At 39.6% G+C, this 72,089-nt stretch overlaps 4 protein-coding genes across 5 annotated transcripts in view; 2 read left to right on the top strand and 2 right to left on the bottom strand.

Moving 5' to 3' along the window:
• Positions 1-18,652, bottom strand: part of LOC122645934 (symplekin) — a 60,802-nt gene extending 42,150 nt beyond the window's left edge. For both annotated transcript variants that reach the window (XM_043839354.1, XM_043839362.1), the window contains exons 1-5: positions 18,335-18,652; positions 11,769-11,928; positions 10,602-10,694; positions 9,492-9,606; positions 9,213-9,381 (exon numbers count right to left, since the gene is read on the bottom strand). In XM_043839354.1, the coding sequence (XP_043695289.1) occupies positions 9,213-9,381; positions 9,492-9,606; positions 10,602-10,694; positions 11,769-11,928; positions 18,335-18,549 (752 nt within the window). In that variant the 5' untranslated portion in view covers positions 18,550-18,652. The remainder of the gene's footprint in view (positions 1-9,212; positions 9,382-9,491; positions 9,607-10,601; positions 10,695-11,768; positions 11,929-18,334) is intronic.
• Positions 18,653-20,943: 2,291 nt separating this feature from the next.
• LOC122656896 (rhodanese-like domain-containing protein 10) lies at positions 20,944-21,959 on the top strand. Its single transcript, XM_043851591.1, has 2 exons — positions 20,944-21,460; positions 21,566-21,959. Exons 1-2 carry the CDS (start codon positions 21,000-21,002, stop codon positions 21,759-21,761), a joined length of 657 nt encoding a protein of 218 aa, XP_043707526.1. The 5' UTR covers positions 20,944-20,999; the 3' UTR covers positions 21,762-21,959.
• Positions 21,960-25,524: 3,565 nt separating this feature from the next.
• LOC122658104 (putative serine/threonine-protein kinase-like protein CCR3) lies at positions 25,525-28,125 on the top strand. The gene has a single exon (XM_043852998.1). The coding sequence runs from the start codon at positions 25,614-25,616 to the stop codon at positions 28,065-28,067; it is 2,454 nt and encodes an 817-aa protein (XP_043708933.1). The 5' UTR covers positions 25,525-25,613; the 3' UTR covers positions 28,068-28,125.
• A 2,306-nt stretch (positions 28,126-30,431) lies between these two features.
• On the bottom strand, positions 30,432-71,342 carry LOC122648936 (NF-X1-type zinc finger protein NFXL2). The gene is made up of 13 exons (XM_043842257.1): positions 70,180-71,342; positions 69,964-70,077; positions 69,823-69,878; positions 68,604-68,670; positions 63,116-63,208; positions 57,595-57,680; positions 57,321-57,483; positions 57,011-57,181; positions 56,605-56,795; positions 40,547-40,628; positions 37,271-37,477; positions 31,075-31,164; positions 30,432-30,783 (listed from the first exon to the last, which is right to left on the bottom strand). The coding sequence occupies exons 1-13, from the start codon at positions 71,323-71,325 to the stop codon at positions 30,625-30,627; spliced, it is 2,625 nt and encodes an 874-aa protein (XP_043698192.1). The 5' UTR covers positions 71,326-71,342; the 3' UTR covers positions 30,432-30,624.
• Positions 71,343-72,089: the final 747 nt, after the last annotated feature.

Genomic DNA, 72,089 nt, shown 5'->3' with positions numbered 1-72,089 from the left:
TGGCCTTTGCTAGCTTCGGCCTCCCCCAAGGGTGTCGCTCCCTTTTTTTTGGTCTGTTGTAGTTACTTTGGATTCTTCCCCTTCTCTTTCGCAGGTCCTTGCCTCCCCCCCTCTATAAGGGCAGGATCTTGCAATTTTTTTTGTTTTGCTTGTTCTCTCCCCAGAACCCCCCTCCCTTCTCTTTCCTTTGGTAATGAATCTTTTATTCATCCCAAAAAAAAATGCAAAATGATAATGTCTAAAATTGAATATCATAACCTTTCAGTTATAAAATAAGGCAATGACCATTGGTAATTTGTAGGAGATGCAGAGTCTTCTTCCACTTCCCTTCCTCGATGCAGGACGATGGAATCACCACCAGAAGATGAATTGGAGATCCTAGACTGCTTTGGAATAAAGGCATCCTTCCTTCTCCTCTTCTTTCTTCTACATCTTCCAGTGGCTGGCGGTAGCAGTAACAGGAGCCACTGCTGTGCTTATTCTTCTTCTTTGCCCCCCCCCCCCAACTGTTTCCTCATTTTCCCTCCTTTCCCCCTTGTTTTCGTACCTTTTCCACAATTTTTTTTGTCAACAGTCTACACACATTGAGTTATTGAAACCATGGCAAGCAGTAACCTTGGAGCTCCATGGCCGCTTTGCTTCCTTAGAGGCACCTAAGCGTCACCCTGACAACTATGGTCTGGGGAGGCTGGTAAATGTTATTCTTTTCTTTTATTTATTTTTTAAATGGTCTTTGGTTTTGCTCATTCCAGATGCTGGGCCCTGTTTTGCATCTTATCATCCTCTTTTTCTTCATACTAACTTTTTACTTCTTGTTTTGCCTATATATATATATATATATATATATATAATATGAAGTTACATGCCAACTTCTGAGACCAACCTCAATGGCATAAGGTGAGGGCTTGACAGAAACCAACCCCCCACCCAAAAAAAAATTACTCCTTAATAATAAATTGGGAGGGAGTGTTTGAATGGATGATTGGAGTTTTAGCACCCATGATTTTAAGGTGTATATACAACAGACCATCACTAGATTAGTTTTAGTTGGTAGTTTAGATTCCATCCATAATAAGAAGGCCATGTGTTTCATGGTAGTTGAAACCTCCACATATTTGGTGAAAGTTTACAAGTACTTGAGTTGGATATAGAGAGAAAAAGGCACACGACTATGCAGAGGGAAGCCTTCAAAAAATTTTCCAAAATGGATGTCAAAAAGGCAAACTACTTAGCAGCAATGAAAAATCTCAAAAGAATTGAATATTGTGAAACCCCAATAACAGAAAAAGAACAACTTCTTCAAAATTCAAACCTTATACTCCTAACATGTTAGACATCTCAACAAGAATGGTGCTCAGAACCATGTAAGTCCTCAACTCTGATAAAATAAACAAAAAAAGTAAGCCCTTCTATTCTTTTCACAATCCCCCTCCCCAACAGAGTAAATACAGTTTTCCCTCATTTTTGTTAAGAAGAGAATTCCTACCTTTTTTTTTTTTTTTTTTTTTTTTTTTTTTTTTTTTTTTTTGGGGGGGGGGGGGAGAGGGGGAGAGGGAGATGGTCTCCCACCAAAGAAAGTTTAAAAAAAAAAAAAAAGGCCCTCAGTACACTATACAACTACAGAGAGGCCCAGAGAAAATTTTTTTTTTTTTTTGAGGGGGGAGGAGTGAGGGACATGGGATCGCACCAAAGAAAGAAGACACAAAAAAAAGGTCTCAGCATACTGTACAACTACAGAGAGGCCCAGAGAAAAATGTTTATCCAGACAGACCCATCTCTGCAATAGCTACATTCTGAAAACTCTTTATCAGTAGATGCTCAAAAACATACTAGCTACTTGGTTGAAACGAAATCACCAGCTACTTGACAGGTTTACAAGGTTTCGGTAGAAATTTCGGCAAAATGACCGAAATGGTTGAAATTTCACTCCTAATGGCCACAATTGTGTAATGCTTTACAATTTTATGGTTCTTTATCCTTATTGCATCTTTCAATTATTTTAGTGAATGTCACATGTTATAGGAATAAATAGGAATAAATTAGGTGTAGAATAGGCTATATACGGGAAAGGATGCAGTAGCTTACAGCGTACACTAGCAACCTAAGGTCCGAAGCCAAACTACCACTTTGGAGGTTTTTTCCAATCTAATAATTCAAACATGCGCAAATAGGTACTACAAGAACCTTCAGGGGAAAATTCTATCATTTGGCTACTGAAATGGCCATTTCAAGTTGACCAGAGAAATGGACCAAATTTTGAGCCCATTTTGCAGATTTGACGGTATATTTCAGTTTCGACAGGGATGAAACCACGAACCGGTAGAAACTGAAATTTGGGATCTTGCAGATGGAGATTGGAGAAACCACCCACAAGAATCCAAACCCATCGATCATCCCTATATGTATTAGTTCTGGTTACAGATTCAGCAATCAATAATGCTACCGAAGATTCAATCAACCCACAATTCGGATTTCTTCAGATGGAGGGGATCCACATGAAGTCAAGATCCAATATCACCAACTACTGATCAACAAGAGTCTCGTTATTTGTAGTTTTTGCTCCTATGAATATATGTCCAGAATGAGAAAATCAAAGAATGGCTTCCACACCAAAGATCCCCTAAAAGATAGACCATTTGCCACTTGTACTCTGAATTTCTCATGCCTCCTTTCAGCCCCTCCATGTGATGCATAATTCCTTTTCAAAGTCCAAAACCCATGATGCAGTCAGACATTGGATGAAATAGGGATTCTTTGTAATTTTTATTTTATTCATGTTATTAGAATCATAGGAATGTAAGAGTCCAAGTTTATTTAAGAATGTTTTCTGTTTTAGATTAGATAAGAGTTAGGATCAAGTTATTACTTCAGTTTCAAGATAGGATTAGGACTTCTATTTTATAAAAGGGCATGTAACCCACGATTGGGATCTGGAATTTGGAATTGAATGAAAAGTTTACCTCGTTGCTGCTAAGAGCTGTGTGCGCATATTTCTTCTCTCTCACGTTTTTCTCAATCCAACCAAAGCCTTCTTCGTCAGTGAGTTCCCCTCTCTTCCTCTTCCCTATTTTCCCTTGTCCTCCCTGTTCTTTTCTCCTTCTTCTTACTTGCAGAGTTTCTGTTTTATTGTTCCTCTTCCTGTAAAACGGTACAGTGAGTTCAACTGTTTGGGATCGATCTCTCTCGGTCCTTCTCCATTCTTCCTAAAATTTTGTGTGCTCATTATTCCCTTGTGGGCACGTAACCTGTGTAACCTGGTTCCATAAGAGTGAGTTTAAGGTACAACTCAAATCCGAGATCAAACCAGAATCTGGAACCTTCGCCTGGGTCAGTTTCAATCTTTAATCTTCTTCCTGTTGCTGGTATTTTGGCTGGTTTATGAGTTGGGGTCAGCAAACCTTCGAACTAGGCAACTCCACCTGAAATTGTAGGCCAGACCTTGGCCTTTTGAGTGAGTTCTTCTCATCGAACTCAATCTGGGTTTTCCCTTTTGAAGAAACTATTGTGAGGTTGAAAAAGGCTAAGCTTTGAATATTACAAATACCCAGTCTCAGTTATTATTGCTAAATAAAGTCTTTATAACTTAAACTTAATTCTGTTTTGCACCCTTCTCATTGATATTCCATATCCATCCTTTTTCTTTAAGATTATTACTTTTATGCCCTAAAGTCCCTTTCACTTCCAAAGCAGCCATTACTTGTGCTGGGAATTACCGACTTGCCCCTCAAATATTAATTTGAGTTATTTCTCAGTCTTGGACCATAGCAACCTACAATCGTGGTTATCAGACCCAAGGTTGCATCACCCCATGAACCCAAGGGCTCTTAGTTTCCCACAGGCTGACCAGCTCACACTATGTTCAATGACTCTTCTCCAAAGGTTTTGGTATTCAACAGAAAATCTACTAAGCAATGAACAAAGGATTGCAGAGTCTATCTGCTGCACTTTCTTCACCTAGTCCTCCAAGCCACTTAAGCAGGAAGTGATGCAGATTTCCTGCGACCTGGTTGGTTTGATCTGAGAATTTTATCCCCAGCTATAAGTTTCCTATATTTTAGGAAACTAAAACTGCCATCCTTATGTCCCACGCATGGAGGAATCAGAGCTCCTTAAAATCATCCCTTGTGGCTCAATATGGAGGAGATATGGCTTACGATATGGAAGTTGTATAGCAGCTGTTTTGGGGAATTATCACTTATGGAAACATTTATTTATAAGAAGACAGTTCTTGTGGGCCCCACAGCCAGCTGGATGAGATCAGTTTGAAGACTAATTGGCAATGGCTGGATCCTTGCTTCCTAAGGAATAGATTTGGGTTATCTTGTTTACTTTTTTAATTCAGTTATTTCCTATTTTCATGTAAGGGCTAATAGGCTAGTTTCCAACTAGGAATAGGAGTTTTAGTTTGATTTGGATTTGTAATAGGAACGTTTTAGTTATGGTTCGAGGTCTCGCGAGATCTCGGCGAGCTCTTGGTAATTGTCTCAGTTTCGACAAGGGTCGAGTCGAGATAGGGTGCGAAATAATAAAAAAATACATTTTTTCAACTGAGATTTCGACATCTCGGCGAGATTTTGTACCGAAATTTCATTTCGGCTGAAGCCGGTACAAATGCACCTTATAAAAGTACCTCATTTCAACGCGTCTTGGTCAAAATTTCGACCAGTCTCATTGGTCTCAGTGGATTTCAACTGTGAATGCACAACCCCCCCCCCCCAAAAAAAAGCTGGTTTGTTTACCAAATCTTACACAACCAAGCTTGGAACAAGTGGATTTTTAAAAAAACTAAGGGTTTTACTTGAATTATCGAAATTTCATCCTATTACTTATTTAAGCTGTTTTACTTGAATTATGTGTTCTAATACTAAAGATTGTGTGCAATTGGTCTTAGCAGTATATATATATATATACAGCTTACACTAACAACCTACGGTCCTATGTCAAAACACCATTTTAGGTGTATTTTTTTTTAAAAAAAAAAAGGGTTCCACCATGTTTATAGGGCCTAAAATATGCAGTCCTGCAAATTTAATGACCTAATTAGGTCATATAGCCACCGAAACCAAGGGCCGAAATTTGAAATAAAAAATGCACCAACTCGGCCGAGATCTCGCCGAGTTACCGAGACAACTCGGTTTTTTGGCTCACCGAAACCAGCATAGATACCGAGACCTCGAACCTTGGTTCTAGTTGAATCAATTAGGTTGTAATTGATTCTATAAATAAAGCAAGGCTGAATACAGCCACGGTTTTGAGTTTGAGAAAAATGAATGAGTTTGGTTAAATTAATGGTAATGGTTGTGAGATACCTTGAAAGGGTGAGAGGCCCAAAGAGAGTGAGAGACTCGATCCAAATCTATCCTTCTACCTATCTTCGACTTTTCTTTATTTGGCGGTTGCCATCCTTGTTCGATTGCTATCTGAAATCCATTCGAAGAACTAATTTGGTGGTTGCCATCCTTGTTCGATTGCTGAGAAGTGCTGCTGTAATTGTTGATCGACAGAACACCAAAACAGTGCATGCGATTGGGCTTTCAAATATTCTTGTATGGTTGTACCTGTTAGCCCAGATTTCAGGGATCAAACCCACCTCCAAATTGAACCACCAGACCATGATTTGAAGCTGACTGACTGATTGGTGCCTTATTTCTGAATTTATTGATCGTATTTAAGATCCTGCCTGTGGCCGTGGGTTAGGTCATTCATGACCCAACTCTACATTAGGAAGCTTCCATCCAAATCACTAGACACATGCTCGACTCTAATCTACCCTTTCCAAAGAAAGCCACTCTGGATTCGCTCAATTCTCATAGCTACAGAGAAAGAGTGGGGCATAGGGATAAGAAATATGCTGATATGCTGGATAGTGAAGTCTTACTAAGTGTAAGTTTAAACTCCCTTAGATAGGTGACCCACCTTTTCAATCACCCAACTTCCATCCTCTCAATCAAGCTATCTCATGCACTAGTCATTTTGTATGAGACTCCAACAGGCAGACAACAAATAGAGTGAGGGAATTAACCAATCTTTGTGCTGAGACACCAATCCAATTCTTCAACATTTGACTTGAAATGCCAAATCTTGCCATTATTTTCTTCCCAAGAACTACTGTAACTTTTCACTTATACACAGAACAAGAGGAGATAACCCAACTTTACGAAAAGAACATCATCATGGTGACAAATGATAGAAAGTAAAAGGACTACACAGTAAAAATTTCAAAAAAGTAATATAAATGGTTCTTTTTTTTTTTATGTTATTTGATCAAAATGACAGAATGTAAAATAGCCAACCAAAGCAGCATAAAGAGCAACCCAGTGCACAAGGCTCCCACTACTGCAGGGTCTGGGAGGGCCAAATGTACGCAACCTTACCCCCGTTTCGTGGAGAGGATGTTCCATGTTTCGAACCCCTATATGATTCCCTAGTCCCTACCAGCTAAATATGAAGTCCACCTGATATGCTTATATCCAGACCAGATGGATGCCCAAAAGAACAGACACTGCACAATGTTACTCATCCCCTGATAAGAGTCATAAGACTCGTAGTTAAATTAATTGAACACCCTGCTGTTTCTTCCATATTGCCGAGCAAATTACAGCAGTACACAGCTTCCTTCTTTGTTTCCAAACCACTACATTTTCAACTCTGCAGAAAAATATTTTGTAGAGGTGGGGGGGGAGGGAGAAAGAGAGATCAATGATTTGCCCAAACATATCCACTAGGGGTTCAGACAGTCAGGTTCCCCTCTACATGACATAAGTAACATAAGCAGCAGATATTCTGAACCTTGACCCTCATTGAACTAAATTATCAATCAGGACAACTTAATTCTGAACCTTGACTCCAGTAGATTTTGATGCAGAATTATACAAGGATTGATGTAAGGATAATCAGTATATGGTTGAATTTCTCAACCATTCAAAATTCTGAAATCTCAGAGATTAGGGGATACTTTCATCTATAAATTCATAGCATTGTTCAATCATGGCATCTTCATTCACAGAACTGTGACTAATAATCAAATTACAAGAACAAGGCCGATCACACACATAATATGGGAATCCAGATTCTTTAACCACATCTCCCCTGCCAATATTCGCCTTGACCCACATCTCCCCAGCCAATATTCACCTTGAGTCACTTCTTAAAGGTTCCATCCCTTTCATGATAGCTCTCCTGATGCTAGTTCCTACAGACCCATTCTCTCTCTGAGTTTCCCTCTGGCTTAGCAAACCCTCCCCCAAAATGTGTATGAGTTATAAGCAGCAACCCACATCCATAACTATCACACTCTGAAGCTCTGTTGTCATTTTCTTATAAGAGCCTGATTCATCGGCCGAACAGGTCGAATACTGAAAACCGGAAACTCTTTGGACAGAATTTTCTTTTTCTGGCCAAAAAAGGCAACATATCATGATCCATGTCATCCTCAAGAAATCCCTTTCTAATTTATCAATTTGAGCAGAAACAAAGGCTAGAATAGAAAATCTATCTCATTTCTTTGAAATCTATCAAGATAAAACAGAATGACAAGGAAGGTTGAAAACCCACTCAACCACCTTTGATTTTAACAAATCACATGACTTGTCTCATTTCTTGACACCTTGTCAGTATCGCCTTGATTCACTCCCCCCCCCCCCCACGCCCTCCCAATGCCTAGAATCACTTAGATGCATGAGGGCCACCAGATCTCGCCTTGAATGTATAATCGACCATGTAATAGGAGCATTTTTGTCATTTTACAAGTACGTGGACTACGTTGAAGTACCTAGTACCACCCTTGAATCCTTGATGCATGGTGTAGAATCAAAAAGCATACCAAATTACAGTTTCTTGGGCAGGGTCTTTAATACCATAAACTTTAGCCTATGTGGATTGTGGATTATGTACATCAACACATATACAGACATAAGGTCCTGATCATAGTTCAAAAACTCATCGAGATCTCAAAAATCTCAGAGATCTCAACCTGGTCAAGACGAAACTGCATTGTTTCGATCGGGTTTTCAGAGATTTGGGTCGAGTTTTCCGATATTTCGATCAAGTTTTCAGATATCTCCACTAGAGTGTCTGTGGCACATGTATTGTTCACTGCACTTGGGTTGGGTGTCTACGTAATATGCATTGTTCACTGTACTTTGTAGTTTCTACTTTAAGTCTTTAACTATTTCTTAAATAATTATTCAATATTATGTGTCTTCATCCACTATTGCATAATTTACTAGTTTTACTTGCCAATTATGTCTCATAGCACTCAAACAATGTATAGAATAGGGAATAATACACAAGGGCTCGACGGTTATTGTCAACCAAGGGTGCAAATCCAAAACACCAACTAGGGTGTTTTTTTTTTACAATTTGAAGATTTAAATACGTTTATTAAGCCTAAACAAGCTTCCCCTAAAGTTTCGGAGCCAACTATGGCCATTGAAACATCAAGCCAAAACCATAAAAAAATGCAGTCTTGCTGAGATTTCGGTTGTCGAGACTCTGAAACAAGACGAGTTTTTGAACTATGGTCCGAATCAGAGTTACATTGAAGTTTGTAGTTTCTGATTAATAGGTAAATACTGTCCTCATCTTACAGAAATTGAACTAAGCAGAAGACTAGAGCCAATTTCGGCCAACTTTTGCCAAGGTTCCTGACACAGTTGGAAAGGGAACATCCAAATACGCCTAGAGCTCCTTCTTAGCTCCTTCTTACAGCTTATATTGATTTTCTTCATAGGTTATAGAACCTACAGCTGCCAAGCTCAAAAATCCTTATAACAACGAATTTATTAAGACATATGAAGCTTTAGAACTGTTCTCTCCAATCTCTTCTGTTGTTTCGCTTCATCAAATCTACTGCTATTAGATTATCAATTTTGGCTTTGTTTGGTGGTGTTACCTTTGCCCTGCTGCAGTACCATCAGGAATTTACATCGCAACAACTAATCCACATGCTTTTGTGATTCATACCAATTTTCTTCATAGTCAACAAATTGAATGTTTAAGTATCTGTTTCTCCTTTGCCTTTTTTACTTTTCCTTTTTGGACTGAAAAGAATGGCTAACTGTTGAAAAGTGAATTATCGCTCAAATACAAGCATAATAAACAAGGTATAACTTCAAAAATGTTAATAATGAAACTAGTCAAGACTTGAGACAGAATATCCAGGGCAATTTTCTTAATTACCAGACTGATAACTGCCAAGAGAACGTAAATACCTGTTAATAAGCACAATTATAATTGCATTACTGAGAGATTTCACTGTGGGGAAACGTAGCTGACCAAGCAGCAATCCCAGGCTCCTACTGGCCTCAATTGATAGGTCTCCAATGTTAAGCATGGGATGACCACCACGGAGCCAGGACATATTAAACCCTACCACATTTCCTACAAAAACAGCAACATTGTAAATAAAACGATAACAAGCAATATTAAGAAAAGCAGCCATCAAATATCATCATATTTCAAGCATGCAGAGACAAAAGTTGCTGTATTACCTTCATAAGCTTGATAAGGAGGTGGCTCCGAAGGACCATCAGGATCTGGTGTATAAAGAAGTATCATAGCTTCAACAAACTTCACACCTAGCAGTCTGATCCCATCGTTTCCAGTCTTGTAGGCATGTCCATAAAAATGAGTTAGGCCAGAGAAACACTATAAACAATCAGGCATAGTTGTCAAGGTATCATCTAGGCACCGCCTAGGCGACAAGGCAGTTTTCAAGGTACTAGTCGACCGGTCGCCAAATTTTCTAGGTGGTAGGTGCTCAGACTTGAAATCCAGGGGAAAGGGAGGGGGGAATCCAGTGGCTTAATGAAAAAAGACGAAATGTGTGAAGATAACATGTCTGCTACCATGGAGAAGAAAAAATAAGAAGATGCAGCAGCGGAAACAGCAATCACCATCGCTGCCACTGCCAGAGAATAAGATGATAGGAACAAGCAGCAGCAGCAACTGCTGCCACTATCACTGCCAGAAAAGTAGAAAAAAAAAAAGCCAAAACAGAATAAGCAGATGAAGTAGCAGCAACAGAAACAGCACAACCATCACCGCCGCTGACAGAGAAGAAGAAACAGTAGGAGTAGCAGCAACTCTCGTCACCATCACTGCTGGAGAAGAATATGATGATGATGATGATGCAGCAGCAACGACCTCTGTCAATGCAAAAGAGGAAGAAGAAGAGAACAGACTACAGAGAGAGGTGTACCTCTTACTTGTTCGTTGAACCTTCAATGAACTTCACCGAGTTGCGGAAGCAAGGGTGAAAAGAGGAACTCTAGTTGGAGTGGCAAGGGCAAGGAGAAGGGCTCTAGTTGCAGAGGCGAATGAAGAATTTGGGATTTTAGGTTCGTGGATGGGAAAGGAAAAAAGATAAACAAAAAGTACATGGTATTTAATATATGAATTGGTTATGATAGGGTGTATGAGGGTACAACCAAAACTATATCCTCATTCACCAATGAAAATCATTATAATAGAATCATTGAATTAAGGTATTTCCCCCTACATTTTGAAGGGACACCTAATGCGCCTTGGCCGTCACCTTGCCACACCTTGGCACTATGATAACTATGCGAGCAAGTTAGTCTCCTAACCAGAAAGCTTACCTGAAATGCTATTGGGTATACAATGTCCTTAAACTTTAGCATTGAGTCCCATGATGATTCAAGCGAACTATCCAATTCACTGGAGCATAAACCCTGAAATATCACATTAAACAAACTTTAGGGGAATATTTACTCACAAGATTTGGAAGAGAAGAAAGGACAGAGAATTCTTCTGATCCCACTATCTTGAACAATGCAAACAGAAGCGAGAGGCAACTCAGTGACTAAAACCTCACCACCACACAAACACAAGAGGATACACACAAGTATGCAAACATGCAAAAACACACCCACATGCAAGGTGGACACAGACACACACACACACACACACATGTGCTTGAATTCTCAATTCCTATGGCATGCATCCACAAGAATACAAGCAAGAGGCCACTCACCCAGCACACAACAGAAGTATGCAAATGTGCACATAGATGCACCCAGATGCAAGTCTGTGAACCCATGCACTCACGCACTAAAGCACACATTTGTTCATATTGTCAAATCTTGATACATACACAAGCAGTTGAGTAGTTGCACACTACACCCACAAGTACAAATTTAGAAACATTTACATATAGCAAGTTCATTACTAATAACCCAGAAAGAGGCAGCTTAACAACCAAACCCTCTCTAGCAATGGCCCTAAGAAATTCTAGGACACCAAGCAAACATACACAGGTAGGTAGATATACCTGAATTCACACAAGAATCACACGCATTCATGCACATGAGCACATGTTTGTGTTATCTAAATTCCTGGGACACAGAATCAAGCCCACAAACATGATTCACAGGTACAAAATACATACTATAAAAGAAACCAGAAAGCCAAAGCAAAAAAAAAAACAAAAAATAATTCTTTTATAAACCATGATTTCAATGTAGCAAAGAATACTAGCTCATTCTTGAGAAGAGAATTTAAAAGCAAAGGCTCCAACAATACAGATCAGCTACAATTTTATTCCAGCTTTCACAAGACAATGTATATAAAACTATTTGTTTGCACTCGCAGAATCAAGATGAATCTATAAGAGTTTTATCATAATAGAAGTTGAAGATGAGAATTGAACTACTTTTTTTTTGGCACCAGGGGGGGTGGGGGGAACAGAATTCGAAATTTAAATATAACAGTCCAATGCAGTGAACCGGAATATGCTGATAGCCTACCTGAATCGCAACCTTTTCAAGAGTTCTACAAAATAAATCAGTCCCGCTAGTGATAGCCTGTCGAGCAACAGCTGGTGCAGTATCTTTCAAAAAAGCAATTAAAACAGGAACCATTTCAGGTAAGAATTCGATATGCTCCATTCCCAATTGATCAATCATCCTGCATTAAGTGAAATGCCATAATCAGAAAATTTCAATCCCATTGGCCAATAGTACAAAAATGTATGATATATTAATTTATTATTAGTTATAGTTTCCGATTTTGTACTTCATATAGCTCCAATGAAAATTACATAGAAGGCAAAATGAACTTTGCACTACCTGTTAGGAAGGGGAAACCTGCGCTGCCCACTGGAATTGTGCCACGTGGAAAAGTGATGTTGCTATTCCGACCATTTGATAGAAAGGGCGTTGTCTGGACTCTGGATTACACACGTCCTATCTCAAAACCTAATTAAACCAAATACCCTTCTGTTATTGGCATGCATATACATGCCTCCCCATGTATATGCATGCACGCCTACGGGAACTCCGACTACTATTGTGCACTCTCCCATAGTCCTAATTTTTGAAAGCTCTATTTTGCCATCTAACAAACTCCGTTTGGGCGTGAGCAAGGAACCTTGGAGTCTACGGGGCAACAAATTTTGGGCTCCAACTGAGCTGCCACATGGCAGCTATTTTGGCAGCAGAAGAAGCCCTCCTAGGTGGGCTGCCCAGGAAACCAAAGCTCAAATATTAAAGAGACATATAGGCATGTTTTAATTTGTATAGGAATTAAAACTTTTGTCATTTACCAAATACAAGCGGCTGTGAACATCTCTCAAAATAACGTTTGTATGGAATGTGTGATTAGTTCTTTCACTAATCTACAATTTTAGTAAACCCAATTTTTCTATTTTTAATAATTACTAAGTATGACTTATAATCCCTCTATCCCGCAAAAAGACAGTTCTTCCCATTTTGTGCTGTCCCAAAATCTTTGTCCCTCTCTAAAATTAGATAATAACCTTTTATTAACTCTAATTATTTGACCCCTTGCATTTACTACACAGGTCATTAAGAGATTTCAGATAACTAGTGGAAGGAGGGCCAAATTAGATAATTAAGGCTTCTTTCGATGGCATTAACTGCCCCCTAATACTTTGGGCTTTTTCGAAGGAGATGGCCATTGCTGGGCAGAGGGAGTAATATTCTTGTTGAGAAGTACTGTTCACGTGACACTGTTCACGTGAACAGTGACTTGGTGGATATGTGTATCTTCTATTTTCCTAGTCCTAGTTGGAGTCCTAGTTTCTAATTATGTCAAGTCCTAATTCTACTGTGAGCTGTTAGTCTTAGTTTCAGTTTGAGTTGTTAGTTCTAGTTCTTTTCCTATTGTAACTTGGAATCCTATCATGATTAGGAATTCCTAATCTGATTAGGAGTTTCCCTTTCTATTTGTAATTTCCCCTCTATTATAAATAGAAGAGCTTTCCTATCAATAAAGACAAGAAGTTATTATTCTCTTATTCTCTCTTTTTTCTCTTCTCTCAAGTTACTGGTTACAGGTCCTAGGTTTTCTACATGGTATTAGAGCTAAGCAACCAGTGACTGATTCTCTCCAAGATTGCTGTTTTGAGAGTTGATTTTAATTTCTGGTTTGAAGAAGAAAACCCTAGTTCATAGAAAAAGAAGAACTAGGGTTTCATGTACTCAATTCATTTATTCAATTCTGAAAACTCTACATCAGATTTCGAATCTGATTTCTGCTCTTCAGATGAGTTGCAGATTAAATACTGATTTGTTGATCGATTAATGAAGAACCTGGTTCCGGGCTGTAGATGCTTCTGAAGAACCTGCTTTCGTTGAAGGTGCAATCCCTTTTTTTACGGTGATCGAGGGGCTGGAGTTCAGGACCTGCCCTATTTTTGCTCAGTTTCTTTTTGCTTATCGTGAGGAAGATCTCTGATTTTCTGGTTTTCGTCTTGCTGAGTGTTGCGTGGCTTAGTTGTTGGATGGGCTCTTGTTCTCTGATGTTGGCTATTGATTTTTGGTGGTATCGATTCTTTGCTGGTATTTTGTTGCTGCTGGTTCGATTGAAGCTGTTCTTCCACGGAGTCAAATATTTATCATTGTTGTTCCCCTACCGCCGATTGGGTTGCGGGTTGAAGTTGCAGCTTTTGTTCCGCCTCCTCCTTTCCTCTTCGATCTGAGTTTTGGAGATTACATTAATTTTCTCCATGAGCTGCTGTTGTTTCGATCAAGAATCGGTTGGCTGCTGGTTCTCGTTTTCCTCGTGGCTCGTTTTCCTCTTGTGGTTGGTTCTTTCTCCCATCATGAGGTTGAACTGCTGAAGACAGCGTTATATTGTTTTTGGCTGGTTGCGTGAGGAAGACATCCAATATCTCAAAGTGGGTTTCCTTTTTTGGTTACTCTACTTTATTCCTAGCATTTTATTTTATTCTTTAAGTTCCCTTTTATGCCCTTATCATCTTTTCTTATCTACCTTTGTCCTTATTTTACTGCTCATTCCAACATTACCCTTTTGCCTTGGGTGGTATTTGTAAGTAGATTTCATCTAAATTATCTACCCAAGAGCCCCTTGACAATTCTGGTTATTTACAAGATTGCCACTCTCCATAGCCATTATTTTACTTATTGCATCCCATTGCTTTTTGTTTACCAAAAAGGCCCGTGCAAAATTCTGGTTATTTACGGAACTGCCATTACCTTTTAATACATTCCCCTATTTGACTACCCAATTGACCCTTGAAAATTCTGGTTTATTACCAGTTTGCCCTTAAGCTTGGATTGTATTTAAAAGTGGATTTCCACCAAATTACAGTCATGCCATCCTTTTTTTTTCCAACACCGTTCCCTTTCAATAATTCTAATTCCCTTCATATCCCAAAACATACCTTTGGCATTTACCCATAACACCATTGGAAACTTCTAATAAATTACAATTTTGCCATTCCTTCCTTTTTAATTACCCATAGCACTTTTAGAAAATTCTGGAATATTATTTTTTTGCCCTATCTTTTACATTATCTCTGTTATGTCCACGTGTACTACACGTGCGGAGGGGATTATGTACAGTACACCTGCAGACATTGTAGAAGCAGAACTTGCAGGAACACTTGGTGCAAAGCATAGACGATCAGAGTTTTCACCATTGCCAATGAGTATCTACTTTGTTATTGAGTTGAGTCTGCCGTAAGGGGGAGATTGAAGTATTGAAATATTGAAGATATTTGGTTGTTGCCTATTTGAGGACTTTCGATTGGGTTGATACAGTTTTTTTCCACTGCCTGATTCAGTTTGTTTTCGCTATTTGCTGCTCTAGTTAGTTCACTTCAAGATTCTAAGTCACTATGACAATCTGAGATTCATCACTGGATAGCTATTGAAGATTGTTGAAAGATGCCTTTTTTTGAAGACATTCCAGTCCCGGTTTGCTGATCATGTCTGTCCAAGTTTTGAAGATCTATTTTTTCAAGTTCTTGAAGGTTTATTTGGGAGCTGCATTCATATGTCAAGCTGGATTCTACTACAACTTAGTTTTTTTCATTTTATTCAAGTTGGGCATTAGTACCTTGTATGCGGCAACTTGAGGGGAGTGTTAGCATTATTAGGAGTTCTTTTTTCTTTAGTTCAAGCTGGATCTTCTTTCTTTATTTATTTGTATAATCCAGCTTGAGGGGGAGTGTTGAGAAGTACTGTTCACGTGACACTGTTCACGTGAACAGTGACTTGGTGGATATGTGTATCTTCTATTTTCCTAGTCCTAGTTGGAGTCCTAGTTTCTAATTATGTCAAGTCCTAATTCTACTGTGAGCTGTTAGTCTTAGTTTCAGTTTGAGTTGTTAGTTCTAGTTCTTTTCCTATTGTAACTTGGAATCCTATCATGATTAGGAATTCCTAATCTGATTAGGAGTTTCCCTTTCTATTTGTAATTTCCCCTCTATTATAAATAGAAGAGCTTTCCTATCAATAAAGACAAGAAGTTATTATTCTCTCATTCTCTCTTTTTTCTCTTCTCTCAAGTTACTGGTTACAGGTCCTAGGTTTTCTACAATTCTTAATGTGATATGATTAATTATTTTAGCGAAACCCAATTTAGTATCGAGTAAATAGGGATTTCTCTAATTTTTGGGTCAAGTCTTTTGATTCTAGTTTTAAAATATAGGTTTTAGTGAACAGAAGTCTATTTTGTTAATGTTTTAAATTAAAGTTAATCTAAGTCAACTTCAAAATTATTCTTTTGCTTCAAGTTCTCGAATGGCCTTCCACCATAGTACTAAATCTCGTTGAAATTCAGGGAATTTTGGCCAGGCCGAGATGAGATGCATAGTAGAAATGAAAAAATGCATCATCTCGGTCAAAATTTCGGCAAGATGTCGAAATTTTGACTGTTTGTAGCATCTCGCCGAAATTTTGGCCAGATGTTACAAACCCAGATTATAAAAGTGCAATGCCTCGTGACTCTTAGTTGAAATTTCGACCGAGAGCTCTCTAGTGATTCCCATTTCAACTGTTTCGGCTGGTTTTTGCTGTTTCGTACTTTCTTTTTGGATATTTCGCCGCACCAATGCCGGAATCACTTGGGAAAACATCATTGAAGCTTGCTCCACTGTTTCAGGTAAAACCCCTTTCGCCCAAAATGTTTTTTGCAAAACATATGATCAATACATGTTAGTTAGTGATGAATTTATTATATGTTAGACATCAGAAGCGTCATATCACAATGGATGACTAGGTAGTTCTTCACAGTTTGGTGACCCGTATCCTAGCATAGGTTACCTTCAATATGTCAATAATGCAATTTACATGGCAACTGTGGAGGACTACACTCGTTTCTTCTCCCAAACTATGACGTGGTATTCATTTGTTCTACAGTCAGAGGACAATGCATGTCGGCTACATCGAACCATGAGTGGACACTTGTATTAGGAAAGTGTATTGACATCCAAATTATGTACTTAATTTTATGACTCATTGACTCTTCTAGTACTTAGACAATGTGTAAATATACATTAGGATTTGACCGTATACTGCCAATCAAGGGTGCAAATCCAAAAAAATCACTTTAGGTGACTATTTTTGCAATATGAACATTTACATATGTTTATATAGCCTAAAATAGGGTTTCCATGAAGTATCAAGCCTTAATTTGACCAAAAACCTACCGAAACGGCCAACCAAAACAATACGCGAAAAAGGACAAGATTTCGGTGAAATTTAGCCGAAATCTCGGTGTCTCGAATATTTCGATCAGGCTGAAATAGCCCACCGAAACGAGATTTTAACCTATGCTTACTGCTACCTTCTTAATCAACCGTATGCACACTAAGCTACTTCGTTCCAAATCCCCTTTAGACATTTTGTCTCCTCAAGCTTCTGCTTTCTCTTCCATTAACCGTTAAAAGTAGTCTAATTCTTCTTTTGTTTAAAGCCTTTGACTATTAACCGTTCTTTAAACTTGTCAAGTGACCCATCCGATTTCAACTTCTTCCTAAATATACATTTAGTATCCAACACCTTGGTTCCAAGAGGGAAGTCAACCAATTTCCAAGTTTGACTTGCTAAAATTGAGTCCAACTGACTCTTAATAGCCTTCTTCCACATCTGGAGAAGTTATAGCCTCTTGATAGGTTAGAGGGTCTTTATCAACAAAATAGACAAACATATCATAACCCAAGTTAATGGGTTTCCTTTGTCTCTTACTTCTCCTTAGTTGACACCCATCACTAGATAGAATTTCATTTTATCCGCTAGGACCTCTACTGCCATTATCAATTTCAGACCATATCAACCTTCAGTAAATCATTTCTCATAGGAAATATAAGCTCAAAAAATTCTCATCTCTCGACTCTGATGGAGTTTGCATCAAACATTTTGTCTATGGTTTTGATCACCAAAAACCCATAGGCAACACTACGTGGTGCATACTCAATGAAAAAAAAAAAAAATTCAAAATTTTTGGGTCCCAACTTCCTTTTCTTAGGTTCAGGTATTTCTATCTCTGCCAAACATCCCCAAACTTTCAAAATAGATTTCCTACTATGCCACAATTCAAAAAGTAGGTCCGTCTTCTGATGAGGGCTTTTATTAAGGAGGTGTTTTGAATCATAAAATCGTTTTTAAAAAACCTTTATAATACAGCAGCGTCGAAAGAAAAAAGATACTCCTCGTGTCCAACAAGTGGTGAACCTGGTGATTTTATCCAGAAGCACATCATGGCAACGCTCTTGAGCCTGTGCACTACCATATAAATTGGGAAACACGCAGTGGTAAGGAGTTCCACTTTCATCGTGCAACAGCAATATAGGTAGCACCAGTTGTATCATCTTAAAACACACACTGTTATAGATTAATAAACTCCTGCGCAACGTAACACAACTAATTTTGTCCCTTTAGGCAATGAATGCAACAAACTAAATGATGATAATAATTCACTGATCAATCACCGTAATAATCTCCGTAAACAACAAGTGGAGACCTCGATTCGGTTTGCATATTTTCCAGAACCAAGATTGAAATTTGAGAACGGAAAGCCATCCAACAGTTAAAAGTATACGTACCCGGCTAGAAACTTGCGAACTGGACTGAACCGGTCGTTCTGAAATTCGAGAAGTTGAGGCACGAATTCTGGAAGTAAAGAAGGATCTCTCTGCAACAAAAATTCCTTTAGCTGATGCAAATGCTCCAGCTTCGAAGGTATGTCCATGGCGAACTTGGCCGAGTGCAGGAGACTTGCTGCCTTCTCTCTTGAACCGATACCCATCCTTCCAACCATTTGAAAAAACCCTAATTTTCTTTATTCGTTACAGTGATACCAGCCAACTGCAGATAGACAGAAACAGAGAGCCAGATCACCGAGCCTTCTTCGGGCGTGTTGTTTGATTCTGAGGCAGCAACGATAGTTGAATGCCTGAATGAAGAGCGAAAAGAAACGATTAGCGATAAAATAATTGAAAATAAATAGATAATTTGTGAGACGTTCGTCGCTCTCACAGAGTCGGGACTCGGGAACGCTAACGCTCAACGCCTCAGCGGCATGTGGAGTTAAGCGCATGCCTTTCTATAGGACTGACTGGGTATCTTTTTTGGCCTTTTTTATAGAATGGAAAATAGATTTAACTTTTCTGTCCTTTGTAACCTTAAAAAGGGCGGGAGGGCCAGACTCTAACAAGTCTAAATATCTGCCATTATATAGTCCAAGTAAGGCAATTACCAAAAAATAAAAAGATACTCCAAGTGAGGCCTAAATTCTGCTGATAGTCCCCCAAATTCCCTATTCATATGTAAGATTTGAGTTCAATCATGCCAATTGGAAAAAAAAAAAATTTATGAGTGGAGAAGTGGAATTTTGAAAATTGTAGGACACTAGAAAAAATGCATAATAGTGATAAGAACAACCATGGGCTTGCATGAATATACATGGAAAAGCATACCAATACGCGAAAGAATATTTGATTAAATTGAAGCTATGAAATTTGCATGTACTGAATTCACACCATTCTCTAAACATCCAATGGTTTTTTTGCTTGATGAAAAACTCAAATTCATTAAAAACTAAAAAACACAAAGAGGACTGCTCTCAGTGTAACTATCAGAGAGCTATAGAAGTCTAGCTGGGGTTGTATAATTGTGTGCAATATTCATAGGATGTCTACTAACTTTAGTGATTAATATAGAGGTAAAGTTACAAAACATATGTTTAATATCATATGATAACGCAAAAAGTGGCTATCACCAATAAATGCACCGTTCATAAGATAACTAGGTGACCAATTGTTCAGAGTACGTCCATATATATAATAGATGTTTGATGCCCTTGTTAATTGCAACTTTGACACCTTGCTCAATTGCTTTTGCTTCGGCTTTAGCAATTAAAAGTAAAAAACCATAATCACAATAAACATAAAGTTGATCATCGTCAGTACAAAGGCAAGAAGCCCAACCACCATCCTTCGAAGATTGCAAAAAACTCATCTATGATTAGTAGAATATGAACAAATGTTGCTTTTAATTGGACCGAAGATGAACTGGGAGTCTCAGCAAGCGTAACAACAACCAGGTGTTGAAAATGAGAAGCATACCAACGTAAAATCAAATCAAGCAAATGCTGAGGGTTAGGTATTTTTTAGTTAAAAACAACAAATTTCCTTCAAACCACAAGAAAAACATTACAATTAAGCCCAAAATCACGAAAGATTGTAAATCAGATTTAGAACAATCAGTAGTCGTGTATAATTTCAAAATCAAGTTGGTTAATCTTTTGGGATTGGTGTGTGGTTTGTGTGATTATATTTTCATCAAAAAAAAAAAAAAAAAAAAAAAAACTTCAAAATCAAGTTCTGAAACAAACAACCAACGAATTCAGGGCGCAAACCTAAACTACTCGCAACCCGAATACTTTTAGAGTAAGAACAACTGAAAAAAAACATGCCAAAAAGTTTTATTAGGGGTAGAACATAACAGACACAAAGGTTGTTATTGTTGTTGGGAAACGAACACAAAGGGCAAAGGGTCAACGTAAAAAAAAACAATTGGAGAACATCCTTGGTGAGTAAGCCATTATATAAACATCTCCACAGAAAAATCTTAAACTAGGGGTATGGTTTGAGCTTCCAAATAAAAATCCATGGAAAACTTGGTAGGATAGGGGATTGTAAGAAAAGACCATTTGTGAGATAAGAAGCGGAAACTTTGGTAGTCAATACACCCAATTTAAATTGAGGGTAAAATAATGATCCTGAAATGCAAAAAGTGGAATACTTATTTTTTCAATATGAAGTATAATATGTGGAGGGATGAGAGAATGCAACAATTGCATATTCCAAGAGTGAGAATGATCAATAAGCTCAGAAACATAGATTGACTGGGATCTAATCAGAAAGTCAGAAATCAGAAACTGTTGGAAACCATGGGTGAGTCTAAATATGAATTGGCAAAAGTTTTAATGCGTGGCCGTGCATGTGCCCGACTTGTATTTATGCCAATCTGAAATGACATAAACCCCTGCACCCCTTGTTTGATGGAATTTTCGCCATATGAGTTTTAGAACCTATACCAATCCTTCAAAAAACTAGTTTACAAAATTCAGGCAAAATATCCAAAATACCCTTTAAAAAAATGAACAAATTCTTTATTTGGGGTGGTTCAAATATGCAGAATAGACAAAGATAATGAGAAGCGTGAACTTCACTGGTTCGATCAGCTGCGGATAAGAGAGAGAGAGAGATGGCAATTCGTATAGAGAAGTTTTACTTGTCCAATTTGAAGCATGAGAAGAAGACTAAGCTACAAGGCACAAAACCCTTCTTCACTCGGGTTTTGAGGCTACAGGTGAATGCAATTTCCAGTGGTGCCCGGGAACTCATACAATCAGGCACTGTCCGAACTATACCACCGAAGGAGGCTACTACAGTAATTGATTCCGAAGGTTGGAAACTCCTTGATATCAGACCAGTGTGGGAGAGGGAAAAGGCATTGGTTTCTGGTTCATTACATATTCCACTTTTTGTGAAAGACATGGACAGTAGTCCCCTCACCCTTCTAAAGAAATGGGTTCACTTCGGCTACATTGGTTTATGGACCGGCCAAAATCTGACAACCATCAACCCTGAATTTCTCCGGCAGGTCGAGGTAGCAGTTCCTGACAAGGAGAGTAAGCTTCTTGTAGCCTGTGGAGAAGGGCTAAGGTGAGTAGTACTCCTTATTGAATGCTATGCGGCAGTAACAACAATCATAGATTTTCAGATGCTAATTAATTAAGATGATCCATATATATATATATGTTGCTTTAGGTCCATGATGGCAGTCACAAGATTATACGAAGGAGGATATCAGAACTTGGGATGGCTTGCCGGAGGGTTCAACCGTGCCGGAGATGATGATTTTCCGGCAGTTGAAGGGACGGGCAAGCTACAATATGCCACAATAGGGGGTGTGTCCTACTACTTCCTCCAATTACTTATACTGTTACAAGCTGTGGGTAAGTGAGTGATCAGGGATGATTCTAATTCCTAATTTCTCACAAGCCGCAAGAAATTAATAGAGACAGTACTGGTTCTTGTTCCATTCTCTACTGATCTTCCTTGCTCTTGATTATGGTTTCAGCTGTGGATTGTGTGGCTATAAGCCAGCCATTCATGATAAGATTTTTTAGGTGAAATGGCAATATCAGATATAGAATTTTAATCCTACTACCTAGTTTTTTTTTTTAATGTCCTACTATACCTAGTTTCAACTCAACATCACTTCGTTCAACGTGAGACATTGATTTATTCTCAAAAATGTTCCTACAAAACCTGAATCTGGGATTAAAATTCTTTCCAATTCCCTAAAAAAGTGCAGTTCGGCGCAACCCAGTTTTTTTTTCCTTTTCCCCTTCTTCCTTACAAAGATACCCTTGAAATTGGCCCAGATGTTTTTACATGTCTACGAAATTCCAGCCTTGTCCTTTGTGTCATGTTTTTTTTTTTGTTATTTTTGGAATTGGAGAGCTTTAAAGCCTTTAATAGGGGGATAGGGGATGGGGATAGACTCCAAGATGATTTGAACTCATAATCTCTTATTTGAGGAGTTGGTCTTTTGCCACCTGAACTGACCCCTTGGGGTTACCAATGTACCATGTTCCGTATCCCTTCTTTGATCTCTTATACTCAAATTTCTTGTCTCACTCCATCACAGACACGCATCTTTGATCATCTGTACTAAATTTTCTCGTCTCACTCCATTAGAGAGAGAGAGACACACACACCTCTTTGATCTCTTGTACTCTTAACCAAAACAAAACAAAAAAAAAAAAAAAACTCTTGTACTCAAATTTCTCGTCTCATTCCATCACACACACATACACGAAAGAAGATCTAGTGAGAGAGATTCTCTATTTTTTGACCATGAAACTTCCTGAACGATTTGGAGAAGATGAGGGCAATTTAGTCACTTTACTCTTTAATTTTAGTGGGTTTTATCACAAGGGCATTTTGGTCATTAGATTCTCCGAAACTAACGTCTAACGTCCCAAACTAATAGATTGGACTAGATTGTTACATAGTTTGAAAAGTAGGGGTGCATTTGGAATTCATAAACTTTCAGAGGTACATTTGTACGTTTGAACAATTTGAGGGGGGCATTTGAAGAAAACCCTAATATAATTAAATGAAGTAAAAGGGAGTAGTAATAATACTTAGTTAGTAATAAAACTCATGAAGAATATAGGGACATTGGAGCAGGCTATGCTCAATTTTGGTGGAGCTTAAGTCTACACAATTACGAAGGGTTTGGTTATGGTTTCAAAATTGAGATCGTTTAGTTAACAATTTAAATCGAACTGAATTGTTTAACACCTTTATCATTGGGGCATGAGAAACCTCCAGAGCTATTAAAAACGTGTCCCATAATATTTCGAAACACCTTGGTCATTATCGCCCAGTATGCTATCGGGTGACAAAATGAGGTGTCTACACGAATTAAGTGTATATTACTTGTATCATACTGTATCAATCTCGTATGGTACTATATTGGACCTGTGTTGGTCGAAACAAAATTTTTTTTTAAATAAGTATCATGTCGATACCCATTGATATCGATATGTGTCGGACCGTACGATACAATACTTATTGATACTCAAAACCCTGGGGCAGCGACAGTAGGTTACAACAATATACGAGGGGTAGATAGAGAGTGCAAATGTGCAATGGCAATGGAGAGAGTGTGGTTGTAGCAACAGATGGATTGAACGGCTGTGATGTAGAGGAGGAAATCAGCAATCAATAAGGTGGGGGGCATGGGAGATTCCGCCCTACCCCGTCTGCTCAAAGAACCTTTCCTTCAGCGTGATAATTTTTGTGCTAATTCAATGTGATTGTTTCTTATAATGCACACCTTCATAAACTTTGGTCAAAAGTAGCAACCAATGGAAATATAACAACCATACTGCTCAATACAAGGCATCTTCATGTACCCAAAAAAAACACCTTCTATATTGCTAATTGCTTATGTTCCAAGTCTGTATATTTTTAGGAAAAAGGAAAAGGTTGTCCGACCTAACAGTGAAGGGTACAATAACACTTTTTCTTTATCTCTCTCCTCCTCGTATGAAATGATCTAGTCCCTATGAACGAAATCGTTTCATTGTTCCTCATTGTTTCGAGCCCTATGTGATTGCTTAGAAATATATAATATTATTCTCATATTATAAAGAGATTCATATAAATATGTATATATATATAATTTTCAATAAATAATATTATTCTCATATTATACAGAGATTCACTAACCATACTTTAATTGATTAGCGTTTTTTTTATTTTTGAAAAATAAATATTGAAAGAAGATGCCTAGGAAGCAACAAAGAAATTCAGCCCAATCAGCATCACCCCTTATAAAAGACCCATACAGCTGCATCCTCATACAGTTGAAAAATGAACAAAAAATAAAAAAATAAAAAAATCCTCCCCTATTTCTTCTATTATTATTATTATGATGATGATGATAATATCCACCCTTTACGAATTTAGCTGAATTTAGCTCTGTGTCTTCGGGGAGCCTAGCACATCCAGGGTGTTGCCAGTCATTGGACTGTGTTGCACACATTTCTAGGTGTGCATCGAGATGTGTGCGACACAGCTCAATCGTTGGATGCCCCTGGGCGCACGCGAGGAGCTGAGCTCCCTGGAGACGATCTTGATCCCCCATTTACATATGCAATCACCACATCCATCCACGGATTCGGATCTCTCCAATGAGGCATCTAACAACTGGGCTAACTGACACACGTCCTAATGTGTGCCCAGTCAACACGCTTAACTGAGTCTTGAGTCTTGACTCTGACTCTTCTGACTCACGTATGTGAGCTGAAAGGCTTTTGGTACTTTAGGACATATCGTCTTCGTCGAATCGTTATCCTCTCCTGTCCTACTTCAGTCAGCCACATTCTCTGCACTGGAGGAGAAAGGAAAAGGACATATTGGTCATTTTCAACGAAGACAAGGATTCTGTAATCCCTGTTACATCCTCCCCTACCAGAGTTGACCGTCAAATCTCTCAGAGCCTCAGTATTCTCATTCTGTTCTCTGAACCGTGTTGGACCAAACCAGAACCACAAGAAGAAGTCTATGAGTCAGAAATGCTAAAGAAAATAGTTGGAACTTGGAACTGGTCCAGCTGAACTCTTTAGCACGGGCATTGCATGTCCATTTCTGCACGTGTGGTCAACAAGCTTACTCTCCACCATCTGATCTGAATCATGGATCCACCTGTACATCAAACCATTCAAAGCGAACCTTAACAAAAGAACTCCCCGACCAATTAATCATACTTACTAGGACCCATCGGTGCCACGTGGCCCCCGTCTGTAGCGGAAGGATGTTTGGCCGCAGGATTGGATTGATCCTTAAATTGACTTTGATCATCTAGTAGCAGGTTGCCAGTCCAGAGTGACTCGAGGGTGTTTTGAGCTTTAACCTACAAAAACAAAAAGAAAAAGCAAAAGTGAACGTGAGAAGAATTCCTCAATCCCTCTCAGTGGGAACTGGGAAGGTGTTGTAGGGAGTACGAAACTGCTAAAAACAATTTCCTTTTTTTTTTTTTTGGTTTTTTTAATCAGTTTTAGATACCAGAGAGCGGAGATCCCAATTTAAACGTCGTCTCACTCTGCAATGCGTTTCACCTGCTCTCAGAGCTTTGACCAAAGAGGGAAGAAGAAGAAGAACAACAACGACGACAAAGAAAGCCCCAAACTCCCCTTTTTTCAGTTGTGTGCTACCTTTGTCTTTCAATTCTTGTTCCGTATCCGTCAATGAGGAAGAAAACAGAAGCAGTGACAGCCGTTAGAAATCACTCAGTCAGATGATGAGAATTCCTTCCTGTGTGATCGTGGCCATTTTCTTCATCGCCTTCGTCTTTCCTTCTGTGTCCGTTGGCCTTGGTTCAGCCTCAACTCTCTCCGTCAGTTACGAATCTGGTACGGTTTGTGGAATCCTCTCAGGCAACTCTTCCCAGAGAATCCAATGCTACAGAGGAGGTCAGACGATTTCGATCCTTCCGAATGTATCTTTCGAAGTCATCTCCGGAGGCCGAAATTTCTTCTGTGGACTGACTTGGGATGGATCGATTATGCTTTGTTGGGACACTAGTTTCTCTAATACGAGTTTTGAATCCAAAAGGGTTTATTATAACACTAGCGTTAGATTGAGGGATGTAACAGTCGGGGATGATCAGGTCTGCGCTATAGCGGTTGAGACACAAGTCGCAATGTGTTGGAGAGGGGTTGGGAATAGGTTTCCTTGGCCATCGATGGATCAACAGTTTCAGTCCATTACATCAGGGGGAGGGTTTTCGTGTGGGATTCTGAGTAGCAATGGAAGAGTTCGGTGTTGGGGTACTAACAATTCAACCGCTCAAGAGATTCAGAATCAGTTTGGGAACATCTCCATGAACAGTTTAGTTGCTGGTGGATCTCATGCTTGTGGTTTGAATATTACTGGGTTTCTCGTCTGCAAAGGGAGAAACGATTCTGGGCAGCTCGAAGTTCCCGAAAATTCTTCTTTTGAGTTCGCTGAGCTCGCATTGGGGTTCAACCATAGCTGTGCCACTCGAAGCTCGAATGGTTCGGTGGTTTGTTGGGGAGGAGGAGGACAATTCTCCAGTAATTTCACAAATGGTATTCCATTCCAGTTGATTTCCGCTGGTTCGGATTTCACTTGTGGATTGGAAACCAGAAATCTTTCGGTGATTTGCTGGGGACCTGGTATGTCTATGAACGCTAGTTCGTCAATTTATCTGCCTCTGCCACAGATTGTTCCAGGTCCTTGCACTCTTACTAACTGTAGTTGCGGTCAATATCCCGGTTCCGCCGGATTTTGCGCTGGTTCTGCGACTATTTGTCGTCGGAATTGTTTACAAGCAGAATCGCCATCGCCCCCCTCACCACCACCGGCGTTATCTCCTCCTCCGCCAGCATCAAAGTCGTCTTCATCGAAAGCGAGAGATAGGGGTTTATTGGCTTTTCTGATTGGGGGATCAATTGGGTGTTTCTCTGGGCTCTGTACCATTGTCTACTGCTTCTGGACTGGAGCGTGCTGTTGCAAACGCAAGAAGATACATAATTCTGTGCAGCCCACCATTACTGGAGGCAATGCTAATGCCGGGGGTAATGGAAGCGGCGATATCTTCAGCCTTCCTCTGTCAAGGTCTTCTACTATTAGGCGCCAGAGCTCGCGAGCAATGAGGCGACAGAGGAGTGGGACTTCATCGAAGCACGCTGACCGGGCTGAGGAATTCAGCCTAGCAGAGCTAGAAGTGGCCACCAACAACTTCTCTTTGGAGAACAAGATAGGGTCTGGGAGCTTTGGGACTGTTTACAAAGGCAAGCTTGCAGATGGGCGAAAAGTCGCCATTAAAAGGGGAGAGACAGGTACTAAGACCAAGAAATTCCAAGAGAAAGAAACCGCATTCGAGTCTGAGATAGCATTCTTGTCACGGCTTCACCATAAATATCTGGTAAGGCTAGTTGGTTTCTGCGAAGAGAAAGATGAGAAGCTTCTGGTATACGATTACATGAAAAATGGGGCACTTTATGATCACTTGCATTCGAAGAACAATGTTGAGAAGAGCAGCAGTGTATTGAATTCCTGGAAAATGAGGATCAAAATCTTATTAGACGCAGCAAGGGGAATCGAGTATCTTCACAATTACGCCGTTCCACCCATAATTCACAGGGATATCAAGTCTTCAAACATATTGCTTGACGAGAATTGGACGGCGAGAGTTTCCGATTTCGGTTTATCACTAATGGGGCCACAATCTCCGGGTGAGGAGTATTTATCCATGAAAGCAGCAGGAACAGTTGGGTACATGGATCCTGAGTATTACGGACTTCATGTGTTGACAGCGAAGAGTGATGTTTATGGGCTTGGAGTGGTTTTACTTGAGATATTGACAGGGAAGAGAGCTATATTCAAGGAAGAAGGAGAGGGAGGAGGGCCAACTAGCGTGGTGGATTATGCAGTGCCAAAGATTTTGGCTGGAGAGCTGGAGTCAGTGCTGGATGCAAGGGTTGAGCCACCTGAAGCACACGAGGCAGAGGCGGTGGAGCTGGTAGCGTTCACGGCGGTGCATTGTGTGAACTTGGAGGGGAAGGAGAGGCCATCTATGACGGACATTGTTGCTAATTTGGAGAGAGCATTCTCTCTCTGTGATGGAAGCCATGAAAGATTCTCTAGTCCTACCATCTCCAATGCTCCGACTGAAAGTCAAAGAAATTCCAGGATTCATACAGAAGATGATATTACCCTGGATTAATTTTATCTTCTAATTTTCTTCTTTTTTATTATATTTTTTGATTGGTTTTTAGAATTTTAATGTTATACTTGACATTCCAATTGTAAAGAAAAAACAGAGTTGGGAAGGAAGGGTTTCTCAATTCTCATAGGAATAACTTTCTGCTAACAGGCACACTGGATTTTTAGCATTGATTATATATTCATTCATGGGTTCTGATTTCAATGCTTTTTTATTGTTTTATGCCTTCAAGTTTGAGTTCGAACCTTGAATTTAGCTTTCTTGCAAATGCAAAGACTATTAGATGCAGAAGCAGTTGGTTTTGGAATTTGTATATCTTTTCAGAGTTTTTGACCAAGTCTTTGAATTGCTTACCAATCCAATATTTCCAATCCGAAAAGGTAATCGTTATTTTCCCAGTATTGACTTCCATGGTTTCTTTCACACTCTTTTCTTTTTGTATTGCAAGGGAGCCACAGGGGATCCAAAGAGGGGCCAAGATTGAACTAAAAACGCCACACATTTCTTGGAAAGCTGAAAAAGTACATAATGGGTTCTTCAGCAATTTGGATCCTCTGCTGCAGATGCCCTTGCCCCTGCGACCGGGCAGGGGCGAAATGACCGCCCCACCTCACCCGGGCAGCGGCATCAGAGGATCACGATCCGTTTTTTAACACTCTCCAAAAGCAATGGAATCATGGCTCATCTTCACTCAAATACATAAAACAACACATAATTATGAATGATTTCAGAGGGGGTTGAATGACAAACCAATATCCATTTACTTGTGAAAACGTTATGTGGAGTTGAGTTGCATTTGTACATTGGAGAGGGAATCTTCGGAGTTGTTGGATACTTGGATCCCAATCCAAAAGGACCCAATTGGACCGCATGTAGTGCTGCCTCTGATTTCCTTCCATGAGAGAGAGAGAGACAGAGAGCATGTGAAATAATAGTGTTACCTCTTACCTCCTCAGTTATCACGCCACTTCCCACCTTCCACAATAACATCAAATATTAACAAACAGTGTGTGTGTTTGTGTCGGGAAGTGGCCCACTACATCGCGTCCATACGTGAATTTGTTGACCAATGGCTTGACGGGCCACCGGCCAAAACACTTGTGTGTTTGCATTTTAATTATAGGGCAGATGTTCGCAATGTAGCCCAGACACATGGATTTGCCATTCAGGGGAACAGAGTGATCATTTCATCCACCTCATGTGTTTGAATGCAACCTGCGTCTTGACACCAAAACTGTTCTCCCTTAATTATATGTTTAGATTATTAGGTGCAATACCAATACAGGTCATGAAGAATAATACTTTTTACCAAAAGAAAAAAAAAATGAAAAAATAATACTCAAAGGGATTGATACACCTCCGGTAGAAATAATGATAGAATGATATTTGATTTGATTTGCACCATTTAGGTGAAGTGCACAAATAGCACCCCATTCATTGATGACACGATATTGTTCATTTTGGTAGGTGGGCTTCTGAGCTTCTCGGCTTAAAACATGTCATGCCAAGTAAGAGAGACCATGATATATATGTATATTCCATAACATATCTGCACGTGAGGTAGAATTTTACGTGACTCTACATCTACAGTAGGGGACAGGGGGAGCTCCCAGGGGTTGCACCCAGTTGACACGCATCTCGATTACTGCGTGTGGCTGCTCTGCTCCCATGGCTGCTGGCTTTGGCTGAAAAGCACATACTGTGTAGTGTGGACGTATTGACCAAGTCCAACGCCCTTTCAAAGCCACAACGGTTGACCATGTTAGATTCGTAGTTGCCAACTTAGACCAACCAGGCAGGCAGGCAAACCTCATATCAGACTGGGCCCTCTTCTTAATGAAGAAGAGACTCTTCTCTAATCTGATGAATCTCCCTGGGAGATGAACCCGTTAACATCAATGACTCTTGACTTGTAGCATAAAGTAATACGTTCACCTACAAGAAACACAAACAATAGACCGACTCCAAACCATAGACGTTGTCAATGGCCTTTGCGGAGGACTCTGATCTATTCCATCATGGTCCATTCCAGATGCTAAACTAAGAGTCAAGGTAATGGTCCATGGCGTAAGGGTCCTGGCAAGTTCACTCAAGACTTCTCAACCAAACCAACATGAGAGCGAATTTGCCACAGTGCATATGGCATAACCGAGTTATGCTAAAATGACATTCCACAAGCCAAGCGAAATAGTAAAAGTAACAAGAATACCATACTAAAATTTTCCATTTCCACGTTCAAGAGCAATGAAACCATTCAGTCCTTAACACCTGCGATAACAAGAGACATCAATGGGGTAGCTACAATTAACAGTGACGTCATTAACCATATAAATTACAAAATCTAAATTCTGAATACATCCCAGGTAATTCAAAAAAATATCTATTGACCTATTTCACTGCAACAATGATAACATTTTCACTTTACATGAGGTAAGGTAATAAGATCCAACAAATTTACTTTTTCTGATTGGAACATTGACACGATGATGCAACTATCTGCATTTAACACAACTCACTGCTTGAAATTCAATAAACTTTACCAATGTTGAAGATGCTCTCACATTCTTGGAAATCTTTTTCTCTGTCTTAGTTCTTCAACCTCATTCATCCAATCAGAGAGCCAAAGAAGGCCCTTGTAACCACAGTATGAGGCTGCTATTATGCAAATAATAATGGAGATAAAAACAAGGCATTTCCACACAATTGCTCTAATTGCCTGTCCAAAAGATTTCTCCCTTATTAATAGAAAAAACAAACAGCACAACATGAATGAAGAACTTTTACCATGAAAGAATATAGGGAAAGAGTACTGCATCCAGTTGTACAGTGCACGCTGCCCCTGTGCCCAGACACAGGAGCACATAAAATGACCGCCATACCCGTGGTCATTTCCATCTTTCTAGAGGGGTCGGCGATCATTACACGAATCCCTGTGTCTGGGCGTAGGGGCGGCGTGCACCACACAACCGGGTGCCGTTCTTTCTCCCAAAAATATAATAAAACAAACCTGCAGCTTTGAAATTTCCCTGCTTTCTTGCATCCGTTCACGTTTCTTTCGACGTTTTGGCACATGATTTTCAGTGCTGACTTCCTTGACCTATGGAAGATACAACATTATTAGATTTTCCTATTTAGTCACGCATTCTCACAAACATATTCTACTACTTGATAACCTCAAATTAATTATTTTCTTACGATAAAAACCTTTATCTGGTAATTGAAAATAGCAGGAACTAACATTGTTTTGTATGCGATGATTTCTATTCTCTAGTTGCTAGTATTTTGGAAAATCAAAGGGAATATACGTTATAAGAACATCTGGATATATTAATCAGATCTCTGAAGCACTTATATATGAGTATCATTTTTGTTTACAAATATTTCCTACAAAAGATTTTCTTCATTTCATACCAAAGTAACTCAGACATAGAAATGGCATGGCATTTTGAAGTATCCGATATGAAGTTTAGAATGAGTATAGAAGTATCTAACACAACATACCTCCCTCTTGTAAGCTATCCAGGTAGCAGTTTTTTACCCAAATATACTATAACAAAGAAAGACTTCTTCAATATTCTTTACGGACCAAGAAAGAGCAACTGATAGGGAACATGGAGATATCACCTAGTCAGTTCTGGAAAAGGAAGGGGTCTCAAATGTTGATCCGCAATGCAATTAGTATCAACTATAATAGAACGGTGCAAGTACATAGAGATGGACAGATCTTTTCTGACAGTGAAAACCTTCATAACCATTAACAGAAACAAACCAAAAATGAGGCCTAATCCTTACCAAACAATGGCAAGAGTAATATCCTCACAGATACAACTGACAAATTGCTCGAAAAACATCCCATTTGGCTGTGCTTAAAATTTAATGCACTCTGACGTTTCACCTAAACTCCACCAGCGAAGCCATTTTTCTCATATACCATAGGCCTTCACCTCCACCAGAAAGACCTCATAAACTGCCACTGAGTGGCCCATATACATTAGCTATATCCCAAACAACTAAACTTCTGAAAGCCCAAAAAGATCGAAAGAGAGAATCAACCACCCAAGGAGTCAATATGAGAAACCTAACCATTCTAATTGTCTAACACTAGATCCTATGTTCTGCTGCCAATCAACAAATAGACCTCAGGAACCTGCTTGAGTGAAGGTTTTACCTTGTTTGTCAAAAGAGATATTTGAACCTGATCTCATAAAGGGAATCACTGAGTCCATACAAACCGTACCACAAAACCTTATTTTTTAAGGATTGGACTAGGGAGGAATCATTCTCACCACCACAAATCAAAATCACCTTTTAGGAATTCCATAGAAATTTTATAGAGTCCTGACTGAGCAATCTCAGGACTTCCCTCCAGTAAAGCCATCAAAGAACCACCCAATTTCTATGGGTATCAACATAGTTGTCGCAGCGACAAGGCAATCCTAAGCGGTTTGGGGGGGGGGGGGTTTGCCTAGGCAGGCACCTAGGCAATGCCAAGGTGACTAGGGCATCACATAAAATGGAGAGTTTAGGTGTAAAAATATTAGAATTTCTTCTCTTAGTTTTGGGTTGGGGGGGGGGGGGTAGGTAGGATGAACCCTAGGTTCAGTCTAAACACCTCCCTTACAAGATCCCAAGCAAACCCAAATCAGAAGTCAACCTCCTCAGATGAAGGTCAAAACTCTAGCAATCACTCACAAATAAATAAATAAAAGATGTCAACCTTCTTATTCGTTATTCACCCCCCCAAAATAAAGAAGAAAGATGTTCTTCAAAATACAACAATGATCCAAGGGTCAGATTTAGTGTTTAAAGTATCGGTTTGTATCGTATCGTATCGGCCGATACATCTCGGTATCGGCCGGTGTCGATACAATACATACCGATACGTCTCTATTTTTTATTTTTTTTAAAAAAATGTCTCGATTGTATCGAAATGTATCGACCGATACAATCGATACGGCCGAGACGCCTTTTTCATATTTTTATTATTTTTTAACGTATCGGTATGTATTGGTACGTATCGATATGTATCAACTGATACATATCGATACGTTTCGACACACTTAAGCAACACATGGGTTTTTTTCATTTTTTCCACCAGAACACGATATAGAGAGCCTCCAGGTGGAAAAAAGCCCTGTCCAGCCAAGGGAAAAACCCCAAAATCAAGGTTCAAACCCATTTTTTCAACCTGATTTTTTGAGGGCTTCAATTCCTTGGTCAAAAACAAATTCTGAAGGAGGTGGAATCACAGCCTTTGATCCACCCCGACATTCTTCATGGCAATAGAGTGACTCTACAAGTAAGAAATCTCATCTTTTAATCTTTTATAACAAGTTCAAAGTGCCGCATTTGTTTGGTTCTTGATTATTCACAATTTTTAGCGTATATGCATGGTATATGACATAAATTGATTGTTTATACTGTTTTTTGTGTCCAAAAGTGTATTCCCAATTTTCCATGCGTATTTTGATCATTTTCATGCGTTTCTGCACCGATCGATACATATCTCCGATATGATAGTCTCTTATAATCGCCCAATCGATACGATACCCGATACCGATACTTTAAACCTTGGTCAGATTAAGAGTAATTAAAGAATAACCAAATGTGAAACAAAAAATCAGGAAACAAGAGAACTCTACTCGAAATCAAAGAAGCAGATCAGCCTACAAAACTGGTCGAGTTCTCTTCTTGGCTGGCTAATGGAAACCCCAAAATATAAATCAGATCTAAGGGTTAGATTAAAAGTAATTTGAGAAACTCAGGTCTGAAACATAAAATAGGACAGATAAGGGAGAAAATTAATATCAGCAGATCAAGTGATCTGATCCTAACCACAACCAGGTTGAAGGACTGTATATGGGAGGCCTTGAACGGCCCAAAGTCTTACACTAATCTGATGGACAGATCAGTCTCAGGTGATTAAACAAATCAGGCAGAAAATAAGGCAGAGGACAGGCCTTGGTGCAACAGTAAGGTTGCTCCAGTGTGACCAAGTGGTCACAGGTTCGAGTCTGGAAACAGCCTCTTTGTGAAAGCAAGGGTAAGGCTGCGTATATTATGACCCTCCCCAGGCCTCACAGTGGCGGAAGCCTAGTGCACTGGGTACGCCCTTTAGGCTGAAAATAAGGCTAAAACATGGTAACCACAGGTTAAAGAAGCAGATAATCTATGACGAAATCCAACTAGAACAGAACAGTTAGGAATAGCAATTGAAGATTAAGATTAGAACCCCACTTGAACCAGAGAATCAAACAAGACAGCAGGATCAATCGACAGAAGATTCAAATCAATACCTTGTTTGCAGTAAACAAAGTATAAAAAAGAGAAGGATAACTAAGGCTTCCCACCAACTGGATCAGAATCCCACTGTCCCAGGCTTCACACCATGACTGCATCACACAGCTCTCATGAATAAACTTCAAACTTTATTTCGTCAAATTGTATGGAGCCTTGGCTCATTACAAGCTATTTATAAAAACTAAAGCATATTCCTAATCTGAATAGGAAAGTAAAATCCTATTGCTAAGCAACATAAATAAGAAGCATAATAATAAAAGGAAACCTTCTCATGCAAGGTGAGGGAATTCAAAGCCTATTAAACAACTTAAATTTTTTTTTTTGGGTGAATGAACAACTTAAAATTAAAAAGAACTAATTAAGCCAAATCCCATATGCCTACCTTTTACCCATATTTTAGGCCAATTAAAGTGGCCCATAGGCCATTACAATGAAAACACATGGGCCCAACACATACATAACCCAACCCAAGACTAATTTCTAATAAAATAAGACCATTTATGTGAGTTATCTGCACCAGTGTTATTTTAAAAAAAGGCCTCTTGTGTAAAATACAAATATAAATATGAAAGGATTAGTATGTAAACTAATAAATGTGCTACCTAAAGAGTTGGGGGGCTTTGTATAAAGTACTGAGTTTTTAAAGTGATTTATGTAAAAGACTAAGTTTTTTTTTTTTTTGGGGGGGGGGGGGGGGGGGGGGTTTAGATGTAAAATTAGGGTGACCGAGGTGTATCGAAGGTGCCGGCCAGGCGGCTAGGGATCAGATCTTTGGAATAGGGGCTGGGTGGCTGTACGACCAGCGGACCTTTCATTCAGAACTCTTTCTCAAAGGTTCTTCCTCACACGGGGCGGGGTGGACCGGTGCAGCACGGGTAAGATCTTCATGGGCTGGGCTTTCTCACTAATATATATAATATTTACAAAATAGCTCTCATTAGAGAGCTCTCTTCTTCCTCTTCACCTCCTCGATGCCGGAAAACCATGCGAGATAGATGAGGGACAGTGCCGCCAGCTGCAAGGACAGGTAGGTACCCTCCTTATTCCAGTGGCTGCCTGGCTAGCAGTAGCAATAGCAGTGGCGAGTGCTCATCCTTCTTCTTCTTCCATCTCCAGCTCCTTCCGTCTTTTTTTCTTTCCTCCTGCTGCTGCAGCTCTGGCGGAGGCAATAGTGGTGTTGCTGCTTCCCTAATTCTCTTTCTTTCTTGTTTTCTTCATCCTTTTTCCCTTTATGCCCGCTCCCAATTTTAACCTTTTATCCCCAGGGGTTTCCCCTTTTTCGCCGTTCTCCCTCTATTTTTCAATTTAGGGCACCTTGACAAAAAAAAGCGGTTGATCGCCTTGACCCTCACAGATTGCCTGGACGCCAAAGCATTGCCTAGGCAGCATCTTGACAACTATGGGTATCAAGGCACTGAAATCTCTGGTTATCCTTCAACTCTGGAATGAAAATGTTAAAGTATTTACTTATACCTAATTCCCTCGAGGGGAAGCTTCTTATTTTTCTGGAGCCTCAAAATTTGCAATATCCTGCCCCCAACATCTGCAAATCGGAAGTCCCTTTCTGTTTTCTCCAAAATATGCCATTAGAAGTTCATTTCTATTTTCATCAACCAGTCTGTGACATACGTTGGCATGGAGGCAGGTTTAGAAGATTGATTAGTATGAAATTGTTAGTGTAGTGTGGGGTTTTATGTTGTGTCCTATTGAATGGGGTTAGTTGTTATTAGATTAGACTGTCCTATTTGTAATTTTACAATTATAAAGATAAAAGTATGTGGACCTAGGCTCACGGTAGGTCATTCTGAATCCTACCATGAGCTCTAGGGTTCCCCTCTTTTCTTCATTGTGTTCTCTCCCTCTTATCTCCTCCTTTTCTCTTCTTCCCTCTCTTTCTTCTTTCTCCTTGCTCACGTAAGGACTGGTTTCCTGGTTTCTACATTGTTTAAAAAATAAAGCACTTACAAGCTAGAACTAAAGTGAGCTTCCACCATTTGAGACTTGAGAGCTAACCCCTTTACCATCCTGCCAGTCTCTTCCAAAATCTTAACCAGATTCCAAAAAGTTGCAGAACAGAGATTGACACCCAAAGGTAGTCAGAGAGGTTGTTGGACGTGCGCCAATTATATATTCTAATCCATTGGCATGTTTGACCCTGTGACCACCTTTCCAACCTGAAAACTTTGTTTTCCTTGAATTAATTGGTACCACTAATCTCGACAAAGGATAATAAACGCATCAAACTTATCTAAGACGATTATGGTTAGTCCTCTCACACAGCTATGCCCAGGCTATTTGAAATTAGTGGGACTAAGAGTCTCTTTGGTGAAAAAGAAGTGTATTTGTGTATCTTAGTACCATATGCAGGGGGTTGGGGTTTGTGCAAGAAGAGAGAATACATGGGCCCTTAAAGCCCAGAGTTTTCCCAGAATACATCTGCAGCTTCTTCTTCTTAGAAGAGTGGTTTTACTTCCCATAGAAAGGGTATGGGCTTTTGAGGCATTCAATTACAGTCTCAAAAATTTTCCATTAATAAAGCCTTCAATCATAGCAACCTCCTTCAATTGGTGCACGGCTACTTCAGAACAGGAACCTACTAATGGTTACTTCATACTACAGCCAGTAATCTAGGATGATGGGAGATACTATTAGCAATGTAATATGCTTGAGGAACCCATCTAGAAACTTTGATTTTTACATTGACCTTCCTGTCGAATGTTGACAATCAAGTTGTCATCCATGTATAACAAAATACTGTGTTTAGAAATATACATCAAAATGTGGCACGCAGTGGAGTCTGGAAGTAAGTTCAGTACAGAAGCAACAAACTAGAAGAGCTCATAAGAGTGAAATGCAAAAACAGAAAATTAAGAGTACAGTCTGGCTGCCAAAAAATTAATTACCTCTGAAACTTTAGTTTTACGGATCTGTAACTCTGGTTCAATGACCTTTATTTTACTAGTGCACTCTGAACTACAAGGAAGAACTCCAAGCCCAAACCGATTTTTTGGGATATCATTCGGATCAAGACCTTTTTTGCGATAAACAGCTAGAACATCTTGACATAGCCACTCCTTTTTCAGGTTTTGACACGCACAACGAACAGTAACCTTGCAAGACAGTTATTATAGTAATACAATTAAAATGAGAGACAACTGTAGCAATTCCTGGCACAGTTCTTACTTCTTAAGCATACTGTTTAACTACACCCATCTCCTTTTTTTTCATAGAAAATGAACAGCCATATTTCTTTTCAAATTGAAACACTTTGTTCAAACTTCAAACACACCTAAATTCATTTCACCAAAATCAGTGTATTTGCCTAAAAAGAACCTCCATATCAATATTTTCAAGGTTTGTATAATGTATATGGTAGTTGGATTGGCATTCAGCCACGATCTGAAATGACTTAATATATATATATATATAACAGGACACAACCCAACATTCCATGGAACTGAATTTATGAAAGCATCCATTTGATGTACAATGCCAGGGTGCAGATGAATCAGTTAATCACCATTCCCTCATTGTGAGACGGCTAGACATACGCAGCATTTCTTTAATTTGTGTAGTGAACTGATTTCCGTAATTGGTCAAGGCAAGCCTGGCCTAGAATCCCCGTAGGCCAAGCTGAAAGATCAAATGAGTCACAATCCTATTTACATGACATGGTTTGAAAATATCTTACTTAAGGTATTTAAATAAATCGGAGGCAACACCTAGGGTTGTGAGGCGAAAGAGTTTAAGGATGTTTATCATTCAATTTTTTGGAAGAAAGAGACAAAGTAAATTTCGGAGTATCAAGCTTCTAACTTGAAGGTGATTATTAGAGCAATAAAATTCAATAGTGTCATTCATAAGATTGCTAGAACTTATTTTATAGATCAACAGAAAGTAAAATATAATAGCCCAAGGAAACCTTCCTGCATTGTTCACTATCTTCTGCCACATAGCAGATATGATGGGGCCCAAATCTTGTGGACAAATAAGGAGCAAGGTACCCTATCTACATGTAAAATTTTAGCCCCAACGGAGTTGACCATGGGGCGAAATAGAGCTCTGAAAATCCATTAAAAGTTAAAAGTTTCTGGAAATTAGTCAACGAAAAAATGGATGGCTAAAAGTAAGGAAAATGCAAATAAATGAGAGTGCAAATAAATTAGAGTAAGTGATCAAGTTTTGATCTGAAATTTGACATGTGGCCAATGCAGATTGTACTTTATCTATTTACTAGTCAGAATTACCAAATCACCCTTTGACGTGGCACAATATAGTGAGGCTTCCTTGGTACAATGGTAGATTGTATGGAAAACCTGACACCAATAAAATATTAATACAGAATTTCAGCAATTTCAGTAGTGGGAAGAGAAGAAGGGCCAGAATAGTCTGTGGTTCAACTTGGTCCAGCTTCAGTCCAGTTTCTGGTCCACAACTTGCTTTGCGGTTTGGAGTTCTGATTCTCCTTGAAACCAGAAATCGTGGTCTTGTTCGGAATCTTTATCTCATACTTTATTTGTTATTAAAGTTGTTCTAGTTTGGCTGGACTGGGACTCTATAAATCCAGCCTTAGTTGGGATATTTTATTCAGTTATTTGGTCTGTTTAGGACACCTAACCACAGCCTGTGGCTGGAAGGAGGTTCCCTTTTCTGTTTGGGTCTTATTTTAATTGTTATTTCTTTGTCACTTAAGTGGTTGAGTCAGTCTAGGACTCCCCTAATAGCTAGTCAATAAGAAGTGCTAAAATCAGTTTAGGTTTCTTTACAATCATTATTTAAATATGTAAGGGCTAACAGCCTATGCCTATACATGATTTATGGAATAAAGAAAGCTTGAAGCCGTTTCAGTCTGTGGATTTCAGACCTCGTGCATCTGTGGATTCAGGTATGGCTCAGTGGATATCTGTAGATTCAGCAAGGGTTCTGGTAGAGTCCAGATCTGAAACAGGTGGATTCCTGGTTATTTATCTCTCTCCCTATCTTCTCCATCGAAAATCAGGTCAGTATATTAAATTTCTAAACCTTGCGAATGCCAGCTTCTCCCGTCTCTTAGTTTCTGTTTTGCTTGAATTCGACTAGTTAATTTCTGTTCTGTTAATCCTTAGTTCTTCTAATCTGATTACTGGATTTTATTCTAGTTTCAAACTAGCTTTCAAATCCCTATTATCCCATTGATATCAAGAATCCTAATTGCATTAGACTTCTTAAAATCTAAATCTCTGGAAAGACCATCCTGGTTATAATTTCTGCCACTGTTATGGATTCATAATACTGAATTATTCATTAAATTGGATTGCTATTGGAATAAATTTGGAAACATTGAAAACTCAACTACCGAATTCTGTTTCTGCCAGTGTCATCACTTTCCTACTTCAAGAAGGAAACCTGTATTACTTGAAATCTGTTAAAAAAATGGAGCAAAAGAGCATCCCAGTGCACTAGGCTCCCACCACTGCAGGGTCTGGGAGGGGCAAATGTACACAGCCTTACCCCCTGCTTTTGCAGAGAGGCTGTTTCCAAGTTTTGAACCCACAACAAACCAGGTTGCAATAGCACAACTTAACCATTGCGTCAAGGCTTGCCCATTGGATTTAAATCTTATTTCACAGTTTTGTTCCCCATATTAAACTGGACTATCGACCTTAGTTTTTTCATGATCAGACTTGTTTTAACTTTGTTTTCTGGTTTTCTCTTTGCTAACTTACTGTTCCCATCCCTGCGATTCTGGTTTTCATTGAGGTTTCTTAAACCTAAATCCTTAGGTTCCTATAAACCCCACCAAATATATTTTAATTCATTTTAACCATTAGTTTCTTACAAGGGAAAAATCCTATATTTTGGGGTTAAGAAGCATCCACGCTAAGGTTGCTCCATTGCGACCTAGTGGTTGCGGGTTCGATTCTGGAAACAGCCTCTCCGCAAAGTGGGGGTAAGGCTGCGTAAATTACGACCCTCCCCAGACCCCACGAAAATCCATCATACGTTCTGTAATATCATAAACATCATCTTTTCTTCTGAATATAATCATGTCATTGGCAGGCACTACAAACAAAGTAAACTAGAAATACCAATATTATAAGATGGGTGAATAATTCTAATCCCATTAAGTATCAACCTATTGGAAATTATGTGTCAAGTTAATAGCTGTTAGTACATAATAAGTTCCATGGGATTAGTACCTTTTTACAGCACTTATCAGGTGATGGGCATTGACCAGGATGACAAGTCTCCGGGCAAAGATGTGTGCAATTTGGTAACTTCCTGCATATTCAGAGGGATAATCATTCTTAAGATTTTACCTTTTACAATTAACAGGGAAATCTGTCAAACAGATTTGAAACACATACAAACAGTTATAGCTTTGAACCATATCAGTTTGAGGACCTTAGTTCGCTAGAAATTAAACAAAATTGACATATCATTCATGCACCCGTAGCTCCCAAACCAACATGTACCAACAGAGAAAGGGCATTGAGGAACTTACTTTTAGCCGTGGTAAGAGTTCTTGGGTAAAAAACGAGAAGGAAAAAAATGCTACTTTCTGTTCTTATCTACAATATGTTGGTTTGTGGTGTCAACAGTCACTGTTCCCCCAATTTTTTAGGGTGAAGGATTGGCAATTTGATGAGGGTTTGATGTGCTTAAAATGTAGAGGAATGAATTAAAAAAAGAACAAAGAGAAGCCTACTAAACACATCTAGGGTTTCAAAATCCTGAAGATGATTACCAACCCCCCAAAAAGAAAGATCTTGAAGATTTAAGTGTATTTCAAAACCATAAACATAATCTGAATTGCTTGAAAGTTCACAGAATTCACTCATTAGCTCCAAACAAGAGAATACATCAAGAACTATATAGAAGCTGGACTCAATATCTGGACTCTTACCACTCCAAATAAGTTTTACCTTCAAATACTTATTTTGACTAGAGTCACCAGACTATCCTCATTGCCAATCCCAATTACCAAAAAAAGCTACGCAAAATAGAACAAGAGCACTAACGTTTGAACCAAAGAGACCCAAACTCTGATAAAATCATTCACCAGGTCATATTCCAAACAGATGTAACTTGTATAAAGCGCAAGATTAATAAATCATCTACTTCTCTACTGCTTGTACACCAATCTTCTTTTTTCCCTCAAAAGATCAAAACATGCTGCTTCTTGCCCCTCAACATATGGAGTTGTTAGTTGGATGGAGGATCTCAGTTTGCAGTAAAAGGGGAAGCATCTGTGGAGATAAGTTCCTTGAGGGGTAGGTATGTCGGACATTATGGAAGGAAAGAAACTTCAGAATTGTTAAAGAGTCAAGTGCCAAAAGGGGTACTTCTGGAATAATTTGTATCCCTTAGAGTCTTATGTGTATGTCACATAAGATAAGGTATACTTGTAATTATTCTGTTTTATTGTTATAAATACAAAGATTACTGCTACCAATCGGGGTCTAGCTATTCTCACCAATCAGTAGCTTATTTTCTCTCCATTTTTTCTTCTTTTGTTCTCTCTTGTTTGCTTCTGCTTCTTTCTTCTTCTACATAGTACTGCTGGTAGTTCTAGATCTAAAACTGTCACATGGTATCAGAGCATTGAACAACCAGTAGCTCCAATCCTTCTTGTTTTGAGAGTCCCGTTAGAGTTTTCTTCTGTTGTGGTGTGCGGCAAACTATGCTGTTTTTGGTTTCTATGAAACCCTAGTTGATAGAACATGAAAAACTGGGTTTCTTATGATGATAGACATTGATACTTACCTGGAGCACTGATGTTTAAATCATATATTGGACTCAATTATAGCTTGTGGTTCCCCTGTTTTTTGCTCTTTTGGCTGCAACAAGAGATTGGATATATCTCCCCACCTAACCGTTGGATTTTTAAGATATTTTAGGTTTAACCCTATTGGCTAGCCTGCTTCATAGACCCAAATTTGGTCTTGATCAGATCAGTAAGTTGGTTATTCTTGGTGGTTCTTAAATTCTGGAATTTCAAGTTTCCATTTTCTGATCAACCATTATTGCCACCTATCCAGACATTGGATTACTCCCAGTTTTTTGGGATTTACACAACTATTCCAGCACTACAGTCGACCTGAGTTTGGGCTAACCTGCTGTTAGCTGTGGTTCATCCATCGGTTTGCTACTGTTTTATCCATCAAATTGCTGCTGGTTTATATCAAACTTTTATCAGTTGTGCTCAGTGTCCTGCTGTTGTGACTTGTTTGGTGCTGCTATTCTATATTCTCTGATTCAATGGGTGATTCAAAATCCTGTGTGGAGTCTATGAATGTCCGAATTACTACTATTAGGCTTAATGGAGCATCCAACTATCTTCTGTGAGCACAAGCCCTGAAGGTATATATTAATGCAAAAGGAAAATTGAAGTATTTGATTTTAAAACCTCCTTCTGTCGATTCTAAAGATTATGAGGATTGGATGAGTGAGAAAGATATTTTACTTGTGTGGCTGTGGAAAAGTATGAATCATTCTATTGTTGTGAATATTATGTATCATACTACAGTTAAAGGTGTTTGGAAAAATTTGTAAGAAAGCTATGATATTTAAAGAAAACTTCTCTTTCAAGCAAGGTGACAAGTCTTTGGGTGAGTATAACAGTACCCTCAAGGGCATGTGAGAAGAACTTAATGTCTATCAACCCCTCAACACTTAATTGGATTTGTTAAAGACTCAACATGCAGAGTTTCAGGTGGCAAATTTTTATCTGATTTAAATTCTGATCTGCAGCCTATTATAAGTCAATTACTTGCTGGTGAAAGAGTTCCATGAATGAAACTTTTTGTCATATCTAGTGAATTGTGTCTCCCACTCTTACTCATTCTGAGTCATCTTCTTCTTCCATGGACAACTCTGTCTTTGTTGCTGGTGGTCGTAGTCGTGGCTCTGCATTTCCTAGAAGAGGTTGTACCATTGTAGTTCAAGAGAAGGTCGAGGATGTGGTTCTGGTGGAGGTAGAGGACAACAAACCGACCACGTCTTACATCATTGCTCATTTGCTCATACTGTGGCAAAGTTGAATCATATTGTTGATAAGTGTTGGGTTAAGTATCACAAACCTCAGTGCGCACAACTTGCCAATACTTCAGTGACTGAGGGTAGTTCAGGCGTGGTGATATCAAATTGACACTAATCTTGCTTCATTTGGAAGTGGTCAATCAACATCTGTCTCATGATTATTTGGTAACTCAATTACTAAAATGTGTCCAATAGCTTGAGTCATCCACTGCTACACTAGCCCCACATCCACTATTGCTTTACTTGGTTCTTTGTCTCCTACCACTTGGGTTATTGATTTTGGTGCTTCCTCTCATATGACTAGCAAGTCCAATGTGTTCTCTTCTTTCCATTAAACTAGTCATCAATCCTGAGTTATTCTCGCTAATGGGTCTTCTAATGTTTCTGGCCATAGTATTGTTTCTTCAACTTCATCTTTGTCCTTGTCTTCGGCCCTCCATGTACCTCAATTACCTTTAAATCTGCTTTCTGTAAGTCAAATTACTAGGGCTTTAAATTGTTCTGTTGCATTTTTTCCTTCTTATTGTGTCTTTCAGGATCTTCAAACAAGGATGAAGCTTGGTGGAGGGTGTAAGAAGGATGGTCTTATCTTGACGATGCTTCGTCTTCCACAACTGCCTTTGCTTCTTCCAATAGTGTTTCCCCTCTTCATTGGCATTATTTGTTAGGTCATGTGTGTCTCTCCAAGATTCAACAGTTAATTCCTAGTTTCAAGTCCGTTTCTCGTATTGATTGTGAAGCTTGTGAGCTCAGCAAGCATTATCACACCTCTTTTCCTTCCTGTGACGCTTGTTGGAGTCCATCATTAATTTCTTTGATTCATTCTAATATTGTCGTGTCAAAAGTCGGTCTAGTTTTTCATATTTTGTTATTTTTGTGGACGATTATTCTCTAATGACTTGGTTGCATAGTTGTCAAGGCGTCCAAGCGCTTTGGTCACCTAGGCGGGCACCTAGTTGGTGTCGCCTTGATTTTTTACCCTTTCCAACGCCTTGGACCGCCTAACCTCCGTGACAACTATGCTTGGTTGCATTTGTTAAAAGATTGTTTCAAGCTTTTGTTTGTCTTCAAGGAATTTCATAATGAAATAAAACTCAGCTAGGTGTTTGTTTTAAAAATTTTAATTCTCATAATGCTCTTGAGTAGACTCAGCATGAAATTTCATCTTTTTGTTCTGAGCATGGTATTATTCAAACTAGTTGTTCTTATACCCCTCAATAGAATGGAATGACTGAATGGAAAAATTGACATTTACTATAGGTTACTTGCTCCTTATTCATTATAATGCAACTAGGATTTTTTTTTGGGGGGGAGGTGGGGTGGGGATGTTGTTTTAACCATATGTTACTTGATTAACCGAATGCCCTCATCTGTTCTTCAAAATCGATCCCTTATGCTTGTCGTTTTTCCTACCTCTTTATTTTTTGGGGTGAATAAATAATTCAATACCAAGAAGAAGGAGGACTACAAAAGCAGGGAAAGAAAAACAAATACACAAACACACAAACAGCCCGAACCTCAAACAGGGGAGGTAGGGGGCTGGAGAGAGGAGATGGGAAGGCCCCAGGACAAACAATATGCTTGTTCCTTGGGGTATCAGAACAAAAAATTGGATAGCAGAGAGCTTTGCTTTAATATCAAAAGAAATGGCATTCCAAATTTGACAAAGAGGCCGAGAGTTGGAGGTCCATTTCCTGATATTACATTCCATCCAAATGTGATTGATGACAATGCAAAAGGCAAGTTTTCCCACAATGTCATAGATTGAAGAGCCAGCAAAAGTCATATCTACCCAACATAGTTGTCAAGGCATCCAAGCGCCTTGGTCGACTTGGATGCCTAGGCAGGTGCCTTGGTCGCCTAGTTGGTATCACCTTAATTTTGGACCCTCTCCAACGCCTTGGGTCACCTAGATGCCGTGACAACTATGCTACCCAAATCCATTCTCTTGCAAAAGGAAGAATTCTCTGCTACGAGCATTTGTTGAGGATACCTTGCCAGATGGAAAAGGAGAGGGGGCAATAAAAAAAAAGGTGGTCTGTGTCTTCAACAATGTTCCAACAAAGACAGCACTGAGGAGAGACCTAAATCTATTGATGGCGAAGAAAGGACTGCGTTGAAAGACAATTAGAGAAGACTCTCCAGGCTGTAAAGCAGTGTCTTGGGATGTGATGCTTGAACCAAAGAGCTTCCTCCAAGAGACAGAGGACCTTTGACCCGAATGAGATCCCAAGCAACTTTGGAGCTGAATAGGCCGGAGTTGGCAAGGGCCCACAAAACACAATCATCCGTCCTGGAGGGTCTTTGAGGAATGGAAGGCAGGGCATCCCACACAAAATTAAGAACTAGATGAAGAGTGGGCGGAAGGTCCCAATCATTATCAGTAATGATACTAGCTACCAGGGATTGCCTATTCAAATCGTAGTTATAAATAGCTCTAGAAGAAATAGTGTCAAGAAGAATTCCCATAGGGTGTCAGCGGTCAAGCCAGAGAGATGTAGAGTTGCCATTACCGATCTGATTGCGGACGACACCGAGAGCAATTTGTCTAAGAGCAAAGATCTTTTGCCAGACCCAGGTAGCATCGGAAGGAACAGATATGGTCCAAATTGAGTCATTGCGGAGTGGCCTTGAGTAAAGGCAATCGACCCAAATGCTTCGAGGTTTAGAGGCAATCTTCCAGATAAGCTTGATGCTACCAGCGGAGTTCACATCTTTGATTCGACAAAGCCCTAGACCACCCTCTTTTTTGGGAAGGTAGACAAAAGCCCAACTGGTGGGATGGAGGAATCTTGTGGACTCTTTACCTTTCCAAAGAAAATAGGCCACAAGGGATTACAAGGACTTAATAGTTGATGATGGTAGCCCAAAGATACCTGACTAGTAAATATGAGAAGCTTGTAGGACTGATTTGACTAGAACTAGCCGGCCTGCATAAGAGAGGAGCTTTCCTTTCCAAAGTTGAAGCTTTTTTCTAATAAGTTCCAGCAGAGGAGAGCAATGATGAGCAGTAAGCCTGGCTGTAATCAGAGGCAGCCTCAAGTACTTAACTGGGAATCGGCTAAGGGAGAATTCAGATTTGTCAATTAGAGAGGCTTTTTCAATCTCAATGACCCCAACAAGGAAAAGCAGGGACTTAGTAGGGTTGATTCAGAGCCCCGAAAGAACTTCAAAATGATGTAGACAAGTCATGATATTCTCAACAGAACTAATAGAGGCCTTAGAGAAAATCATGAGGTTGTTAGCGAAAGCAAGATGAGAGAGCTTGAGGGATTTTCACTTGGGGAGCGGAGAGAGGCGCTACTGGTCAGTAGAAGTCTACCTAGAGAGAACTTCCATAGCCAAACTAAAGATGCAAGGGGAGAGATGGAAGCCTTGACAAATTCCCAATGATGAGGAAAAGTAACCTGCTGGACTGCCATTAACAAGCACTGAGAAGCTAGGAGAAGAGATGCATTGGTGGATCCAATAGGCAAACACAGGGGGAAACCCCATCTTATCCAAAACCTTAGAAATGAAATCTCATCTCAAAGAGTCAAAAGCCTTGTGAATGTCGATCTTCATGAGGGCTGTAAGGGGTGAGATTTTCTATTGAAATCTCTAACAATCTCATTGCACAGAAAAATGTTGTCAAAGATGCTTCTACCAGGAATGAAAGCAAACTGATTCATGCTAACAAGAATATCCACAACAGCCTTGAGCTTGATAGCAACAATCTTAGCAATGAATTTATACAGCAGGTTGCAAAGGGCTATGGGTCTAAAACCAGTCATACTTGAAGCACCTTCCGACTTAGGGATGAGATAAACAAAAGTATGATTTACTCCTTTAATCTGGCTGAGGTTGTAGAAAAAACCTCTTGATAGCCTTAATGAGGTCCTCCTTGATGATATCCCAAGAGGCAAAAAAGAATCCCAAGCTAAACCCGTCCGGACCAAGAGCTCTATTAACTTTGAGAGAGCGGATAGCAGAAACAATTTCATCTTCAGAGGGAATGGAACTGAGAGAGGATTGGAGCTCACTGGGAATGAATTTGTTAAGCAGATTTTAGGGCTAAGGCCAAAATCCCCTAAAGAACTGCTAAACAGATCCTTAAAGTACCCGACAGCCAAGTCCTTAATATCTTTGACCCGATGAAAAGTAGATCCCGCTGAATCTGTAAGGTGCAATATAGAGTTGGTGTTATTCCTGGATTTCATAGATCGATGGAAATAAGCCGAGTTAGAATCCCCTAATTCCAGCCATTTGATCCTAGACTTTTGCCTTAGAAAATTTTCCTCCTGAGATAGCAGAAATGAGAACCCAAGAGATACCACTTTTTCCTCCTCTGCCAGGGGAGCATTGAGGAAATCGGTTTGGAGTTGAACCTGAATAGCTGTGAGCCTGTGAGTTTGTCCTTACAATCTGTAACCCGCTGAGAAATATTCCCAAAAGTAAAGATGTTCCAGTCTTTAAGAGAAAATTTTACATTCCTAAGCTTCCTTGCAAAAGCAATTAAAGAAGAGGAGAAAGCTTGGACTGGTTTGTCCCAAGCCTCCTTAACAGTAGCTAAAAAAGTAGGATGGGAAGACCACATATCAAAGTATTTGAAAGGTTTGGGGCCAAAGGATATATATTGTTGAATGAATAAGGAGATACGGCAGTGGTCAGAGATACTTGGGGTATCAAAAGTGTCATGTGAAGAGGGAAATGAAGAGAGCCAAGATTCATTTCCCAGAACTCTGTCCAGTTTACACACAATACGAGAGCTACCAGCTCGTTTGTTGTTCCAAGAAAAAATAGCGCCAGACCATCTGATATCACTAACACCAATATCCTCAATACAAAGGTTGAAAGCATCCACAACATCTCAAGGTGATCACCTTCTTGTTTCTCATGACCAAATCGAACAACATTAAAATCTCCCCCTAAGCCCCAAGGAAGGGGACCAATCTGACCCGCAATCAAACGAAGATCATTCCAGAGGCTACTTCTCTCAACAGAGTTGTTCAAAGCATAAAGAACAGTGAACAAAAAATTGGAATGGTCCAGGCAATCTGAGAAATTAAGATGAAGAAACTGAGAGGAGGAGGAAATGAGGGAGATGTTGATTTGTGAGGAGTCCCAGATGACCCAGATACGACCATTGGGATGAGGAGTAATTGGAAAGAAGGGACCAGCCAGGGGCAATGGAGTTAAAAATATTTTGAGCATTTGCCTCCTTAATGCAAGTCTCAAGAAGGCAGCAGAAGCTAGCATGAAGGAGCCTAAGGCGGGAACGAACCGCAGAGTAATTGGAGGGGGAGTTCATAGTTCAGACCTCTAGTGTTCCAAATAACAGCCCGGTTCATTGGGACGGACAGGTAGAGTGCAGCTCAAGCCCAAGAGTTCTGAGGATTAGCTTCCTAGCTTGAGACGAACTTCGGTTATGCCTGTTGTAAGCATGGTACAAAATTTCGCGAAATTTCGCCGATATATCGATGAATTTCGGTAGTGCCGAGGCGAAATGTGAAAACGAAACGAAAAAAGTACATATTTCGACGATATTTCGGGACATTTCGGTATGTCACCGAATTATGGTATATGCCACTTAAAGAGTCAAGTGACCCATGCTATAAATACCATATCTCGCAAGTCTCGGTCGAAATTTCGACCGAGACCTGCAGAGACCTCCATAACTCTATTTTGCTTCTGTTTTTGTTTTCTTCCACTCTTCCAACTTGGATCCAAGCATTATTCTTCTTCATTTTCGACGGATTGTTGCTGGAAACACGTCGGAGCTTCATCCAAGCTCATCCTCCAAGGATTTTTCACTTCTTATGAGTTTTAATTAGTTTGTTTAAATTTCTTTTATGTCTTTAACTGCCTAATCAATGTGTATTTAACTATTTATACAGTAGGGTCAGCGACCGTATATTGTCAATCAAGGGTGCAAGCCCAAAACACCACTTTGAGTTCATTTTTTTGCAATATGAAGGTTTAAATGTGTTTATTTAGATTAAATAAGGGTGTTCATGAAGTATTAGACCTAGATATGGCCAAAAGCCCACCGAGATTGACTGTCGAAATATTGCAGAAAAAATGCAATATTTCGGCAAAACTTCGACATATTTCGGATATATCGATATATTGCGAAATTTATACCTTGGTTGTAAGAACACAAGGCATAGTGGGGAGAGGCGACTGCGGGAAGAGGGGGGAATAAAGGAGGCGAGCTTTGGACGAGAGATGGACAAAGCGGGTGAAGAAGAGGGGTTTATTGGGTTTGGATTCGAGTTTGGGTTGTGGGAAGACCCAGAAATGTTAACCCGAGGGGAAAGGGAGTTACGAAGAGGGTGGTTTGGGTTAAGAGGGCTAAATGGGGTTGGACCACTGGGGTCAAGGTTAAGGGTTGACCGACAAGGGATAGTGGTGGGGCCAGGAAGGGAGTTGTTGGAAATGATACAAAACTTAGTGGGTCCCGAAGAAGAGGATCGAAGAGGATTTAGGCTAAGAGAGCTAACGTTAGTTCGAGAGTGAGAAACCGACATAGGTTGGAGAGCAGAGAAGCAGCTTCGGCTGCAATAGAGGAACAAATATCATCAAAAGGATGAGCAGGCTTTCGAGGAGAAGATCTTGGTTCAGAGAAGCTTTGTGCAAGATCAACAAAAAAAAGTTTCTCACTAAGAGCGACTTGTTGAGGCTAGCCGACCAGAAGTGGCCTTGATGTTGGGAGTAGGACCTGCATCGTCGTCAGAGTGTAGAGTAGAGAAGCAATTGCGACCCAAGGGTAAGGTGGAATAACCAATGGATAATCGAGAGCGAGAGTCTTGTGCCAGTTCCCCTGCCGGAACTCCTTTCTTCCGGTGATTCTTCCGTCGACTTCTAGTTCTAGTTCTCCCTTTGGAAAATCGATTCTCCAAATTAGGGTTAAGTTCATCTATGCAAGATGGCTGAGCAAGAGGTTCTTTCTTTGCAGATAAACCCTCTAAGTTGGCTTCATCCAAAGCAACATCAGGCTTTGGTTGGCAGAGCGAAGAGTCGTAGCCGAAAGTGTTACAAACCAAACAGTATGGCGTGGTCCAGTCATAGGAAACCTCTTGCACAAAAGAATGGCCATCTTCTTCAACAACGGATAATGGGAGAGCTTCACTTGCATATACTTTTACACAGATTCGTAGCCGAGCTTATCTTTCTTACTAGTTCTGGCATTTGAGTGAAGAGAAGTACCAAGGACAGAACCTACAAGGCTTAGGCCTTCAAAGCACCAGTAATGGAATGGGAGCTCCGGTAGAGAGATCCAAAGAGGGATAGAGAAATGATCTACTCGTTGGAGCTGGAGATGACGAGGCCATTATCGTAAGATCAGTTTTCATCCCACCAACCACGGTCCTCCTTCCAAGGCACAAGACTTGTTGTGGGAGTTAGAGAACTTGAAAATGAACAAACCGTTTCCCAGTAGGAAGGTGTCAAAGGTCCCTTGAGCTCTCCATTGTTTGGATAGGGAGATCTTGACAATGTGGAATGGCGGTCAGTTACCGATGAAGTGTCTGACGAGAGAATTTTCCCAGAAAAAAGCTTCATCGAGGAGACCAGAAGGGCAGAAAGCAACCTTAGAGCCCTCGATAATGGAAAGGGAGATAAAGTGCAGAGGGAGGCCATCAGAAGAAGAAGGAGCTGAACCAAAGAGGGAATTCCAAGCAGTGCAATGGGGAGAGGGGGAAGGGTATGGTGGTGGAGTGTGGGAAGGGGCTGGAACAGGTGAAGTGGTCGGAGAGACTTGGCCAGAGAGGCCGGTCATGAAGGTCAGAGGAAGCAGAAGGTCAGGAATGGGTCATCATTAATCGGCTGAAGGAAAGGAAACCTCCTACCTCTTTATTGTTTTCTTTGCCACCCCACGTTTTTTGTTGTACTTCAAACTCAAAAAGGTATCAATGTTTTTATGCAGTTACTCGATTACAGTTTATCAATGTTGATGTTACCTTCTTTGGAAGTATTCCATTTTTCTCTGTCGTGGGTCATGTTTTGGAAATAAGCTTGTCAGTTCTCCTCCTATTCCTACTTTGCTTCCTCTTAAGATTCTTTATCTACATCACGGTCACCATCACTGCAAGTGTATCGGTGTCCTCCCAAACCATCTATACTAGTTACTGTTGCCCCTTCTCTATTGCCCTCCACACAATCTAATTATTTATCTGCAAATCCCGTTCCATCTTCCATTGTTGACTTACCAATTGCCCTTTGCAAAGGTATTCATTGGCGCCTTCAATCGACTTTGGTTGCTTATCCCATTCATAGTTCAAAATCTCATTTCCGTTAAAACGAAACGGGCGAAATACCGAAATTTCGCCGAAACAATGTATTTTTTTGTGAGTTTTGCTTGGCCATTTCGGGGGGTAACGGCGGAAATGAACTAAACGAAATGACCGAAATTTCAATGAAACCGTGCATTTTTGTGACTGAAATGAGCGAAATTTTAACCAAAAAGAGCAAAATTTCGGCGCAGCGATGTTGATTCTGTGTTTCGCCTCCTATTTAGTCTCAAACATGTCAAAATAAGCGAAATTTCGGCAAGTTTTTGAACTATTCCCATTGATCCATTTATTTCTACCTCAGATCTTCCATCTTCCTTCAATGGCTTTGCTTTGTCCTTGTCTGACCATTTTGTCCCTAAAACCTATCAAGAGACACCTCAACCTGATGAAAATCAGCTATGGACGTAGAAATGGATGCTCCACTGAGTAGACAAACATGAACTCTGGTTGATTTATCTCCAAGTAAGGATCTCGTGAAGTGTCGTTGGGTATATAACATTAAGTATAAGCCTGATAGATCTGTTGAGTGGCTTAAAGCTCACTTGGCGGCTAAGGGCTATACTCAGACTTATGGTGTTGACTAATTTGAGACGTTTTCTCTTGTTGCGTGTTTCAACTCTATTCATGCACATAACTCCTTGGCATAGTTGTTAGGGCATCATCTAGGCGCCTTGGTCACGTTGTTAGTGTCCCCTTGGATCGCTAGACGCCATGACAACTATACTCCTTGGCTATTAATTTTGAGTGCCTTTATATCAGCTTGACATTAAGAATGCTTTTTTATATATTTATTTGCCTGAGGTATATATGGAGCAACCTCTTGGGTATGTTGTTTAGGAGGAGAATGAAAGGAAAGTATGTAGATTTCACAAGGTAAATTACAGTCTGAAACAGTCACCACAAGCTTAGTTTGATAAATTTTGCAAAATTGTTACTGGTTGTGGTTTTACACATTGCTATTCTGATTACTTAATGTTTGTTTGTCATTAGGATTCTAGGGTGATAGTTTTGGAGGTTTACGTTGATGATATTATCATTTCTGGTAATGATTTGTCTAGAATTGAAGATGTCAAAGTCTATTTGCAGCATCACTTTTCAGATGAAAGATTTGGCTGCTCTCAAGTATTTTATAGGCATTGAAGTTGTTCAAAGTAAAAATGGTATTAGTCTTTCTCAGAGGAAATATGCGCTTAATCTTGTATCTGAGATTGATATGTTAACCTCTAAGCCTGTTGATACTCCCATGGGTCCTCATTAGAAGCTTTCTAAACCTATTGATACTCCCATGGGTCCTCATCAGAAGCTTGTGGCGTATGATGGTAAAGAGTTTGCAGACAAGCATCAGTGTTGAAGGTTGGTCGGCAAGCTTATTTAGTTCACTGTGATAAGGTCAGACATCATTTGCAGTCAAGGTTTAAAGTATCATTATCAAGTATCGCATTGAAAGGGACACAAGACACTAAAAACAAGCATGGAAATGGTCAAGAAACGAATGGAAATGCTTAGGATACATGCATAATACAGTTTTAAAGCATTTAACACTATGGGTTTTTCTTCCCTGTCACTATGCCTATTGAAGTATAAAGCTTCACTATTTGTCACATGGCAATACATGGATTCATCATGTGATCGAGGACCAGGCAAGCATCTCATTGGTACAATTTCAGCTTAAAATGAGTAGAGGAAGTAGCTAAATTACAAAAAGATGCCATTTTTTATTTTATATTCATCTTCATTTGATGGCATTTTGGTAATTTTACTAAAACCTTGAATCAAAGTTGGAGCAACTTCCTTGCTTACTTTGGACTAAAATTTGGTCATTGAGATGTACGTGCCATGTACTGCCAAGTGGCAAATAGTGAAGTGGTATACATCACTATGCATAGTGACGCCTAGAAGGACCCAAATAAGTATTATGTAAAATACATCGTGTATAAAAAGAAAACAAAGTACGACGAGACAAGTGCATTCATCTGATTATGTAAAACTGATGAGGTTTCTTAGATGTACTATACCAAAAAAATATGTTATTTTCAGTTTGGGGAAGATTTAGAGTTTAGTTGCACACATCATTGCAAAAAAAATTTAGTTTGATGCAATCATTCAAGTTGTTTTTCGATCCTTGTTTGCAAGCTGCTTAATCCCCAAATGATGATGAAATCAACAATACTATAGTCTTTTTTACCAGTAGAAGCAAGGAATCAAGTTGATTTTGCCCCCAAAAAAAAAATGATTAAAATGCCTTATAAAAGCTCTTAGCAAGTGTTTTGCAGCCCAAATTGTGTTCTATAGTTTATTTTTTTATTTTACATTATTTGGAAAAGGTGTTCTATAGTTTATAAGAATATATCAATAGGTATCAACCATATATCAACCATATCGGGGCATGTATCGACCCGATACAGTCGATACAATTTGTTTAGGTATCATATCGGTATCTTAAAGTTAAGATTTGTCGATTATATCGGTGGATACGGTAGGATATTTAAAACCTTGTTTATCATGGGTGTTATAAGCCAATTCATGGAGACACCTAAGTAGTTTCATTGAAAGGCTGCATTGCACGTCTTATTTTATGGTATCTTAAGGGTGCCCCAGGAAAGGGTCTCATTTACAAACCTGAGGTAGATCAGAAGTCCATGCGTAGCCGCAGAGCCCCCAAACCAGCCTAGTATCATTGTGGGATTCAACTGCTGTGGGAGATAGCCTCGTCTTCTGATGTGGCGTGTTTTTGTTGGTTTGATGGAGCATCTCATAAGGCAGCCCAGTCCAGATTGCGTGGAGATTAAAGGGAAGATTTTGTGGGCCCCATTGGGTCCTTGTGTGATTGAAGAAACTGTGGAATATTTATCAGATATTGTGGGTTTCATTCTGGCCTTTTTTGTGGAGAGATTTCAGGAGTGGATTGCTCCTTGCGGTAGAAGGATAGAAGATCTAGTGGGTGGGTCTCATACGACAACTTGTGTGGAGGATATTCTTAGTGTAGCTGCTGATTTGCGTGGGAAGATCTTTTCAAGAAGATTTTAGTAGCTTTAGTTTCTACTTTAGTTAATACAAGATATTAAAAAGATTTCAGTTCCTAGATCTTAATTGAATTTCAGTTTCTATTTTGAATTGTAATTAGTTTCTATTTAGTAGCTAGGAGTTATGAGTCGGTTTTATTCTTGTTTCTAGTTTAGGAAGTTTTAATTTCCTTCGATTGTAATCTGTACTCCCTACGCAATAGATGATTTCTGAAGTTACAAATAAAAGTGAAGGCTGTATTTCAGCCTCCAACGATTTGAGTGAAAAAAACCTTATGCCGGTTTTTCTGTGAGAGACGGTTCCTGTGAGAGGCAGGTATGGTGAGAGGCCCCTCCTATTATCCTTCTTCTCTATTTTCTGTTTTATACTTTACTTTGTATTTTAGTTTTCTCTGCAATTGAGTGATTTTGTGAGGTATCGAAGCTACTGTAGAGGTGATTCTTAGCTGCTGAATGTTTCTTATATATTCTGTGGTGTACTGATGATTGGAAGACTACATCTACCCTGCGACACCCTGGTTCTGAACTTTCTGGAAAGCCCCATTCATTGGTCTGCTCTGAGTTATTAACTCTCCCATATTCCATTCAAGTATTATGTTATTTGGTCACCACAATTCTGGTCTACTGTAGGCATGTTAGTGTTGATCCTTTTCAGCCAAGCCAGCCCTACATTAAAACCTCATGGACATGTTAGTCTTGTTGGTTACTTTGATTATGACTGAGCTGGTACTGAAGGTGATAGGAAGTCTATCATTGGTTACAGTACATTTGTTGTTGGTAATCTTGTCACTTGGAGGAGTAAAAAACAGACTACAGTGGTGAGATTTAGTGTTGATACTGAGTATAAAGCTATGGCTCACACTGCAGCTGAGTTGATGTGGTTAAAGTGTTTTTTTCAAGAACTTGGTTTTCCAACTAATAAGCGTATTGACATATGTTATGATAATCAGATATGCCAGTAATCCTGTCTTTCATGAAAGGACTAAGCACATTGAAGTTGATTGTCATTTTGTGCGAAATGCTGTAATGATGAAGGTGATCCCCACTCCGTTTGCCAGCTCTGCTCAACAACTTGGTGATTTGTTTACCAAAGCCTCGTTTAAAAGTGTATTTCTCCACAGTTGTTCCAAGCTGGGCATGAGTGATATTTATGCTCCAATTTGAGGTCGAGGGTTAAGAGTAACGTGCTAAAGGAGGTAATTCTAGAATAACTTGTATCCCATAGGGTCTTATGTGTGTCATATAAATTAAGGGTATATTGTTAATTCTTCTGTTTTATTGCTACAAATACAAGGGTTACTGCTACTGATTGGGTGTCTAGCTATTCTTTCCAATCACCAGCTCATTTTTCTCTTCATTCTTTTGTTCTTTTCTCTTCTTCTAGATAGTACTGCCAGTTGTTCTAGATCTGAAACTGTCATAAAAATGAATCTTGCTGCTGCTCTTTCATGAGGCTCACTCAAAAGGCTTTAGCAAATCTGTATTTTTTGGGTTCCCATCCTCGAGGGTCATCAGGGTATGAGATGGGATCACATTTTGACAACTAGTGCTATATAATTCATACGGATTACTAATTGATCGGGGTTTTATACAAGTAGCTATTGTATGATCACCTCCATGCATGTTTCTAATTTGGGCTATGACGAGGGTGGCCTCATTTTCCTTGTTTTGTCTGTGTTATATAGTCTGAAATTTTCCCACGCAAATCAACATATAGTCTGAAATTTTCCAGAGAATGAAAAAAAAAAAAAAGGAAAATCTTGCTTCTGGACCTAACCCAAATAATACAGGGGAGTGGCAAGACACCAATGTAACTCCATGCTGACTATATGGGAGTATGGGACCCACTACCTCCCAAGCCCCAATGAGGCCCCATATTATCAGCAGTACCAAATATAAGAGGAAAAGTTGATGATTTACCTATGGCAGGGTCCACCACATGAACGAACATTCATTTGCTCCTTTTCAGACAAGCTGTTGTAATATGTGCACTCAAAAACATGGACCATGGAACCACAGTGACACGATCGTTTAATAAGTGCTTTACAAGGGAAACAATCACCGACATGACATGGTAGCGGGCAAGGATGCGGGCATGCAGGCTTCCTTTCCTGAAAGAAGAAAATAAATTACAGCTGCAACTTACAAATTGCAGAAGATAGTACTTTCATATAGCCCAATGACAGTGGTATCAAGTTCCAGTTATTCCTCAACATACCCCAATCCAGGGGATGGAGAAAAGTAAGAACTGACCAAAAAGAAAAAAAAGGGGGGTGGGAAAATCAACAGAATTATCACCAGGATCAATAAAAGAATATAATCAAACCTTTTGGCAAGGAAGATCACACTCCTCACAGGACTCGCTCCTTTCATGCAGACCCAATATTGGCTGGCCCTTCAGAGCATGGCAAGTCTTAGTGCAATAATGATTGCCACAGCGAAGAAGGTTCCCACACAAGTTTTGACAGGCAAATGTTGTTCTATTCGAGCAGACCATCTGAAAAAATAATAATATACTTGCAAGTGAACTGAAATAAATGTCTATGAAATTAAGATCTCTCCCACCCCCCAAGACATACTCCCTCTCCCAAAAAAAAAAAAAAACAAAAAGAAAGAAAGTTGCAGGAAAAACCAACCATCTTCTCTGCTCCAATGTGTTGGCCAAGGCAGGGCCTCCAAACGAGTTCTGGACAAGGTGGACATGGTGACCCAGGGGAACTTCCAGTCGACTGATTTGACTTCTTTTTCTTCGGTTTCAATGTGAATTCTGGGTTGGGAGCAGGTTTAGGACCATGGCACCTGAATACAGAAACAACTACTAGATTAAATTGGAGCATAAAAAAAAAAGAAATTATGCTCCAAGCACGTTGAATGGCATTCATGAACTGGAAATTTTGCAACAAACCGAACCTTAATTTACAGTTATGGCCGCATGGGTATTCTTCCTCACACAGCAGCCGGCATGGAGGGCAAGCTCCATAATGGCATTTATGTGGCTGAAAAAAAAAAACAAGAAAGACAGGATTGGTGCAGTGCTCCTTTCATTGAGGTTTGCAATAAATTATGCATTAAATGCCAATTGTTATTTTGTAAAGTATTATCACATTGATAAAAGGATATCAAACACAACAAAATCACAAACCCACCAGATACCACAAGGGTATATTTGGATAAGCTTCTCGGTTTTTCCTTCTGGGGTTCTGAAAGCTCAGCTTTCAAAGAGGCAAAAGGTGGATTCAACCGAAAAAAATCAGTTTGGAATCTTTATCGCCAAATAGCAAGAAGCCCGGACACCTGCCCCCTTGTCTGCGCTTCTTGCGCTAAATGAAGGTGATCATTTCAAACCGAGCCCTGTGGTTGGATCCACCTTTTGGGCCTCTGGAAGCCCACCCAGAAGATTTCTCAAACATGCACTAAGTCATTTGTTACAAGTACATCCAAAAAAATACAGTTATCATTTAGTCACACAAGCATTTTCATGCCATGATTCTGAAATGAACCTGCACATCTAACATTTGCAGATATGCAGAGTTGAACCTTAACGAGGAAACCAAGGACCTCGTCAAGTAATGAGATTGTTCAAAGCACATACAGCAAAAGTTCTGCATTTACCTTTATGCTTCCTAACATAGACAATAGTGAGTAGTGACACCCTTTTTTTGTTTGGGTAACTGTAAATGATGGCGTCATTGTTTATCCATCTTCACATGTGGACAAGAAAATTTGTTAAACTCACTCAGCAAGTTAACGTAGGCTTTGTAGCAGGACTCAAAGCAACTACCACAACTATTGTTCTTCCCCCCTCCTTTGCCAGGATCAGTTTTCAGAGATTCATGTAGTCATACAACATTAGCACCTAAATAGATCATGGAAGCAACTGATGATACCTCATAGAAACCCTAGTAAATTTTCTTCATTAAGATTAGACGCCTTTGATTGCACCTAGAGCCGCATCAGATATCATCATACCCATAGTTCAAAATCTTGCCGAAATTTCCAAAATTTTGGCTAGGCCGAGACAAGATGCTATGTCGAAATGAAAATTTGCAATAATTTGGAAATTTTGATCTAAAAAACGCACCGTTTCGTCGAAATTTCGATTATTTCAGTCATTTCGTTTTGGTATTTCGGCATTTTACACCCCGAAATTGCCAAGCAAAACCCATAGAAGAAATACAATATTTCAGCGCTGAAATTTCGGTCTGGCCGAAATGGCCTTCCAAGACGAGATTTAATACTATGATTATACATTCATACCCTATTGGCAGCTTCCTTCCCCCAAAGGCATGACAAAGCTGAAATTTATTGGATATTCTTCGGATAGTCCAGGCCTATTGAGCATTGAAGGATCCATCCGATTACTTGATAGATAAGTTGCCACTTAATTAGGGACTGGACTCTAGCAGAGTGGAATTACTTCCATTGAAAGTTTAGTTGGAGTATATATGCACATCAAAGGTGGTGACTGAAGGTTTGAGCAAACATTGTAAGTTGAGGGTTATGGGCTTAAAAAGTAAAACCACAAATTAATTAGGGTTTCTAAAATAGCGAGAATGTGTGACAAACAAAAAGAATAAAGGAAAAGTACGAATTCAAATTATGGCATGTAGTGATAAGAGGTGGGGGTAGAATTTGAGGAGAAATAGATAGGAGAGGGTGGGATTAATGTCAAATCCAAATCACATGGAACTCTGCAGAATGCAATAATAGGATTAGAAAGTGGACTAGTAGGGAGAAGATGGCATTTATCATCAGTTGTAATGTACACAAGTACTACAACAAACAGTACTATGCTGAAGTTTGGGTTCAAACAGAATAATGCAGATCACATCCTATTTGTCAAACATAGGGAAGGCGATCATAGTTCTTATTGTCTATGTGAACAATATAGTAAGCACTGGTGATGATGAGGTAGAAATTTCTCTCCTAAAAACTCAGCTGGCAAGTGAATTTGAGACCAAGGAGTTGGGACACCTAAAATATTTCTTGGGAATTGAAGTAGCCCGACCCAACAAAGGGATCTTCATCTCTCAAAGAAAGTATGTCCTAGACCTTCTAGAAGAAACTGGGATGCTTGGTTCCAAACCTGCTGAATCTCCCATTGAAGTTAATCATCAACTCAGCAGCACCGGAGGTGATTCTGTATAGAAGAAACAGTATCAATGCCTTGTGGGGAGACTCATATAGCTCTCTCAAACCAGGCCTGACATTGCTTATGTTGTGGGGGTTGTCAATCGTTTCCTTCGTGACCCAAGGACTGCTCACCTTGAAGCTATGTGCAGAATTCTTTGGTACCTAAAATCAGATCCAAGAAAGGGATCTTGTTCTCAAACAATGGAAGCCTAAAGTTGGAATCCTTTACTGATGCAGACCATAGTTGTCAAGGCATCACCTAGGCGTCCAGGCGTCCAGGCGCCTTGGGTGCCTAAGCGGACGCCTTGTTGGTGTCGCCTTGATTTTGGGCCCTCTCCAATGCCTTGGGTTGACTAGACGCCGTGACAACCATGATGCAGACTGGGCCGGTTCCATTGACGAAAGATGCTCTACCTCAGGTTAGTGTACTTTCCTTGGATGGAATATTGTTACCTGGCAAAGCAAGAAACAACCTGTAGTCTCAAGATCTAGTGCCAAGGCCGAATACAGATCCATAGCTCAACGAGTATGTGAGCTCATTTAAGTGATCTGAAGTTAACTTCTGAGGGACCTATGAAGCTCTATTGCTACATGGCTGCAATCAGTATAGCTCATAACCCTATTCAACATGACAGGACCAAACATGTTGAAATTGATCGGCACTTCATAAAGGAGAGGATCAAAGATGGCCTGATCGGCAACTCCTTTTGTTACCACAGAGAACCGGCTGGCAGATGATTTTACTAAGGGCCTAGCTACTAAGTCCTTCCATCCTATCATTTCCAAGTTGGCATACGTTATATCTATGCACAACTTGAGGGGGAGTGTTCAAACATTGATCCGGTCCGTAATTGGTTCTGGTTCTTTTGATTCTTCTCTACGTAATGTCTAGATTCGATGTACCTACATTATGCACATGTTAAATATGCTAGATATGGATTGAGTCATCCTTAGCTAGCGTTCTATTTTTGTAATCATCTCAAATTATTGTAAATAAAGTGGCAGCCTCCGTCAATCTGACAAGCCAACAATCTCTCAACTCTCTCCTCTTCTCCGCTAAATTATTTTGTATTCAACTGAGAGATACCGATACATCTTCTTCCACTGTTAATATTGCTGTTTGATCAATAAAAGACTGTTCCGTTGATTCCCAACAGAAACTGGTATTAAAGATCCAAATCCAACCCTGCGGCACTGCTGTGTTGGTATTCTACTGCAGAAATCTTCAAGCCCCTGCAACGCAAGTTCTAGCCATCAACTTCAGTGCAAACTTTGGGAGTGTATTACTCTTCCTAGACTCTCCCTTCGATAGTGGTTTCAGACAAATTTCTTGGCAGGTTTTTCTTGTGGCTGTAAGTTGATATTTTCTTTCTATAGTTTCTAATTTTGTTCATGATTCATTGCACCACATCCAGCCATCAGTTGTGGACTTCTTGTTGATTTTCTGAAGTCTTATACAGTATCACAGCTCCTTCCCTCAACAGGAATTTGGGCTTCATCAATCGTCTGTTACTGCTGGCTTACTGTTTAGCCATTAGTTTTTATTTTGGGCTTTGATCTGTAACTTCTGTTCAAGTCATTAGTTGGAGAAGACAATTTAAGGGGATCATCTTATAACTGAGACCTACTGTTACTATCAATTTGAGGGTATCCTACCCTAGGACTTTTGAGTTACATGTTGTTTATAAATTTGACAGCAAGCTATCATACAATGTAGGCCTGCTGTGGTTGCCAATCCAACCATTGGATTGTGTCCATACTTTGGGGGTATATTACTGTTATCGTACCCTTGCTGCTGATTTATTTTTAGGTCTGATCTGAGGGATCTCCTGAATATTGGGTACCTGTCATTAAACTGGGTCGAATACTTTATGAAATGGGTGGAATATATGAAATTGTAGCCAGAGAAGCTATTTCAATAGCTGCATCCAAAATGCCCATACGAACCCAATTCGTTATTGCGGGATAGGGTTGCCAAGCTACTCGACCGGTTATGAAATAGCTCGACTGAAGGAGAAGATATAAGCGAATATAGCTATCTAACGCTCCCTGTCAACGTTCTTCCGCCCCCTATAGACGTAAAGGTGTCGACTCCACAGGGCTAGAATGAGCTAGTATAACCTGGGGAGCTGGAATGACTGAACCAACTGGAGCTAGACCTTCTCACTCTTTCTTCATTCCATAACGTATTACTCTGTTCTATTCCGTACCGCAGGATCAGTAAGAAATCCATCTATGTCTAAAAGGGGGGTGACATATTAAAGGCCCTATATTGCTGTACATTAGTACCCATTAGTCCAACTTGTGGGTTGGGTGTTTGTTTACTATTTCGTGAACCTATCCCTATCAAATTGATGAGGGTTATTAATGGACTGATTTCTTTGAGATAATACAATTCATGGATTGACATACCAATCGGTAAAAAAAAACATAAGATGAATTAATGAAAAATAAGAATCCTAATCAGATTCTAGCTTCAAAACATATTAAGATATAAAAAATAATCAAGAAGTCAATAGAACAGATCAAGAACAAATAAAATTGCTGACCTAGTAGCATAAATAAAAAAATAATCAAAAGCAAGAAATGAATTTGAAACCTCAACAGCATCACAGATTCACATTATTAACCATCTGTGTATTAACGAAAAACTGAATACGTTGTTTTTTGGCTGTGCCCATGCATGCTGGATACCGATACAAGTATCCACACGACCAAACATTTCATTTACCTTTTTTAAAGGAAAGAAAAGCGGGACAGAGAAAGGCGAGGGAGTAAGGTCAGATTGCCAGCAAAAAGAAAACAAAATTATATATAGTCCCATGTAGAGGAAACATAATCATGTAAAGGTATTGACATCTCACTAAATACCATAGTTGTCACAGCATCTAGGCAATCCTAGGTATTAAAGCAAGGGAAAAATCAAGGCGACACCAACAAGGCAACCAGGCTCCCTTCCAGCAAAGGGTTACTGGATGCCTAGGTGACACCTTGACAACTATGCCAAATACATTCCATTTCTTGCATCCTGCATTCCTGCCTGAACTTCTCATTGCAATCGAATCCAAGACCTGTATATGGGATGGCAGGCAACTTAGAAAAACAAGCAATTCTTCCACTTTGGATCTGTTTTAGAAATAGCCTTTGCAAATAGTAGCTTTAGACTGCTTGAGTTTTGTGATTTGTATATAGTCTTGGGGGATTCAGGCTGCCAATTTAGAGGGCTCTACTCCATCATTTCTTGATATTCCTTCTCAATAAAAAAAAACCATTATTTATCAAAATGAAAATCAAGTACCTTGCAATTTGATCTATGCCTGCATAAAGGAGATATAGAACAAGGTTTGGGACATCTAGGAGGCTTCTGTTCCACTTCAGTCCCACATGGAACCTAACAAGGAATGAATGTTAAAGATGCATGAGTGCTACAAGAAGTATGGCTAGGTAGAAACTATGAAAATGAAACAATTTCAAGATCATTTATAAAAACACATACTTTCAAAACAAGCAACAATTAACTTTGGCAAAAATGCATGGATAACTTGTCAATGAAGTGAGAATGCATCAATTTATACTATAAAATCATAATAACAAGCAAGCTCGGTTCAACAAGAATGCCCTTTTATCAAAGAATCTTGCAGTGACAACACCAAATCATAATTCATAAGTGCTATTCACAAATAATCAATGCACAAGTTGTGACTGAACAGTTTCATGAGGAAACTGATGCAGATTCATCACCAAATAGGGCTTGTTTCTTTGGGAATAAGTCTAGGGTTGGGTTACATATATGTTGGGCCTTTGATCCCATGGGTTTCTAATGTAATAGGCCACTTTTATGGGCCTAAAATATGGGTATATAGGTTGCATACGGAATTAGCCCAATACTTAGTTTATTTTGATGTTTTTTAATTGAACCGGTTCAAATTGGTTGCATCCAATTGGTTCAATTTAAGTGATCATGTGACTTGGTTAAGTGGTCATGTGACAACTTAAGTGATCATGTGATGTAAGTTGGGCTGGATTAGGACTCTATAAGTCCAGCCATGTTTTAAGTCTATTTCTTTTAGTGTTTTAGTTTCCTAGTTAGTTTAAGTTGCCTAATAGGTAAGGGATAGGGTTAGGCCATTCCTTTTTAGTGTCTAAGTCTATTTTTGAGTCTTCTATATAAGTTTGTAAGGGAGGCCAGCATTACATACGAATTTGATTAATAAAAATTAGCTTTATGCTTGCTGCCATTGCTGCTGCTCTTTGTGAGTGTATATCCTTGTGGATCTCAAGGTGGTGAAGGGTAGGTGGACTCCTGCGACTCCTTGCATTGTGAAGATCGGGAGGTTTCTTCAAGTTATCAAGCTGCTACCATTGTTCTCTGCAATCCAATAAGTTTGAACCTGCTATTTGTTTTTAAACCTTCTTCTACCAGCCTTTATCTTCCCTTAGACCTAATCCACATTCCCCTCCATCCATCAAGCCCTAATCTCCATTAAACCTGCAACTCCTACCTCAACTAGGACTCCCTCATAACTCCAGATTTAGCCATCAATTTCGAACCCTACTTCCAGCCTATATTTCCCAAACATCTCCCTACATTCGACCTTAAACCTAGCCCTTAGTCTCTAGTACAACCCCTCCATTCCCCCACTCCATTAAAACCCAAAATCTGCAACTGAATTCTGTCCAGAATTGCAGAATTTTAAAACCTTCCCAAATCCAATTATTTTTATCCCATAATAACCCCCTAGACCTGCATATTAAAGTCATATAAGACCCATTCTCAAATTCCCATCCTAAACCCTAGAATTAACCTAAATCCTAGTGCTGTCCATTCGAACCAGCAACCCCTTTTGCGATTGATCCTGTTGTCTGGCTCCTAGTAGATCGCCTACCTATCTAGGACTACATTAGAAACATTTTCAGATTCATCATGAACACGTCCAAGACTCTAAATAAAAAATGACATGTTATGGCAAGTTCTGAAACACGTAACTGATGCAAAGCAGGACCATGAATTGATATGCTAACAGGCCTGCAAGATGCCTCCGGTGGGTCCAGTAACCATCTTGGAATGAGGAACGAAGTGATGCATTTTTAGTATGGTAGTTCAGTCATTAGTTTTGGGCTGTATTTAATTTTTCTGGGGTTTAAAGTATTGTATCGTATCAGGCAGTATTGGCCGATAAGTATCGGTATCAAAAGGCCTCAATATGATACGGTATCAAATGGAGTTTTGAATGGAGTTTTGACCTAATTTTGATCTCTAATTGAAATCTATAATCAGATTGGATTTATCTAATGTTTCTATGTTTACACCTATGTAAATTACACTGTTTTTAACCTAATGCATTACCTAGAAGTCTATAACATCTGATGGGAGCGAAACTTAGATTAAATTCTGGCTAACTACATTGAAAACCTATTCTGTTTAGGGTTAAATTCTGGTGTTCCCTACATAAAAAACCTATTCTGTTTTAGGGTTAAATTCTGGTTTTCCCTACATCAGAAACCTATTCTGTTTTAGGGTTTTGGGACTAGAGTTGGGATCCAAATCGCAGGACCCAATGTAGGTCAGATTAGGAAGAGATTTTGGGGTTTTGTTGGCCTACCTAGGAGTGAAACTCGATTCTGATTTGGACCCATTCTGAGGTCGTTTGCTGTTGCGATTGAGAAATCTCCTTTTTCTTTTGTCTTTTGTGGCAGATTTGAATTTTTCCACAATTACCTTAATTCTGTCCAAAGTTTATGAACAAGATTTGGGGGGGGGTGTTAGTACTACCTAGTGTGATTTTCTACCAAGGTTTCAGCCTATTTTGATTTGTGGACCTTATGCTGACTTTTTGGGGAAGTAGGGTACTGTTTGGTTTGTGGATTAGGTGATCAATAAGGAACGCTTTATAATTGCAAATAGTGACTTTTCGGAAACTTGGAACTCAGAGAGTGGGGATAACACATTTGCAGACTAAAGTAATTGGATGATAGTGAGTGTAAACCACGTGTGTGCGTATAGTATGCTTGACTTGTGTTTTATATGGAATGTTTGTCATTGAATGTGATATGCTAAATTATGGTGATTTGCATTGTCTATGTCGATGTATTGTGATTTAATAGTGATAAAGTGTGCCTTGTGATTGTGTAAGTAAATTCTAGTGATGATGAAATTTGTGTGGTGATTGAGAAAGTGGTTTTGGGATCTTACTTGTGTAATTTTGGGGGTATTACCTGTGTTTTCACTTGGTGTAATTTTAAAAGTGTGATTGTTAAAGAGTGTTTACAAGTGTGGGTGTTAAAGAGTTGTAAGTGATGCAAGTGGTTGAGGGTAAATAGACTGCCCCGTGCCGGTGGAGAGTCATAGCCACCAAAGAGGTATTCCGTGAAGCCGTAGAAATCATACCCACTATGCACAAATGAGTTGTCTATGGTGTATAATTAGTCACAGAGTAGGTGACAACAGTAAGTGATTGTAAGTGATTGTATGGGGCCGTGTTTCCTCTTGTGTTATGGGTGGTGTCAACCTGTTTCCCTTTGTGCCGGCTAAAGTGACAAAAAGGGTGACTTCAAATAACATAGTTCTATTGAATGTGTTGGGTTATCAAGCAAGTGTTTTATCGAGTAGTGTTGTTTTGAGAAAATTTAAAAAGTGTTTGATTTAATTGTCGTGAATGTTTGGTTGCTTTTTGTTGTGTTGTACTCTTGCTATTTTCTGTCTGACTAGGCTGTTGAGCTCATCCCATTAATTTTGACATTACAGAGGAATAGAATGGAGGTACCGGTTGCAGCGGAGTTCAAGGGCGACTCAAAGTTTTCTTTTAATTTGTTTTTATGTCAGTAGATGGACGTAGTAGGGAGCTACCTTAAGTAAATTCTGATAGAGTGATTTGAAGTTTAAATCAAGGACATACCTTAGATTGCCACCAGTAGGCACATTCTAGGATTTAAGATTTATGATTTAATTATTTTTGTTGAGACTTGAATTTGATGAGTTTGTTTATGCATGATTTTGTGAGTGTTTGTCGATCGTTGATCAGTGCCCGTGAGGGCTGTACCTTTACCTGTATCTGGGTTTGGGTCGTGACAGAAACTCTTTTTTTATTGCTAATTTTCTGTTTACATATGAAGGAGAACATAAAAGATAAGGGAAGAAGAAGAAAGGGATATAGAAGGGGAATAGGATCAGCTATCTCAGCCCATCATCCTCTCACCCACGGTATCTCACCGTTGCTGCATCTCACAGCTTCATCAATAACTCTTTTTTCTTCAATCTTTGTCTCCTTTTTCTGTTCAGCCGCATATTTATTTATAATAACCAAATTACAAAAGCAACCCAATCCTAATCTAAGTAAGAAACTAAAACCTTTAAAATAGAAACTAGACTCTAACTAGGATTCCTAACCGAACTAGTATTCCCAATTAGGATTACAACTCAAATAAGAAACTAAATAAGTATTTAATAATAAAAATAACACCAAAAATCAACTACCTAAGCCAGCAGTCCATATCAGCCCCAAAATTACTGTTTGTGTGAACAGTCGCTTTTGGGGCATTTTTCAAGTGAACTCTGAACAGTAACTTTTTTTCATACTCCAATCTACATCACATACAAGATGAGGTCTCATGGTGTATGATCTTTGCAGACAATATTGTTTTGGTAGAGGAGACAAAAGCAGGGAATAATGCCAAAGTGGAACTATGGAGAACAGATTTAGAATCGAAAGGTCTAAAGATAAGTAGACAAAAACCGAATATATGGTGTGTAACTTTAGCAGCTCTGGGACGGATAATGAGGCGGTGAATACGGATGAGAGGGAGATCCCGCAAAGTGATCACTTTAGATATCTAGGATCAATCATAAACAAGGAGGGCAACATAGATGATGATGTTGCCCAAAGGATTAAAATAGGGTGGATGAAGTGGAGAGGTGCTAGAGTTCTGTATGATCGGCGTATCCCTTTAAAGCTTAAAGGAAAATTTTTTAGAACTGTCATTAGACCAGCTGTTATATACGGTGCGGAATGCTGGGCTGTGAACAAGTGTCATTTAAATAAACTTGGTGTTGCAGAGATGAGGATGTTGAGATGGACGTGTGGGAAAACTAGGAAGGGTAGAGTAAGGAATGACCATATTAGAACTGGGTTGGGAGTTGTTGTATTAAGTTGGGATAAGGCTTTAATGTTGTTGTTATTGTATTGCACTTGCTTTGCATTACGTACATAATCTTCTCTAAAAATAAATAAACAAACACAAGGTAATTATTATCAACTAAATCATTCTCCTCAAAGAAGTGACATGGCATAACCATCTGTTATAAGAAGCTAACCCCTTTTTTTTTTCCAGCTAAGCACACATTGAGAACTTATTGTGAGGACTTTGGGGGGTTTAAAACAAATACATAAAAGTCCATGAAGCTATCACAGCATCTGCAACTCCAATAGCGTTTTCACATCTCCCCATCATTTGAAAAGAACTTGCAAAGGGTAGTGGAACATGGGGACCTAATGTAAAGTTCATCATGAACTCCATTCAAGATATATGTCTGGACTTAGAAATCTGTGCATAACGACATTATTTCTGCACAACCAAGCCACCCAACTTTATAATGAGACCTGTGCAAACATAATTACCACAACTTCAATAGAAATACACTGAGAAACTTCCAAGAACTCTAAACAGTGTTACAGGTTTGATAAAAATAACTAAAAATTATCAACCCCAAATAATGCGGCCAAGACAGAAAGACAGACATAGCTGGCAAATGGCAACAGTAACAAAATAGGGCAATACCATAAACTCACCTCAAAGTGTGTCTCCCCACAGAAACATGAAATAGTGACCATTATTGGGCAAGGAGCACAGGCACCTCTGCAAGAAATGCCAACTGAGTAAAATAAATAAAATTTACCTATCAATAGATTGATGAACCAAATAAGATATAGACTATCAAGAAGCTCAAAATATGAATAAAATGCTACATCCTAGGCAAAGGAGACCGGTCAAGGGAAACTGTGGAGTCTTGTCCTCCCAAATTTCCCAAATTTTGGAGTAAGGTCACAATGGCTGATGAAACAAGTTACCAAATTCCACTATAGACATATCCTCAACTTTTTGTGCTACCATTTGAGAATGTCACCTATGACTATACTACTTTGCATGAAACTCCAACACGAAGGACAAAATTTTAGGATGGAAAGAAGTTATGAACAATATGATTAAGGAAATTCAGAAGTATCCCAAGCACTGAGTAAAACAGTGAAAACTAGAGATAAACCCCAGGCCTCTAAAGAGCAGACTCTACCTTTATAGGGTATCAGGATCATCACAAGAGATGTATGGCTACTAAGGGAATCAATCAAGGAACTAAAATTTGGCAGCTCTAGCTCTAAAAGAACCTTACATGCCAAAATTCCAAAGATCATAAAGGAAAAACATGACAACTATGGAATGAGGGCAATAGACAGTGGAATTATATAAGTAAGCATAAATTTCCCTCACCATGTGTCCTCGTAAAAACAAACACTATACCTTGTGCCATATAGAATAGGGGAAAAGACAGGTCATGGATGTCCAATAGGAAATGGTAAAACGGTAAGGGGGGTCTAACTTTTAAGTTCAAGAACCAAGACACTCATATGCATAAAATTTTATGCAATTATATGATGGCTATTGGTGACAAATGGATGGATTATTATTTTTTTCCATTTTTTTCAGTCTGTATTATATCCTTAATACAACAACAACAACCACAAACTCAGCCTTTTCCCAACTAAATGTATTATATCCTTAATATTTCAATAAATGACAAATTTTATGAGTCACAATCTGGATTCTGGATCGACTGAATCCCATCAATGTGGCCAGTTACACAGGAAAAAAGTACAGTACAAAGGCCACAAAGAACTCAAATTCATGGCTGATCCGAAGCTAAAGCTAATGCTAATGCACTAATGCAAAGCAAAAAACCTTGACTCACATATGGAACCACGTAAAAGTACAATGAAGACTGATGAAAAGTACCTGTGGCATGGAGAAGGGCATTTATGGTTATTGCACCGCAGCTTCCTGCCACAAATCTGAAAATTTGAAATTTTAGGTTCACTTCTATGTGCTTAAACACATCATCAAAACAAGAAACCTTGGGAGAATCATGACATACACCTCTGAACAAGGTGGGCAGTCCCCATCACAGCAGCGACGCCTGCAAGCATGGCGACCACAATCTCGTACTCTCTGACATTTCCTTTCACAAGCCAAATCTTGATAGCAAGGAACCTATACTAGATTCAGTCTAAAGTCGTGCATTTTAAGCTGAAAACAACATCATATTCACCGCATAAATAACAAGATTAACAAAAAGGAAATGTCAATCCACACCTCTTTCTTCAAGCTCCCGCACCGGCAAGATTTCATCACAACCGACCTGCAGGTCTCAAGGCACGGACCACGGTGACACCGCTCAGGACATCTATGATGACCACAGCCCAGCATCTTACCGCAGGTTGAACCGCACGTTGGAGCTGCAACATCACAAGCCATCCCCTCGTAAACCTTCTTCCCACAGGGACATGTTCTCTTCCCCTGAAGTGGGCAGGCTCCACAGGGACCCGAGTGACATCCCTCACCACAGAAATGCTTCCCACACCCCAGCAACCTCTCACAAGGATTCCCACACCGAAAATTTCTCTCAAAGCACTCCCTCTCCTCCTCCGTCTTCTCACACCGGCATCGATAGATCCCTCTCGCCCGACAAGGAGGGCACGAACCCTCATGGCAAACCTCAGAGCACCTGTGAATCCCACAATCGAGAAACTTCGAGCAAACGCCACTACAGGAGAAATTCTTGAATCCACAACGCCGAACATCCTCGACAGCCCCGCAAAAGCAACGGCTCTTTACGAGTTTCGGACACGAAGGGCAAGGACCCGGATGGCACAACAATAAGCATTCATGGCCGCAATTGTACTTGAGAGGCCTACCACATATCTCACCGCACGAATGCGGCAGAATCCAAGGATCGCTGGGGGGATTCTCTAATTTGCCGCAGAAACAAAAATAGGTTTTGGGAATTTGGGATTTGGTGTACTCAACCCTGCATTTAGGGCAATTCCAGAGAGAGGATTCAAAGGCATTGGCTGCAGCTACAGGGAAGTGTTCACGAGATAGACGAGTGAGGGCGCGTTCGGCTGCGAGATCGGAGGCTTGACGAGCCCAGCTTTGGATGCAGAGAAGGTGGAAGACGGCGAAACAGCCAGAGCTGCATGACCATGTGGGATGAGAAAGCTTGATTCTCTCGAGGCAGATTAGGCAGGAGAGTGCACCGGATCGAGACGAGGTAAGGAAAGCTTGGATCTTGGAGAGATCAGGCGAAGAACGACCGGTGGTCTGGAGATAGGATTTAAAAATGGTGTCTGAGAGGTCGGTATGGCGGATCTCGTCGGCCTCCGTGACGCTATTCTCGGAATCGGCATCGGAGTCCGACGATAGTGACTCCGGTAACACGCGTTGCTTCGTTGATGCCATGGAGGAATTGTTGGCGAACTGGTTATGGCAGTTGTCCTTTGGTTTATAGTACGAATTTCATAAGAGAGAAGAGCTCCCCGCCGAAACTTGAGCGTTATAGTTTACGTTACGGACCGAGTTGAGTTCATATCTTCACGCCCATCTTTGTACTTGCGGTTGGATGGAATCTAAGGGCAGTTTCGGGCTTAGAGCAATATGGGGAGAAATTATGACCCTCGATTCATTTTCTCCTTACGTTGTCTCAGTGTCTTTCTTTGCCAAGTGGTCACGGATTTCACTCTGGAAAGAGTCTCTCTCCCAAATCAGAGGTAAGGCTGTGCACATTCTAAGGGTGTCAATTATGTACTAATATCGTATACCGAAATCTTTACCATATTATCGGTACCGTATCGTACCAAAAATATTTGGTATCGTACCTATATGAAAAGATGGTATCGTATTCGGTATGATAAGATATCGGTATGATGGTTGAAACTGTTGGTACGTATCGATATGGTACCAAATTATCGAATATGGTATCGTACCAAATTATCCAATACAATACTATACCAAATTATCGAATACGATACTATACCGAATTAAAAGACCCTTTTACCAAATGCTAAAAGAGATACTACTCACCTTCCCTGACCATGACGGTTCTATGAAGAGTCAAAACAGAGAAAGCCCAAAAAAAAAACACTTCTAGAGGAATTGTTATCCCATGAGGTTCGTCGATCGGTACGGTTGTGCGGTTCCTCACATAGGGGGGTTGAAATGACCAT

The sequence above is a fragment of the Telopea speciosissima genome, chromosome 1 (genome assembly GCF_018873765.1).
Source record: "Telopea speciosissima isolate NSW1024214 ecotype Mountain lineage chromosome 1, Tspe_v1, whole genome shotgun sequence".
Lineage (NCBI taxonomy): Eukaryota > Viridiplantae > Streptophyta > Magnoliopsida > Proteales > Proteaceae > Telopea > Telopea speciosissima.
This window is presented reverse-complemented; position numbering and strand designations above follow the sequence as displayed.

Coding starts and splice junctions, on each gene's coding strand:
- LOC122648936 (XM_043842257.1), bottom strand. CDS start 71,325: ATGGCATCAACGAAGCAACGCGTGTTACCGGAGTCACTATCGTCGGAC. Junction 63,209..68,603: donor GTGGGGAGACACACTTTGAG/GTGAGTTTATGG, acceptor ATTCCTTGTTAG/GTTCCATGTGGGACTGAAGT. Junction 30,784..31,074: donor GGGAAATTTCAAAGCTGCAG/GTTTGTTTTATT, acceptor TCTTTTGGACAG/GCAATTAGAGCAATTGTGTG.
- LOC122658104 (XM_043852998.1), top strand. CDS start 25,614: ATGATGAGAATTCCTTCCTGTGTGATCGTGGCCATTTTCTTCATCGCC.
- LOC122656896 (XM_043851591.1), top strand. CDS start 21,000: ATGGCAATTCGTATAGAGAAGTTTTACTTGTCCAATTTGAAGCATGAG. Junction 21,461..21,565: donor GCCTGTGGAGAAGGGCTAAG/GTGAGTAGTACT, acceptor ATGTTGCTTTAG/GTCCATGATGGCAGTCACAA.